Here is a 72,089-nt window from a genome sequence, read left to right as displayed (position 1 = left end):
GAAACTACGCCCACCTCCGCACTCCGCGTAGCCCCACTACGCACGCACCACTGGCCGCCACCCGCCTCCCTCCCGCCCTCCCTAAATACTTTAAATGAAGTGTAAAATAATTAAAACGCACTTACCTTGCCCACCGCTGCCCGCCGCGTCCCCGGGGCTCGCTATCTTCATTGTTCCGTCTTGTTTACTAATGCGCATGCGCGGGCGGCCGCGCATGCGCATTTTCTCGTGAGAAATGCGCATGCGCGGAGCGTAGCTGGCCACCCACCCCTAGCCATAACAACAATGCTAATCATTGCAGTGGCGTAGCTAGGGGGGTGCGGTCCGCCCCTGGCGGCACTAACTTGTGGGCGGCGTCGCGCGGCAATTTTGGCCCATGGCTGCGGCCTTTATAAATTATGTGGTGGACACTTGTGCAAGGCAAGCGCACCTGCTTCAGCTTGTAATTTAAAGCCTGCCTGCAGTGCACGCATCACCACCTAGCGTGGTGATGCGGTATGCCAGGGACCTGCAAGTAAGTGAAACCTGCGGAAAGCTTGTCCTGAGACCGAAGCCTGTGGAATAAATCCTGTCTAGAGACCGAGCCCCTAAGTATCAATTTGCCTGAGAACTGTGCCTGTACGCTTTATATTTTTTTTAAAAACCTGATGGTTCTCATTTGCTGCCTGCGGTCTGAGCCCATGTGATTTCTACATGTGAGAGGTAGCAGCGCTGTCTCATGCCTAATAATGTGTATCCTGTGCAGTTGGAAGGGGTAGGGAACACCTAGGCCGCAGAGTGGGGCTTTACTAAACAGGAGCACAATAAATGAATGCAGACACTAGCTAGCAGTTAGGGCCGAAGACCCCGAGGCGGTCTCGCGCCCGTTTATTTATACCTGGGGCGTGACCCGCCCTCAGGCTGTGTGCGTGCGTGCGTGCGTGCGTGCGTGTGTGGACGGGCCGGGTGGCTCCGTCAGTACATCCCTCCAAACTCACAGTTCTTTAGTCCCAGTTACTTTACAGTCCCAGAGACGCGGAGACCCCATGCATGGTCCTTGAGTCTCTGACTGGGGGTTGGGTTGGGTCGGAGATTGTATCTCTGGCTCCGTGGCTCTGCAACGGACTCCTCATTTTCCGGTTCCACTGGGCTACTTGCTGAGCTTTCCGGACTGCTGCCAGGGTCCAAGGCGGTCTGGGCTCCGGTGTTTCCCGAACGGACGGCTCCGTCTGCGTCCCAGGGGGCGATAGGTCTTCGTCGCCTCCCTCTCCGTCCTCGGACTCTCCTCCCCTCTCGATATCTTCTCCAGAGAATCGTTTGAACCATGACACATTCCTGGTCACAGCCCTCCTGCCGTGTATGGCCGATACCATCGTGCCGTGGATGTTCACGACCTTCCATATCTCGGGTTCAAATGTGGTTTGATATTTCCAGTTGTGTTGACGGGTCTTCAGTACCACGCGATCACCGACCACAAGTGGTCTGACCTGGGCACGTCGTGCTCGGCTGGCCCTATCATTGGTACTTCTCCTGCGGTTCTGGGTTGCCTCGTGGTCTAACTTGAGGGCCTTCCATGCAGGCCTCGTCGGTATACAGTCTTGCGGGGTCCTGCGAAACATGACGTGTGCCGGCGCACACTTGGTGGTGCAGTGTGGGGTTTGCCGATATGCGTTTAGGAACTGGGACAGGCACTCTTCCGGGGCTTCTCTCTGCTCCACACCAATCTTAAGGGCTTGGTTCATCGTACTCATAAACCTCTCGACTTCGCCGTTCGCCTGCGGCCACTGCAGCGTAATCTTCCTGTAGTTGATTCCTCTCCTGCTGAGGTATGTCCTGAAATCGCTGCCTTGAAAAGGCGGTCCACTGTCCGATTTAACCTCGTCAGGGAAACCTAGCATGGCAAAGATACGGTCGAGTGCGGCCTTCACGTGGCTGAACGCAGTGGATGGAATCACCTCGACTACTGGGAACTTGGAGCATGAGTCGATGAGCACCAGGGCCTGTCGCCCATCAGGGAATGATCCGAAGTCCATACTGATCTTTGACCACGGGGTCTCACACAAGTCCTCTGTGATGACGGGGTGTGGGGCTGGTTCTTGGCTGGTGATGGCACACGAATGACAGTTTTGGACTTCTATTTCCACCGCATTGTCTAGTCCAGGGAACCATACCCGACTACGCAGGCGGGCTTTTGTCTTTGCTACTCCTTGATGTCCTTGGTGAGCGAGGCGAACTACTTCTTTCTGCAGGCTCGCTGGTATGACAATGGTGGTGCCTCTCAACACCACGCCATGGGGCCCCATGCTTAGTTCATTCTGAGCTCGCCATATCTGTTGCCGGAAAGTCTGTTTTTCCTGCGTGAGCGCTCCGCAACCCTCTAGAAATCGCTTCCAGGAGTGGCTTTCAAGTGTGGCCTTTACTCTGCTGATAGAACAAAAACAATGTTGTACCCCAGGATAATTTTCTCTCACAACTTTTGAGAATACAAGCAAGGGAAAGGAACCTATTGTTTGTATGGGTTATTTTATTTAAACCCTTTAGACAATTAATTGTTAAATCATTTTTAAAGACATTTTAAGGTAGAGAAAAGACACTACTTACACACATTTACACTATTTACACTATCATACAAGCAATTCTATACACAAGACAATATATACAAATGAATTCACAATTATAGGCAAGCTTCTTTTACAATAAGAAAAACAACAATTCTGTTCACACAAAAAAATTAATCTTTGTGAAAGATTCAACTTATTAGAAAGCCCAACCAGGGTCAAAACAACAGGGTACAGCCAATGTTTCAGAACCATCTGTCGAATTTTGTGAGTTTCCGCACAAAACGTGGTCACGCAAACTAAGCTTTCAAGTTCACGCTTCTGTTTTATCTCAAAGAGACATTCTCGTGGTGTGTAACGAGCCCTCTTAAACGAATGTTTTAGTAATTTACTTGGGTAACCTCGTTTTACCAATTCATCGCAAAACTGTTGGCCATGTTCCTCAAATTGGTCAATTTCTGAACAATTTCGCCGAATTCTCAGGAGTTGTCCATAAGGCAAGTTCGCCCTCAAGTTTCTTGGATGCGAACTGCCATAATGAAGGATGGTATTTTTATCCGTTTTCTTCCTGTATAAGGATGATTTCAAAACGCCTCCCACATTACTCATTTCCACATCCTTTATCTTTATAGAATTCCACACTGACAGAGCCCTGAAGAGAATCTGTGACTTCTCCCAGATTTGAAACGCGTCGGCATAACGGCGAATAGGCATTTTTTGATTAAACAAAATTAATAGTAATTTGTTAACTGTGACTGATTGCTGAGTAAAAAGTGATTTTTCTGTTGCCTTTCCCTGTTGTTTTGACCCTGGTTGGGCTTTCTAATAAGTTGAATCTTTCACAAAGATTAATTTTTTTGTGTGAACAGAATTGTTGTTTTTCTTATTGTAAAAGAAGCTTGCCTATAATTGTGAATTCATTTGTATATATTGTCTTGTGTATAGAATTGCTTGTATGATAGTGTAAATAGTGTAAATGTGTGTAAGTAGTGTCTTTTCTCTACCTTAAAATGTCTTTAAAAATGATTTAACAATTAATTGTCTAAAGGGTTTAAATAAAATAACCCATACAAACAATAGGTTCCTTTCCCTTTCTTGTATTCTCAAAAGTTGTGAGAGAAAATTATCCTGGGGTACAACATTGTTTTTGTTCTATTATATTACGGTCCAGTTGAACCCCTGTCCCAGGACCAAACTCCGTTTCTTTACAAACTTTACTCTGCTGAGACATTCATCCCGTTCTGTGGCAGCACCTATCTCCTCCAGCGTGAGCGCTTTGGGACAAGCATCCTGGGTCAGTGCCCTAACGAATTCTTCCACGTCTTCTCCGTCTTCTAGCTCTGATGCGGGAGAGGGTTGCCCTGGGTGTCTTGACAAGAAATCCGCCGGGTTATCCGCTCCAGGGCGGAAGATAACTTCGAACCGATATGGTTGAAGCTGGACGGCCCATCTTTCGATCCTGGGTGGTGCCAGCCTGGCTGAGCCCCCGAACAGTGGCACGAGCGGCTTGTGGTCCGTGATGACTTTGAACTCGTGGCCGAACAGGTACAAGTGAAAATGCTGACACGCCCACTTGATTGCGAGCGCCTCTCTTTCTATTTGTGCGTACCTCATCTCGGTCTGTGTCAGTGCTCGGCTTGCATATGCGGTGGGAACCCATTCTTGGCTTTCCGTCTTTTGCAGCAGGACTGCACCTAGCCCCACCGGGCTGGCGTCCACGACAACCTCTGTTTGTCTGTGCGGTCTGAAGTATGCCATGACCTTGTCGTCTATCAGGGCGTCTTTCACTGCTTGGAATGCTTCGTCCTCCTTCCTCGACCAAGACCACGGATGCCCCGACTTGGTGAGTGTGCGTAGGGGTTCCGACAGGGACGCCAAATTGGGAATGAAGCGACCGCAGTAGGTGGCCATCCCTAGAAAACTGCAGACTTCGGTCGCAGACGTCGGCTTTGGTGCTGCCTGGATGGCGTCCGCCTTCTTCGGCTCTACCTTCAGGCCGTCTCGGGAGAATATGTAACCGAAGAATTCCACCGATTCATTGTAGAAGGAACACTTCTCCCTGTGTAAGGTGAGGCCGTGCTCCGCAAGCCTCCTGAGCGCGGCCCGAAGGTGTCCGTGGTGCTCCTCAAGTGTCTTGGAGAAGACGAGGATGTCATTACTCAGGTTGATGACGCCTGGAAGTCCCGACAGTGTCTCCCTGATTGCATTTTGAAATACTTCGGCGGCCGAGGAGACACCGAAGCTCAGCCGCTTATACCTGCGGAGGCCTACGTGGGTCGAGAAGGTTGTGATGTTCCTACTGTCCGGGTGTAGCTCGAGCTGGTGATATCCAGCATTGAGGTCCAATTTAGAGAACCAGCGGGCTCCATTTAAATCTGCCACTATATCGTCCATCGTTGGCGTGAGGTGCCTTTCCCTCTTGATGGCCTTGTTGGGGAGGCGCATGTCCACACAGAGTCTTATGGCACCTGGTTGCTTTGGCTTGGGGGCCACCACAAGGGGCGACACCCAGGGAGTGGGCCCTGATACTTTCTCTATCACCCCGAGTTCCTCTAGTTTCTTCAGCTCGACTTCCACCTGCGGCCGCAGGTGAAAAGGAACCCTTCGATGTCGCAGTGCCGTTGGCTTCACCGTGTGGTCGATGTGCAACTTGAACATCTTCCCCTTCAAGCGGCCTAACCCTTGAAAGAGCGCTGGGAACTCGTCTAACATGGCATCCGCGTGTCGTTCATGTATCTGGTTAGCGAAGAACACCAGTTGCAAGTCCTCCGCCGTGTGGCAGCTGAGGAGCGTGCCGCGCTTGCCACCGGTCACATGGAACTTGGTGTTTACTTCCTGGCCATTGCAAGCAACTGCTACGTCAATTACACCTCGCAGGGGTAGTGGATCATCGCTGTCATACGTGTATATTCTTGCCTTTGAGGGGGACAGTGGCGGTCGAGGGGACAGTTGCTCATACTGTACATTGTCCATCACATTTACCGATGCGCCGGTATCGATTAGCGCCTTCACCGGGGATCCGTCAATCTGAACCTCGCACATAGGCTGTGGCCTCCTCCTCAAACCTTCCCGTCCCACAAACGAGACGAAAAACACCTCGTCATCTTCATCGTCTATTCTGCAGGCCGACTGGGCGGCGACACCATCGGGCCAGGATCCTCCAGCGATAGTTGGCGCACCTCTTGGGCGACGCTTCTCCCCCTTTGGCCAGTCCGTCGATTGCCATTGCTGCAACACACCTTTGCTAAGTGGTTCAGTTTACCGCAGTTTGAACAAGTCTTCCCTCTCGCAAAACACCGAGCCTGCGATGGGTGATCCATTCCGTAGTTCCCACAGGCAGAACGCGGCGACGTAGGCTGTTGGGTCTTCTGCGTGTTTTGGAAAGGCCTTCTGCGGAGAGCGTCAACGTGTTCCTCCTTCACCGACACGTGTTTGGCTGGAGCGGCAGGCCTGTCGAGCGCAGCTTGCATCGCCTCAGCCCGGGCATTGGAGAGTTCATGTGCCCTTGCTAGGACGAGGATCTCATCGAGACTTATCCGGGGCTGTCGTAGGATGAGGCGTCGCAGTTGGACTGATCTGCAGCCTTGTATGAGTTGTGCCCTGATTTCCAGAGTCCGGTCCGGCAGTTCGCAGGAGGTAGCCAGCTTGCGCAGCCTCGCATAGTATACATCGATCGACTCGCCTTCCGCTTGACGGGCCTGGCGCAGTTTGAACCATTCGTAATCTGGGTTGGCGCGTGGGTCGAAGTGGCGATTGAGCGCCGTGACCGCATAGTCATCTTCGTCACCCCGGTCCGGCAGGGTCTCGAACAGCTCGTACAGCTCGTCACCTCCGAAGCACATGAGTAGGGAGCGCTTCACTTTTGCATCAGTCTCCTGCACACGTACGAAGTAGTGTTCCAGCCGCCCCAACCATAGGCGCCACCGCGCAGCCGCTGTGGGCGGATCCGCCAGCTCGCTGAAGGGTGGGAGCGGTGCGGCCATGGCATGTCCTGGCAGGGCGGGCGTGGCGTGGCGTTGGCGACGGGGGCCGGCGCCTGCGCATTAGGAGGGGCCGCTTGTTGCTGGGCCGGAGCTTGAGGGACTGGGGCCGGAGGAACCGCGTTGCCGTCCCCTTGCACGTTCATTCTCTATGTGTGGTGGCGCGTGGGCCACGCGTGGGCGCAAGCTCTGCGAGGCGACGTGTGTCTGTGTGAGGCAGTGTATGTGAGCGTGTGCTCCCGCAGCTGCCAAGGGGGGGGTGTCAGGCGTGCACCCTCGCCTAGTAGCCGGTCACAGGTGGCTGTGGAGCCTTGAGAGAGCAGTGTCTGGTCACAGGAGTAGCCCCAATCACTTCCTGCAGTGGAAAAACGGACCTCCGCGAGATGCGTGAGGATCAGCAGGGCGGGAAACACGTGCCCGCGAGATGCGTGAGACAACGCTGGGGCAGGCAGTGCACATCCGCGAACGTTGAGCGCGGAGGCGGGGCACGCGTCGGGGGCTGACGCTTTTAAAGTACCCGTGTGGTATAGCGGCCACAGACCACGCACAGCTGCACGGATCCGTTGGGGACCGGGGCGTGAGGTGGGGGCCCCCTCCCAGGACACACGGCGGATGGCAGCGGACAACGAGGTGAGGCCCCGAGGATAGGGGTTGGGGGGGGCTCACCTGAGCACCGAGGCAGGCGCGATGCTCACTTCCGCGGTCCGATAGGGCCGACCAGGCCCAGGCAGCAGTGCCACGCACGTGGGAGATGACGTGGGCCGCAGTCGCAGGCTCGAGCGCAGGCAGCGCGAGCGCGGCGCCCAAAACACCGCGGGACACAGCAGGCGTGTCCGCGGGGCGAGGCGTGGGCAGAGTACCCGCCTCGTCGCCAGTGTGCAGTTGGCAGGGGTAGGGACCACCTAGGCCGCAGAGTGGGGCCTCACCAAACAGGAGCACAATAAATGAATGCCGACACTAGCTAGCAGTTAGGGCCGAAGACCCCGAGGCGGTCTCACGCCCGTTTATTTATACCTGGGGCGTAACCCGCCCTCAGGCTGTGTGCGTGCGTGCGTGTGTGGACAGGCCGGGTGGCTCAGTCAGTACGTATCCCAAGGGATCGCTTCTAGGGATCCCCAATTTAAATCTGCATGTATTAGTTCAAACCCCAGGATCCGTGGCGGTGCTCACAGCTTTCCAGACTTAAACCCAAAGGCCCCTCGTTGTCACCCTCCCCTTGTACGTCAAACGCCTTCTCCGGGGCACCCCCGGGTCTTCACCGGCCTTGACTCACGGCAGAGTCCCCGCTCCCAGATCCCGGGCCGAGTCCCTCTATCAAGCCTTATTAGGGCCCTGAGGGCGCATGGCCGCCGCGCGACAAAATGAGAAGTGTCGTCACCGACGCGGCAGCGATAGTGGGAAATACTACTGACCGCGACAAGAGAGAAAAAACACAGCGTAGTAAGGGGGGGGGCGTCCTCCCGGCCGCAGGGCGCGCTTCAGCGCCACATTATTAAGTCCTGTGTTAGCCCACTTGTTATATTAAAATGCTCAAAGGAATGGTCATCCTGTGCTGGCGGTTATTTGTCCACTTGCAAGGAAGGCTTTCACAGTCATTAAGGCATTAAGGCCCGCTTTCCACAAGAGTACAGCTTCTGAGGGCAGCAGATGTGGTGTTCTGCCGAATCTGCGACGTACCACGTTTGTGGTTGTGGGTCAGGTCCGTCCCAGGACCTTCAATCTTGGAGCGCGCTAAAGCGCTACCAATGACGGCCCTGGGTATAATGTTTGGCCAGCCCCGCTCTCGCGCAACGCTTTCAATCGCTCCGGAAAGACTGCAGTGCCCAGGAATACAGAGAAATGCTGGAAGGTAGGAGACGGGGTCCTGGGAATGGGATAAAAAGATCCATATATATGGAAGCATTTGTTACTGGAAAAACTGTGAAGAACTCTCATTGTTAGACGAGAGTGCCTAGACGGGATGCTATTGTAGTGAAGGCGTCAGCGTGTTATATTATACAGGGACTAAGCATGGGCGAATTTTGCGAATCTCGCGTTCGCGAATTTTGCGGATTTGCGAACTCGCAATCCGCAAAATCCGCGAATTCCCGCGAATTTGCGGATTTTTTTTTTTTTGTGTTTGCACGTGTTTCTGCCAGTTCGCGAGGGTTTTTACAATTTCGCAATTTGCGAACTTACCTGTCGGGTCGCAAGTTTTGCGAACTTGTTGTTTCTACGTGTCCAGCCTGTTTGGGACACTCTTCTTCATCACTGCCACTCTCTGTCACCACTGCCACTCTCTGACTACTCATGCCACCCTCTGGCCCACCCATGCCACCCTCTGTTTCATCACCACACCCTCTGGTTGTCCAGTGTACATTATTTTCGGCAAAGCAAAGCACACCTTCCCTGCCTCAAGTGACCTGAATTAATTTGGGGCTGATTAATGTGTCACAGAATATTTTTTTAGCTGGCACCTGCTTCCTTAGTGCTTCCTGATTAGTGATCTTTTGCACTTGCTAAGTGCTTTCATTGTTGCAAAATTAGTTACAACACCTGCCCTGCCCCAACTGACAATAATGAATTAGGGGCTGATTAATGGATTTTAACTTCCAGCCTGGCTCCTGCTTGTCTCCCTTAGCTGTAATTCAGGACCTTTGTGGCATATGTGTAACTATTCTGAGGTTCAGAGCAGGGTCACATAATAGTTGCAACTGGCAACTGAACTCTGGAGGGGCCCCTCAGGAAGCACTACAGGAAATGGCTACTAATGATGAGTCTGAACTTTTGAACCTGGTAAGTAGTTTCAGTTTTGCTAAGATCGTATTTCTGCAATTTAGCACTTACTCGCGGGGTGCGAAGTTGTACTTGCAAGCCGCGAACTCACGCGAACAGTGCGAGCAAGCCATAAAATCCGCTGCTCGCGGATTTGCGGATTTTGCGGGAGATTCGCGGATCTCGCGGATTGCGAATTTACCGAAAATCCGCAAAATCCGCGAGCGAAACGGATTTTCCGCCCATGCTTAACAGGGACTGGATCAGGGCTTTAAACCGACAGTTACAACAACAAGAGTAACAAGCCAGTCCACTGGGCCTACTGCCAGAAAAAAGTCTTCTGTGATAAGGTAATGTCATTCCAAAAGACTAGAGGTGGGCAAGGAGACAGTACGGGAGATGGTGGCGGAAAGGAATAGGGACTGTACAAGCACCTCCCACTCTCTGACTTGTCTTTTGTCATCAGTCATGCCTTGATCCATCTTTTTATTACTCGGATTTTAATGCCTTTCACACACAACTCCTCTCTGTCAACCTTTGTTTCTTTTTCTCATTCCCTTTTCTTCTCTGTAATGATTTGGAGCGAGTAGGGTTTGGGTACTTTTTTCACAACAAGGATTCCTGTGTTGGAAGTTATGACGAAATACAAGCCACTCACTATAGCGGAGTATAAACATATTTTCAGGCCTAGATACTTTTAAAACAAGTTAAATTATATTATAAATTGATAACTCACTTGGTAATTAAATTTATATAAACAGGATGCCACAGGCGATTTACCAGTCTGCTGGTTATTTCGGTTCACCTATTCCCTCATCTCTTTGGCCATTCGGACGACTACCCCTGCATTGTTTTTGTTTTAAGACTAGCGTTTATTCAACGGAATCTTTAACTGCAAGCCGGCCAGGAAAACATAGGTGGCACTGTACTTCCTTCTTGACAGAACAGAATGTTCCTGTCCCCAGGGCTGTCATGGCGGCAAGTAGTGAATCTCTCATCTGCAGAGGGTTTGACTACCAGGCAGCTCCGAGGATGAAAGCCTGTTTTATTTTTACCAGTTTCTTCCTCAACAGTTTACTGACACGGAAATAAACCTATATGTATGGAAATAGCCTTAACGTCAAGGGATTGCTTGCTCTGAACAAATTAAACGACGATCAACAAATTAGTAATTTTTGTCACGTGATCGTGACTGATAGATTACTGGTAGTCATTCTCATGTAGCCAGTGGCGTAGCAATGTTGCCATGGGCCCTAATCAAGTTAAGAAAATGGCTTCCTAACCCTGTGGTTAGGTGGTAAAAAATAGAACAGCCCAATTGGGGTGCAGGGGTTCTCAAACACCCCCAAGCAAAGGCGCCACTGCACCCGCTGCACTAATGATAGCAATGAGTCTGCTTCTCTGTACCTTTTTACTTCCCCAGGTGCCTGCATCACTGTCTGAATAGCCCTCTCTTTCCTATTTTTCCTTTCTACCATGCTACATTCCACACCCCGCCCCTGTTTTTATCTCCGCTTTCCTCCCTCCCCTCATTCTCCATTGATGGCTACATTCCATGGTTCCCTCTCTCCTTCATCTCCCTTTTCTCATTTACTCTACCCCTTATCTTACCACTTTTCCCTCGTCTCCTACACATTTATCTTGATCCTTCCTTGCATATCTCCACTATATATAAATAAAAACCTTGTTTTTGCTCTGCTATCCTTCTGCATCAAAATAACTGACTAACTTATTCACCACTTAAAATTTACTTGCATGTTTCTCTATACTAACTCAACACTAATTCTCTATGGGTCCCGGAGTAGCGTGCTACTCGCTAAAAAAAGCACTTTGACACCTCATCAGGGGTAGTAAGCGCTACATAAATGCAATTACAATACAATTTAACAGCACGCCTGTGTGCATAGGTTTTGTATAAATGTATTCCATATCCCTCCACAACTGCGAATTCAGTTAACACTTATTTGCACTAGTTAATAGATCAATGAAAAACTAGCATTCCAATGATACATGTGAGAAACATCTGTGCCCGAAAATTGACAATGAGGTGATATTCAAAATTTGAGTCGAGACTTAACCTCACACAATCACAGGACTGGGGATTCAAGGGGCGGCAATCTGAGGTGATAGCCCCGGGTGCCTCAAGCTCTAGCTACACCCCTGAATCAATGATATTAGGTAATAAGTTTCTGACACAGCACAGTACTTCGATACAGTTGGTGAATTGCGCGATAGGCACTGAAATCTGTGGCAAGTGTTAATAATGGCATTAAGCGCATTGTAAGCCGAGGCATAGGGATGTGGTATGGGGCGGCATGTTCATCTATCCCTGGTCCCTACCGTCAAATACTATGTGATATATCCCCCTTTGCGGGATCGCTTGCGTTTGGTCCGGAGTAAACATTTGTAAGGATCGAATACCATATTCTCAACATTATAACAAATGCGTCGGGAGGGGGGGGGGGGCGGGGGGAACTATCCCCTGAACTGAGAGTGGAAGAATAAAGAGAAAAGGGGGGGACAATTCCTAAAGGAGAAGGATGAGGATGGCAGGACAGTGTAGTGGGAGGAGTGTCAATGTATTTCTATTGAGGTGATGGGTCAGTGGTATGACAGTGGCTCGGGGTGATTGGGGTCGCGAGGAGGGCGAGCTCACTTCGGGGGGAGAGCGGAGGGGGGGGAGAGGCCCGACATTGCCCGATGGGCATCAGAGCGTTAGTGCCAGAGCAGTGGGGCTTCTAAGTTGTTGTCGCGTCACAGCTACGCAGCAGCATCCCATCTCCCAGGCAGCGGCCACCATTTTGTTACATTTTTAGGTTTCGTCTGCACACCACTTGCGCTGTGCTTGTGAAATTTCTTGAATTTAATATGTCTTGAAAAGGGACTGTTATCAGTTTTGTGCCGAATTGCTGTCTTCATTTGCTGCTGTGTGGAACTTTTTGTTGTTCTGTACTTGTACATGTTCTCTTCCGGTTTATGTTGCTAGAATACTGAACCGAGTACCGATAGTCAACTCGGATATCTGTGTTTTTAGGTTTCACCTGCACAAACAGCATATTATTAATCAAATAGGCGAAACCTAATGAACAAGTTACTTACCTTCGGTAACGATAGATCTGTAAGAAACATTAGTAGTGATAGTTTCCTTGCCTTAGAATTACCCCAGGCGTCAGGCTGGATCTACAAAGCTTTCGTCAGCAGTACCCCCGCTCGTCGGAAGGTCACGTTGTGCGGCTCAGAGTCTGTCTTTGGCGTCGTGGTCGCCGAGATGACGGCGGGGCAGCAACTTAGACGCTGCCCTGGCGTGCTGACTTCAGTTCTGTACACAACTTACCGTGCCAGAAACGCAGAGCCATGCAAGATACTGACCACTGGAGCCTTGAAACTCGGCCCTGAAAGGGATGACCTTAACCCTAGAAATCAGTTCGCAGAACGGGAAGGATGGGTGGGGCGGTAAGGAATCTATCACTACTAACGTTTCTTACAGATATATCGTTACCGAAGGTAACTTGTTCATCTGAAAGAAACACATAGTGATAGATTCCTTACCTTAGAATAGATACCCCAGCAATACCAACCCCAGTGGTGGGTCTGCGAACCAAGATCACACCAGGAAATCTCAAAGAACAGAACAGCCAAAAAAGCAGTCTTTCCGAAAATGTCTGTCCAGGCAGTAGCGCTTAGTGAAAGTGTGCAGCAAGGCTCACGTAGCTATCTGACAGATGTCTTGCAGGGAGATACAATGTCCCAATGCCACAGTGGTGGAATGGGCGCGCATCCCCAACGGAGCTTCCTTTTTAGCCATAGAATAACAGGCTTTAATACACAAGACGACCCATCAGGAGATAGTCCGCTTATGTACGGCTCGACCTTTCTTGGCGCCAACATAGCCAAGAAAGAGCTGGTCATCCACCTGGAACTGTTGTGTGTGGCTTAAGTAAAACGATAGCGCACGTTTTGGGTCCAGACGGTGGAGCCTTTCTTCCTCTCTAGAAGGTGGGCAAAGTGAAAGGCAGTGATAACCTTTGGCAGAAAGGATGGACGTGTTCTGAGCACAACCTTGTCCAGATGAATAGATAAGAAATTAAAGGAGGTTTACAAGAAAGAGCCTGGAGCTCACTCACTCTCCTGGCAGAGGTGATGGCAACCTGGAAAGCAGTCTTCAAAGTCAGCAGACGAAGAGGACAGTTGTGAAGAGGCTCAAAGGCAGCGCACATTAAATATGTACGAACAAGATTCAAGTCCCACTGTGGCATTACGAAAAGAATAGGAGGGTAAAGATGGGTAATGCCTTTGAGAAATCTATTTACAACAGGGGACTTGAAAAGAGACGGCTGATCAGGGAGCCTGAGTAAGGCCCAAATAGCAGAAAGATCTCCCTTGATAGTTCCCAGAGCTCTGCTGGGCCAAAGAAAGAATGAACAGAAGAACTTCCGAAAGAGGGGCAGAAAGGGGATCCACAGCCTTTGCTGTGCACCATGCCACAAATTTGTTCCACCTGCAGGCGTATACCAACTTAGTGGCGGGACGCTTGGCTGCCAGAATGATATCACCGACTTCAGGAGGCAAGTCAAAAGGAATCAACTGCCGCCGCTCAATCTCTACACAAAGAGGTGGAGACTGGACAGGTATGGGTGGAGGACCATCCCCTGCTGCTGCGACAGATGATCCTCCCAAAGAGGCAGTCGGATCAGGGGAATCGATGGTCATACTGAGTAGCTTGGGATACCAAACTCTTCGAGCCCAGTCCGGAGCCACAAGAATGACTTGGGCCTGGACGCAGCTGATCTTCTTCAGCACTCTGGGCAGAACGGCGTACAACAGACCGCAACTCCACTCTCGACAAAAAGCATCACCTAGCGAGTGCTGCCTTGGAAATTCCAACCCGCAGAATTCCTGACATTGCACGCTCTCTTCGGTGGTGAATAGATCTAACCAAGGTTTTCCCCACTGTCGAAAGGGACCTTGCGTCACATCCGAGTGAAGATACCATTTGTGATCCATCATGCACCTGTGGCTGAGTTTGTCCGCCCTGGCGTTCAGTGAACCTGCCAGGTGATGAACCACCAGGGAAATGCCCTGCTGTTCCAGCCATGTCAGAAGCGCAGAGCCTTATGACATAGCATCCACAACCCCACCCCACCCTGTTTGTTGCAGTACCACAAGGCGGTGGTGTTGTCTCTGAACACCTGCACCACTTTCCCTTTGACAGAGGGAAGGAATGCCTTCAGTGCAAGTCAGATCGCCCGAAGATCCAGGTTGATATGGAGCCTGGACTCCGCCGGAGACCAGAGGCCTGTGATCTCCGCCTCTCCCCTGTGGCCTCACCATCCCAGGAGGGACGCATCTGTCACCACTGTGTGCTCCGGTTGGGGAAGGGAGAGGGATCTGCCCTGGACCCAATGTCGGTTCATGAGCCACCACTGCAGCTGCTCTGCAGTGCCCTCCGAGATCTGGATGTAATCGGACAGGTTCCCCTGATGCTGCGCCCATTGGAACTTCAGGTCCCACTGCAGAGCCCGCATATGCCTTCTGGCATGAGTGACCAGCAGGATGCAGGAGGCCATGTGGCCCAGTAGCCTCAGGGCCATCCTGATCGAAACCCAGGCTAGAGGCCAAAAGATCTGAATCATAGACTGAATATCCTGAACTCGCCTCTCGGGAGTATAGACCCGAAACTGCGTTGTATCCAGAAACGCTCCGATGAAGAGGAGCTTCTGAGAGGGATTCAGGTGCGACTTCGGCACATTGATGGAGAACCCCAGCAAATGCAGGAGATAGGCCGTAGTCTAGAGGTGGGAGACGATTAGCGGAGGCAAGCCCACCTTCAACAGTCGGCGAGATAGGGGAAGACTGGAACCCCTGATCTGCGCAAATGACCACGACCACCGCCATCACTTTCGTGAACACCCGAGGAGCGCTGGTGAGGCCAAGGGGGAGCACGGTAAACTGAAAGTGCTTGTGACTTACCGTGATTCGCAGGTAACACCGGTGGGCCGGCAGGACGGGAATGTGGAACTATGCTTCCTGCAAGTCCAACACTACCATCCAGTCTCCAGGGTCAAAAGCAGACAAGACCTGAGCCTGAGTTAGCATCTTGAACTTCTCCTTCTGGAGGAAGCGATTGACGTCCCTGAGGTCCAAGATAGGATGCAGGCCCTTGTCCTTCTTGAGCACCAGAAAGTAGTGGGAATAACAACCATGTCCTACTTCTGATGCAGGAATGCGCTCAATGACCCCCTTGGGCAAGAGGGCCGTGACTTCTGTTGAAGAAGTGCCAAATGGTCCCCCGACATGCAGTGGTACTATGGTGGCATAGCTGGAGGGGCAGTCTCGAAGGGGAGGGAGTAGCCCCTTCCGACTATTTGTAAAACCCACCTGTCTGAAGTGATGGTGCGCCAGTGGGGGAGGCGATGGCGAATCCAGCCACCCACTGGCGTTTTATGGGCCTGAAAGACCGGACTAGGAAGGTTTTGGGGCAGTGGTGGCCGGAGTGGAAGTGGACTGACCCGCCCGCTGGCCCCTTGACCTGCCTCTGTGGGTCCAGCAGCTGCGCTGAGACTGCTGCTGCTGCTGCGGCCTGTGGCTCTGAAGCGAACGTGCTGGGGCGCCCCTTCCATGGCCACGAAAAGAGCGAAAAGCAGAAGGCAGAGGAGGGCGAGTAGAGGAAAGGCCCAAGGACTTGGCCGTAGCCTGCGAGTCCATAAAACGCTCCAACACACTATCTGCCTTGTTGCCAAAAAGGCGAATGCCATCAAAGGGCATGTCCATCAGGGTGTTCTGGACATCCCCAGAGAAGCCTGTAGTCCTCGGCCAGGTGTGGCGGTGGAGCGCCTCTGTCGTGGAAATCGCTCTGCCCAGCGGGTCGGCGGTGTCACAGCCACATCATATTGTGAACTTGGCTGCATCTCTCCGCTCAGCAAAAGCCTTCGAGAGCACTGTCCACGCCTCCTCCGGACACTGAGGCAGCACTTGCGCCACTGTATCCCACACAGAGTGGGAGTAACGGCCCAAGAGGCATGTGGTGTTCACAGACCGCAGCCCTGCACTGGTGGAAGAAAAAATCTTCTTCCAAATTGTTCCAGTCTCGATTCCCTGTCTGGGGGTGTGGTAGGAATGCGCTCTGGGACGTTGAGGCTTGGGCAACCAAGCTCTCAGGGGTAGGGTGTTGGGAGAGGAAAATGGGGTCGCCCGGGGCCGGGCGATGGCGTTGGGCTACGTTCCTATCCACAGGAGCTCCTGTGTTGGGCCTGGACCAGGTGCCCAAAAGAACGTCAGAAAGTGCCTCATTAATGGACAGCATTGGCTCCACAGAGGTAGCCGCCGGCTGAAGTACTTATGTCAGGAGGTTAGTCCTGACGGCCACCGTAGGGAGTTGGAGGTTGAGGGTCTTCGCCGCCATATGCAACACCACTGCATGACTTGCACTCTCCTCCGTAGCCACGGTAGGAGGAGTGAGCATGCCAAGGTCAGGAGAGGTGTCCAGACCACTGGCATCCCCAGTTCTATTGCCCAGTCCCGGCCATACTCACAATGAGCTGTGAGAGGGTCCTCAGACCCCTCCCAGTCCTCCCCGTCCTCCGAAGGCTGATGTACAGGCCGAAAATAAGGAGGCTGGACATAGGGGTAGAAAGGCGCCATCGGGTCCATGTTGGGGCTGAAACCAGGGGTGTCATCTTCCCGTGCCACGGGCGATGTCGGAGGTGGTGCCGGAGTGGTCGACGTCGGTGGAAGTGTAACGAGGTCAGCCGGCATCGACCAGGATCCAGTACTGGATTCTTGGGGGCCCTATGGCGCCGGGGCCGACAGCGATGCCAGATGACAGTAAAGGGCGAGGGCCCCCAGCCAGGCCCGCGGGGCCCGAAGGCTCGCCAGCGGGGCCCAACAGCCCAAAGAGGCAGGCCATGGCCGACAGAAATTCCTGCAGCTGGGACGGAGTCGCCAACGACGGACCCGGGAAGGGCGGGTAGGCCGACGGCGACACCGTAGGCTCTGCCAGACTTCCAGCAACTTTCGGGACCGCTCCCGCAAAGTCTTCGGCGCCATGGCCCGGCCGTCGAGGCACGACTTGAGGTCGTGGTCGCGCCCCAGGCAGTAGGGACACACGCGGTGCGGGTCCGTCACCGACATCATCCGATGACAGTCCCGCTAGACTTGAAACCGGGCACCCCTACGACTCCAGGAGTCGATCTACTCGAGAAAACAGAGACAAAAGCCTAAAAAAAAACTCAGTCAAAAAATGACTGGGGGTACCACTCTCTCCGGACCTGCGTTTGCTGCAACACCGTAGGCTCTGACGGAGCCGCAGGGAAAGGAACCACCCGCACCCTCAGCCACATCGTGCGAGGGGAAGTCGTCAAGCAATGGCGCTTCTTTGACTTCTTGTGCTTCGTCTTACCTGACCCTGACCCCAGCACGAAGACTTCGATCCTGATGAACGATGGTGATGGCTCCGCGACCGGTCCCTTGAACAGCGCAGAGCTGATTGCCAGACTTCCAGCAACTTTCGGGACCGCTCCCGCAAAGTCTTCGGCGCCATGGCCCGGCAGTCAAGGCACGACTTGGAGTCGTGGTCGCGCCCCAGGCAGTAGGGACACCGACATCATCCGATGACAGTCCTGCTAGACTTGAAACCGGGCACCCCTACGACACCAGGAGTCGATCTACTCGAAAAAACAGAGACAAAAGCCTAAAAAACTCAGTCAAAAAATGACTGGGGGTACCACTCTCTCCGGACCTGCACTTGCTGGCACGGAAAAAGAAAGAACTGACATCAGCGAGCGAGGGTGGCGTCTAAGTAGCTGCTGCAACGTCATCCCGGCGACCACAACGCCATCTTCAGACGCACAGAGGTACTGCTGTTGAAAACTTTCCGGATCCAGTCTGACAACTTGGGGGAATTTTAAGGTAAGGGATCTATCACTATGTGTTTCTATCAGATGCATTTACCAATGCTTGTTTTATTTACTGTTCCAATATGGCAGACACTACTTAACCAACACCTGCTCAAAAAATAAATATTTAAATGTTTACGAAAGTCAATAAAAATAAAACAGAGCATCCTGGCAGCATCTATGCCACCCAAACGATTCTAAAATGAAAGGAAACATTTTTTTGTAATGATTTTTTAGGGAATGCAGTAGGAGGGATGGATGGTGAGTAATGAAAGGGCGGGTGGGGGAGAAGTCAAGTGTGGGACAGCAATGGAGAGTGGACATGGAAGCAGTGAGGGGGGGGGGAAGCCTAAAGACAAAGTGGGAGAAGCAATGGACAAGCTGAGTGAGACTTGTGGTAGGAGGGAGCAACAGAGCGCTTGAGGAGTGGTATTTAAGTGTGGAAGCAGCACACGAGCAAAATAGCAAAATAGCAAGAAAACGCGTGAGCTCATGGAATGCTGAAAGAACAAGAAAAAAATATTTCACGAGTGTGAGCAGTGGAAGAACACAAGCCGTCAATTCAAAAGGATTGTAAAGCAGCATTACTTCTGGGGAGGGACAAACACAAGACGAGGAAGATTAGCCTTGAAAAAGAACAAGCAAAGGAGACTGGCAAGAAAGTCAACCAATAGAAGGCATTGGGCAGGCTTTACTCCCACTGTAACCTTTTGGTATGATCCGCAAGAGGTTTTTCCACAACAGACAGGTAAAAGCAGTCTGTAAACAAGAACTAAAACATGGTTTGCTTTACTTTCTGTAGCATAAACTGTTTTCTCAATGCTCACATGCAGTGTTGCTGAGCCACTTGGTAATATAAACCTGGCAGACACCTTGGACAGTGGTGGCTCCTCCGCTAAGGTGGAGGAGCATCCCCCACCAGAAAAATAAAATGATAATAACAGTGTTATTATCATTTTATTTTTCATTATTGGCTATGCAAAGCCGGTGCAGGCAGGGCTCCCGCAGAGCAGGAGAAGCAGTTGTGGCACTCTCCTAAGTGCGCATGAGGGCTTAGCCGGCCATCTCAGGCCGACCAAGCTCCTCATGCGCACTTGCCATGTTCCCCACCAGGCTTTATTGTACAGCCCGAAGGAGAACATTCCCAGCCTCCCATTCCCTGGCTGAGCACCAAACCACGGCACTCAATCACAACACTGCTGCACTGCGGCATTGTGATTAGTCAGGGGAATTGGGAGGCTGGGTGCTTCCTGGTTCATCGACTGCAGGCAAGGTAAGTGTTTTTTTGTTTTCCTTTCCTCTTTTTATGTTAAGCCCCCTCGCCCACCACCACTACTGCCTGGTAGCAGCTGCTAGTATTCTGAATTCTAAATTATTTGTTTACCATTCAAAGATGCCATCACATTTTATAAACACTTGGCGAGAGGCCTGGCAGTACTGAAGCAAGAGCGCTGACAAATGCTTCTGTTAAATGTATGCTATACAAAAAAACAGAAGTCTTTTTTAGGTCTCGCTTACAGACAGCTTGTAGCTTTATGTTTGCAAAAGACCTCTGGTGGCCCATACTAAAAACTTACAATGACCTTAGTGCCCGCCCATAGTTTAATATTGTTTGCCATTTACTGCCACCTTCATTGCTTACTTACAATTCGATTGCTTGCCTTCCTCTTTTTATTTGTATCCCTTCCACACCCTTCCCCTGCTCACATTTATGCCACTACCTTTTTATTTTGGCACTCCATGAGCGTGCACGTTTTATCCAGCTGTCTTCCTTGTGTGCTGCGACCCAACCCCACAAATGTGGGCCCAACTGTGCTTCGGGTTGCTCCCTCCCACACCCCCAAATGCTCTCTCACTAGTGTGCTGCCATTCCTGTTCAATACTCACCTCCACTCCATGCGCTTCATAGTCTCCTCTTCTTCCCATATTACTTTTTAAGAAATGTAATCTCTAACCCTGCCCCATGGCGTATAGCTTGTCCGTTGGACTCTATATTGGTCCTGCTATCCTCCTCCTTCTTCGCTTATTTATCCATTTTAGTTCATAAACTAATTTTTAAAACATTTTTTTCATTTGGTGCTGGTCACTCGCCCTTCAAAAATGTGCTTTTGTGCAAATTAATGCATTTTTTTCAATTTATGGCTCCAAATTGCCATCTTGTATTGGTAAATAAAATGGCATCAGCATCTTTCAGTGGGAATGCACATGTGTGGTGACGCATGAACACTCCTACTAAAGAACATGGTCACATGACATGATGCGTACATGCTAAAGTAATTATGACTTTCTTTTTTTGCTGTACAACCTTGGCAGAAATTATTTTGCTTAAAACACTGTGACAAAGTCAATAGGTCAAAAACGCTTTGCTAATGCTGGTTTCTGTGGCATACATTTTTCATAAGCGTGTGAGTTCACTCTCCAGTAAACAAACACGCAGACCAAACTCAAAAACATTTGTGCAAAATCAGGTGCTTACAAGTGTTCATTTTCAAGGTCTCTAATCAATACAGAAACAAGTAGTTGACAGAAAAATGCCTAAAGTATCTATTGACTAGACATTTCATAACTCCTTGTGTTGATACTAGACATGTTTTGTTTATTAAAATATAATTCCTGAGCACTGTCAAGTTCTTCGGTGTTATGCCACATCATAACACGCTTCCGAATTGTACATCACTCTCATCGCCATATCCAAAAAGCAAAAGGTAGTTGTGATCATATAGTCACCCAAAACAGATTGACAATTGACTTAATGCATTTTCTGCAAAGGGCGTTCCTTTAAAATGTTTAGTGACAGGTAGTCATTGCAGTTAGAAATATGATTGGGCATTATCTTGAAGACAACCAATTCGCCAATCCAGTTTTCATCGATTCCTTGTAAAAATCATCATGTATGACTCACAAAACGTTCTTAACTGCTATAAGCTAGCATTTTTACATTACATTTAGCAAAACTCCTTTCAGCAACAAGCTGGATAAATATAGACACTTTCTTCTCCGGTTTCGTCTTTTTTGTTATCCGCAGCTCTCCTCGCGATGAAATTTACTTTAATTAAAAAGTTCTGGAAGGGTAGGAACCCAGGCGGAAAAAGCCTCCACTTCCCTGCCGCTCTAGAGAGTAAAACAATGCTGAAGCTGTTGGGGATTTTTTTTAAATCAATTCTTTGAGAAACCAGGTCACAGATTTTTTTGTCTGTAAAATTAGGATTAATTTATGTCATTTTCTTTTCTGTGTCTTAAGGGGATTTCATTTTGCAGCAAGAAATATTCAAGAAATGCAAAATTAAGAGCACTTTGTCCAGTTTTAGTGTTCACGGCAGCAGTTGATTTTATTCTCCGATTGCTCCAGAACATTGATCATCTCTTCAATGATGGCTTGCAGAGCCCGGCCAAGCTGCACCGCAGAATAAGGTTTCCCTAATGGAGGCACATGCACGAATGCCGAACGGCCGTGGCTTTGATATAAGGATGTATAGTACGTAAAATCACACAGGTACCTGAAAAAAAGGGGGAGAAAATAGGATAAGTTGGCCATCTCCACATCCGAAATCATTAGCACTTAAGCTCCACCGAAACGTTGTTAAATAATGTGGACAAAGTGAGATGTCCTGTGTCGCTGGCTCTAGCAGTTCTGAAAGTGGCAAATAAGTGTGAATAAGTATAAGGTACTTGAGAGTTACTGTTATTTTCCCAATCAGGCCTTACACATTCAAAATGAGTTCTTTGTCCAAGACATCTACAGAAACACTCAGACACAAATTCCACCATGCCTTCAAACCTTTTGCAGAGGCTGCAAAGAAGGGTGCCTTTTACAGACTATATTCTCCTAAGTTCACTTGGTGGTTAAGTTATTTGCTTCGACATCTTATGGGCATAAGTGCATTTCCGATGATTTATCAATGACCAAAAATGCTCCTACGACAGGCCTCCTGTTAAAACTAATTTCTGATTATGGCTTTTGATCTAAAGTGATTCAGGTCAGATGGCCACTCTACCTTGGAGTGGAGGTGGAGTGGTGTGGCTCACTGGTTAAAAGCAGCAGACCCGGAAGCAGAAGTCGGCCCGGGACCAGGGTTCAATTCCTGACGCGGCAGGGTCTTGGACCAAGGTCAGCGGACTCGATAATTCTCGCCTCGGTGCCTACTCTAACCAGGGGTCCCACTCGGCAACTCTGGGCATTAGCTTGCCTAATCTCCACAACGGCCCCATCAACGCCGGGGATGCCTGGCTCCACCTTGGGGACTCCCAGTAGGGACCATCCCACAGGGAAAGCGAGGACGGGTTCCCCAGCGGTATACAGCGCCAGGACGCCAGTTGGCAACAGTGCGCTTTACAACTAATACATTACATTTTTTTTTACATTACCTTCAGAATCTAATACAGTTTATGTAAGGCCTTATGAAGTGTAATTTCCAAACAAGAAATCAAGCTCTAGGATGTCCTGGAGCATATTTCAAAACCACCGTCAGTACCAATAATGACAAAAGCCTCCCGCTATCCGGTGGGTTAGTAAACTTGTACGGAACTTTTTGGTGAAAGAAGCACTAAACAAACTGAGTTACTTAATAGGGCAGAACCGACACCTCCCACCACTCTTCAAATATGCATTTCAATTGTCAACATCAGATTCACAAAGGTTCATGGTAACTGCAATGCAATAGGTGTTTACGAGGTGCCTTGAAGGATGCAATTTCAAGGGAGAGGACTATCAGACTCGAACCTTGCATATTAACATGATCTGGACCCAACAGAAATGACCCTCCTGCACTAGCCAACTTGACCTCTTTCAGCCTCAAACAGTGAAAAAACAGTTTTAAATGAAAAAAAGCTTTAAGAATTCCTTCAATAAAAGCAGAAGAGTATTGTTTCCTTGCTCAGCGAGTGGAAAACAGCACATTCAAGAATTCTTCAGAGAAGCTGGACCAATTTTCCACTTTATGAAGATAAAAGATAGGATACTATTTTATGTTTTCTCTTTAAAAACATTGTTTCAGAGGAGAATGAATCAAAAGTACTATTGGCTGATTGTATGTCACAAAAGACAGAAAATGTTGCCTTATATGGACAGATTTGCTTATTTGAGTTCCTTACAATTTGAGAGAGAAAACAAATTCAAGCTTTCTAGCACGCTGCATATGCAGATTCTACTATTATGAATTAAGAGAGCAGGCCAACGATGGGAAGTTAGGATTGTAAGCAAATCATTTTCCCTCCCTACCAGTCTGAAAACCATTTGACATGATCCTGCCTCATACCTGCCAGCGTCTTTTGATATCGAAACGGCAACCTCTGGCTCAGAAGCTGTGACCCGTTTACAAACTGTTTCCAGGTCAAGGACGGAGTCTATGCATTCTGGTCCACCTTCCACACAACAGCGGGAGCCTGGGCAGAAATGACAGTTGTCCAAACCACTGTAGCCCACATTATGTCCACATTTTTCCAGAGTGACGGTTGTAGCCATGCTGGATACGCCTACATGAACGACCAACTATGAAGAAATAAGACATTGATTATGCAAAGGTAACAATTGCTAAAAATTTGATATTGTAGGTGGAACTAAGTGCAGTACTTGTTACAAGCATTGCTGTACATTGACTATTCAATGAAACTCATGCCAATGGTGTGTGGCTATCAAGTATGAAAAGAACTGCAGATTTGACCCAAATACGCCGTGCCAAATTTCTACTCACCTTTATAATAACTATACTTGACTGCAAATCCACATGATCATCAGCACGTTGCAGCATTGTCATGGCATGTCCAATAAGGACCTACTGAGAGGGAAGGCAGGAAAGGCATGCACACCTCACCAATACATACCAGTCAGAAGTTCCGAGTTCAAATACAGGTTTTCTTACCTTCGCTCAGTTCCTTTTCAAATTCCACCCAGGACTAACAAAGCTATTAAGCATTATCACATTACTTTTATATTTTTATTGTTTCTTAGTATTTGTATATAGCACCATCTGCCATTAGTATGGCATCGCAGCACCTTATCCAGCGACCACCATTCCGAAAAGATCCTAAGCAAGAAACTTCGGGAAGAGGTTTACAATAGCCCCTGCCAAAGCTGGGGGTCTGCAGTACTGAGTGTACTTAGCCTAATACTTGCGTACGGCCAGCAGTGTAGTGCTCTTAGAACACTTAACGACAGTCAGCCTACGAAAAACTGAGGTGGAATAAGCTTTTCTGGAATACAACAAGGAATATTTTAGTAACGTGTTACGAGCAAGGAAGCCTTCAAAAAGAAAAGCAACTAGGCGAATTTTTGAATACCTTTAGTGAATTCAAAGTATAATTTTAAAGCTCATCAACGTTCGTATTGTACGGGTGCTGGGAAAACTTACAGGAGGCAAAACTGTTTCCTATCTGGCTACGAAACACTGGAACACCTTGCCGGAGAACTTGTGCAAATGCCCCAGTTTCATTCGCTTCAGAAAAATCCTGAAGACAGAATTGTTCAAAGTCTAAGTTATGGCAGCTCGTGCCTGTCGGACTCTCGCTGCTCGACAGCGCGGAGATACCCCTTCGGGGGTGATTCCGGCGCTTTATAAATTCACTACATACATACACACGTACAAGAGATTACACACACAGATAGTGATGGTACCAGTGCCCTTTCTTTCTCACCTTTTCTTGCACATAGAGATATACATGGTGAAAGAACAACCACAGGTATTTACTACACCTATGAGAATCTTCTTTCAAAGGGACTACCTTAAACAAAGAAAAAAAGTGACAAGCTTCCTCAGTTTAGGACAGGCAAGCTCCAACGCATGCACACGTTTCCACCAACAACAAAAAAATGGCCACTGCAACGAACAAGGAAACAACACACCACAGGAGAGCAAGGAGAAGCTATCACACACGATCTCCATAGCCTCACCCACTAACTCAACCCAAAGTCAGATGCCAATTACTCATGCATGATGGGTAAGGGTCCGCATAACGTTATTAGAGTACACAAAAAATGAGACAAAATTTAGGCTGTGAATCAGCAAACTTGCCAAGGCTCAAGACACAATACCAAAACAGCCTCTTGTATGCACACGCATTATCACAACAAAAACATGCTTTACAGACAAGATGTTGTGATGGCCACGGCACTGGACATTTCAGTCTACATTAGAATGGGGGTTATTAGAGTCCCCACACATCTGCACATAGATAACATAAAACAAACACATTTCTGATAGATACTAGTAACCATAGATTCCTCACGCTATGAATAATTCCCAGGCATGTTGGGATTGTTAGAGTTGAGGGCAATTCACTTTGGTGTTAAAGGCCTTCTTGCTCACCATCAAAGGAAGGCTGGTGTGAGTGCTCACGGACAACACAACCGACACGTCGCTCTGAAACAAGCCAGGCGGGGTGAGATCCTGACCCTTGTGCCATTTGTGCTTGCGCCTCTGGAAGTGGTGAGACTGCCATGTTAATTCTCTGGTGGCAAACCAAATGGTAGGATCTTTAAACACCAGGGCTGCAGGCAACAAGCATATTATGAATTGCAGTTGCACTCAGAGGTGGCACAGGTCATCTTCCAACAACAGGGAGAGCCCTGACAGAATATTTTCACCAGTACAGAGAATGCACAATATCAGTACTTTTACAAACTGTAGATTCCAAAGGAGTAGTCCCTCTGAGATGCCTTCTGTCTGGAGTGGATTTCAGGACTCCTGTACACGTCGCTCTGAAACAAGCCAGGCGGGGTGAGATCCTGACCCTTGTGCCATTTGTGCTTGCGCCTCTGGAAGTGGTGAGACTGCCATGTTAATTCTCTGGTGGCAAACCAAATGGTAGGATCTTTAAACACCAGGGCTGCAGGCAACAAGCAGATTATGAATTGCAGTTGCACTCAGAGGTGGCACAGGTCATCTTCCAACAACAGGGAGAGCCCTGACAGAATATTTTCACCAGTACAGAGAATGCACAATATCAGCACTTTTACAAACTGTAGATTCCAAAGGAGTAGTCCCTCTGAGATGCCTTCTGTCTGGAGTGGATTTCAGGACTCCTGTACGCCTTCCCCCCCACTTCCTCTCCTGCCCAAAGTTTTGGAGATCAGGAATGACTGGGCCCAAGTAATCCTAGTGACAACGGACTCGGCCAGGAGAGTGTGGTACCTGGAACTACAGGGCATGAGCAGCTGTCCTCCTATCAAGCTGCTGCCATAACATCGACTAGACGTGGGAGCGAACTTCAGGCTTTGTAAATCAACCTTATACCACCTTCTTCCTTAGAAGTTAATTTTGAGGCTCCTAGCTTACTTTCTATCGAAAGTGGCTATTCCTTTTCATCTCGGTCAGGTCATCACCATGCAGGCATTTTTTGCTCCGTCTCACCCCTATATGAAGAAAGAGACCCTAAAAGAGCATTGAGTTTCTATATCGATTGTACATGGGAATATCACATGGATGATTGGCTCATTGTAGGGTTTTTTCCTGAGCAAAGTTCTCTTAGGCGAATGGGGAGAACCTTTGGTCACTCTTTTCACCACTGCCTGAATGAGCAATGTCAGCAATTTCTCATGTTAGAGTTTCCAAGAAGTGTCTCTCCTGTACGCCAATACCTCTCCTGTCACAAGTTCTAAAGAAGATCAGGAATGACTGGGCCAAAGTTATCCTAATTGAACCAGATTGGGCACAGAGAGTGCAATATGCAGAACTTTTGGGCATGAGCATCGGTTCTCCGATGAAGCTGCGGCTTCAGGAGGATCTGTGGTAGCAGGGCAGAGTCCTGCACCCATGCCTGTTCAATGTTCACCATAATTCTTGGAGATTGAGCAGCAACAGCTGAATGCATTTAACCTCTCTTCCGAGGTTGTAGACGTCATCTGGCAGCCAGGGAACCCTCAACAAACTCCATATACCCGGTCATTGGAACAGGTTTGGGGCGGTACTGTACAAACGGATCCACTTCACGCCAGGTTATCCAAAATATTACTTTTTGTGTTGTCCCCAGCCCAGCAAGGACTTGCTTTGGGCACAACTATGGGATATGTGACAGCTCTTTCAGCTTTTCTGAGGTTGCCGGATCAGCCCTCTTTTTTGAAGGGTTTGCAACATTTCTTTCAACCAACTCCCTTTATCATGCCTCATTGGGACCTTAACTTGGTCCTCACTTTCCTGATCTGTACTTCTTTAGAACAGCTCCACACCTGCCCACTACGATTTCTAACCATCAAGAAAGTATTCCTCATCACCATAACATCGACGCTGTGGGCACGTGAGCTGCAAGCCCTCTCCATCAACTCACTATACACTACTTTTCCCCCAGATAAGCTGGTCACCAGAACCCAAGCTTCCTTTCACCAAAAGTGATAACTCATTTTTACATCAGGACAAACATCACCCTACCGACATGTAGGATCCATCGACTGAATCCTAGAAGGGCTCTTAGCTTTTACATTGGTCGTACCAGCAGAAATCCTATGGATGAAGAGCTCTTTGAGGGATTCGCTGGAGCGAAGAACTGCAATGCAGTGCAAAAGAGGACCATACATTGGTGGATCATGCTCTTCATTAAAATCTGCTACGTATTGGAAAAGAAGCAGTCCTTGAAAGGTTTGTAGGTTCATTCCACCGGAAACAAGGCTGCTGTCGTCCTTACAGGACTTTCTGGTTTGAGATAGTTCACAGACTCACCACCAGGGGTTATAGCTTTTGCATCTATTAACAAGCATTTACAATGCAATGGTTTTGCCTTTGTTAAAGTTAGAGCTATTGGCATTGCTCTTGACATTATTTTTATTAATGCTTTTTTAACATAAATAAATGGCATTGTCATTTACAATGCCACTAGCTTTATCTCCCGCAAATGACACACACAGAGCCCCCCCCCACACACACACCCACACAGAGCCCCCCACACACACAGCCACACAGAGCCCCCCACACACACAGCCACACAAAGCCCCCCACACACACAGCCATACAAAGCTTCCTACACACACAGCCACACAAAGCTTCCCACACACACAGCCACACGGAGCCCTCCACACACACCCACACAGCACAAGCAGGCAACAGGGGCACACGGAGGCACAAGTAGGCAACAGGGGCACATGGAGGCACAAGCAGGCAACAGGGGCACACAGAGGCACAAGCAGGCAACAGGGGCACACAGAGGCACAAGCAGGCAACAGGGGCACACAGAGGCGCAACAGGGGCACACGCAGAGTCCATAAAAAAAACGGCTTTTATTTTGAATGTGGTACTAGGCCTTATGGGTGTGCACTAATTTCGCTTCCAGCACTGACATTCATTACCTCTTTCACCAGTTGTTACTCAGTCTATACGCCAAAATATTGTTGATTCTGTCTTATTAGCTCAAACCTGGAAATTCTCCATGCGGTCTTCCTAATTCTTTACCAATGGGTGTTTACATTTTGTCTTCGCCTATTGCTTAACCACTGGAAATACACCAACCCTTCACCGTGCCCCTCCCCCCCCCCCCCACGACACCTGTAACTGCAGAGTAGGGAAGCTTATATTTAGCCAAAAATCAAAACGCAGGGTAACTTCAGGATGGAAAGTCCAAAAACTGGAAAATACAGCTGCAAAAAAAAAAAAAACAGCTGGTCACTTTTGTACTTACGCACAAGATAGCTTGTAATGCTAAAAAAAGAAATGTTCATTATGCCAAGTGCAAAAGTTACCAAAACAGAAACCAACCAGCTTTCTTCTGTGACTCACAGGAGAAGAAAAGAAACAATCTGTCACTCTTGCAATCGACATAATATGACTTAAATTGCATTGACTGCAGTTTTGCTGCACTGTTTCTTTTTGCCAACTTGACTGAAACCCTTCCAATCAACCTTTGAAGGATGAAGGGGTGAGGGGGCCTGCCTGGATCAGAACATGTATCCAGCAGGTCAATCACAATTATTAGCTTGGAGCACTTAACTCATGGCCATAGCTCAAAGCAGCTGAAATATCCATGTTAAAAACCAGGGACAAATTAAAACTTAGGAAAGAATAGTATCGAAAATTACAGATTCCACCACAATTTTTTATGGGGCGTCACACTGTCTCGATCGGGGTTTGAATCACCCAGCCGAAGATTTGGGGTGGGTTACAGTGTCACACTCTAAATCGGTTTAAGGCGTGGGAACCCACCCCATATATCTGCAAGTAGTTCACTCATTCCCATGGATGAAAAGGGGTTCTTTTATAACATCCCTCAACCGTTGAGTGATTTACACAGCCGAGAGCGTTGCTGATCGTCCGCACGCCCCCTTACCCTAACTCCGAAAGCCCTGATCGTTGCTAGCCCAAAGCTCCCTCGAGAGGACCCGTGCCTCCCATCTTGACCCTTCTATCCACCGTAGCCTTTCCCCCCTCCAGATTCACCCCACCTCCACCTTATGGCCGCTTGCTTCTGTGCTCATCTCTCCAGCCCGCAGTGCCAGCTGCACGGCGGTGTCCATGCACTCCTTCCAGGGGTCCTAGGCATCGCCGGGCCCGGCCGCCTCCTGCTGCTGTGGCCTCATTTCTCCTCTCCGGTGGAGGCAGGAATCGGGGCGAATCTCCTCTCCCACGATACTGGGCGCCTCCCCCGGTCGGTGGGGGCACCAGCTGATGCTCAGATACGGTCTCCTCTGAGGAGGGTGGCGGGCTGGTCTCTCCTCGATGCTGCAGCCACCAGAGGAAAGCAGCCTCTAGATGCTCCCGCGGATTATCTGCTCTCACGAGACCCGTGTGAGCAGGATAAGCTATTGTGAGAGGGTCTCGGTCTCACCGGCTCTCCCGCATTACCTCCGTCTTCCTTGCTGCCCCTCAATCCCGTTTCACTCACAGCCCGTTTCCCTTATTCAAAATCTATGGCGCCATCTAGACCTTTCACTCACCCCTCACTGCCTCTACCGCCCTCGCTGATTTCCCCTCTGTGACCCTCTATCTCACCCCAGGATCCGCCCACCATTCACTGCCTCTGTCTACCGCTACCTATTTTCAATTGTTGTTATTTTTTTTTATTTGGACCTTTCTCATTTGTATTTAAAGAATCGTTATAAATGCTGGCGTAAATAGGGGAACAAAGCACTAATTTAACAACCAGTCTCTAGGATTTTAACTTTATAATTTTTAGACGTTTTTGTCATTGGTCAAATGGTGCATTACGTGCCAAAATTAAAATCGCAACATTCCTTTCATTAGGTTAATGTTTAGTTAAGGCAGTAAGGAGTAATTCAACAGACAATAAAACCAGAATTTGTCTGCAAACAATATTTAAAAACGTAGTTTCCCTTCTCCAACTCTACCAAGTTTAAGTCACCTTGGTGTCTTGGTGCCGGCGGGGAAAGGAGCAGGGGGCGGGAGGGGCGGGAAGGGGTAGAATCGGCTGCGTGGAGGAGGGGGCGGCGGCGGAATTCGGAGGAGGGGAGTGAGTGGGTGTGAAGAGGAGTCGAGGGGAGGGATAATTATTCCCGTCCGAGCCTGAGGGAAGAAACCGAGAAGGTCAGGAAGGCGGGTGCTGGCTCAATGCCGGAACAGATTCGGGGGCGTTCCTGAGGGCTTTTGGCTGACGTAGCGTGACGTCGCCAAAAGCCAAAAATTCTCGGGAACGCCCCCGAATCTGGTCCGGGATTGACGGACAGAGCCGTCTCCCAATGGCTAGCCTCCATTTATGGAGCTAGCCAATGGGAGACTAGGGCGGATACCCGACTGCACACACAAAACATAAGGTTTTTTGGCGCATGCGCACTACGTGCGCATCGCCAGTCAAAACCTAAAAAGGGAATCAACCATTACCTGGCTGTAATAAGAGCGAGACCGGTCCTGGGTTTCTTGCGCTCCCGTTCAAGGAGGACCTGGCCTGATCTCATTGGCGCAAGGATCAAGACTGATTTGCATATAGCTGGGTCGAAACTGAGGTGACATGATGTGTACTGGAATGCGGCCCTGCATTATCAGCAATGCTGAGATTCCTTCAAGTATTCCATCTGCCTCGTTTTGTATCCGCTTGTAAGAGTTAGGCACTACAAGAAAGCATGCTCTGTTGGCATTAGGTCTTTGCTAGAAGAAAGGCTGAGCGCTGCAGCGCCTAGATGGGCTTTGAAGAGGCTTCACGGCACTGCTGACATTTTCAAGGAAACCCTCGGCGCTAGCAGAAAGGCCGGACCCTTCTGCAAGAATCTTGCCAGAGCAGCGAAGCAAGGCTATGAGAAGTGACTCCGTTATCTAGCAAGGAAATGCTTGTTTTGTACTAGACACGCATTGCTCCATTCAACGCTGGCACAATGTTGGCATGAGCCGAAAGAATGGGCGTGGCCGTAGGAGGTAGTCACAGCTAGGGCAAGCGTGACTCTAGGCGGAGGTACAACTCCGGTCTCGCCCCAGTGTTGTTCCTGACTATGAAAGGCTATGCTCCAGTTAGAAGCTTAATCGTGGGTGCTATTGAAATGGTATTTGTGTAGCGCTTCCCAAACACCTTGCGAGGCCACAGAAACGCAGCACTAGCTGGTAAACTAATTGCGAATATATAGATATCAGCCCCGCTGCAGTCCGTGCAGCTTCAGCAGACACCCTATGCCTGGCTACTAAGAAGTCGTGTGTGGCTTGAAGGCTAATTGCCGGGAGACGAAGGTCGCCTTCAGCTGTAAAAGTAATGGCTGCAGGGGGTAGCTGGGCTCCGGCTGGAACACTGCAGGCCATTGATAACCTGAGCCGGGGCAGGCCAGGCTCCTGACGTCTCGAGAGCGCAGCTGCCTCCCTGTCTGCCCTGGGAGGGCCCCCGAGAGCTGGTACTGCAGGCACCGGTGCCATCCGTCATCCGGCGTGGCACCGCCCTGCCACGGGGTTATCCACTGAGCGAAGGGAGGCCAAGCGCCCCCGCCCCGCCAGCGTCTTGTAATTTACACGCGCTGGGCAAGTTTAAAAAAATATATGTATGTCCGCCGAGCGCCACGCAGACAAATCGCTGGTTGTGATCGCGTGAAGCGCTTGCCGTGGCATCGGCGGCGGCAAGTTGCCTTTGTGGGGATCGGGTGTCTGGGGGGAGGGGAGCAGATAAGGCTCATTGCTAATAATAGAAAACATGTTATCCTGGGAGGCCGGTCCTGAAGATGGGATCTGTCATATTTTAATTAGCCTGCCTGCTGTATTTTATATGGTCTGCACATAGACAGTGTACGGGAGGCAAGACTAATGAGATGCCCGCGCGCACTGTAAAACAAGGCGCTCTCTTCAATTTGTGGTGTGTCGTTTGTAGTCTAATGCGCTCAGAGCACTTCGCGAGTGCCCCCTACCTTAGAGGCGCTGCAGTCACAGTTGAGTCCCCCGGGACGGGCACGACAATTCTCCGGCATAACTGCAGCAAGTCTTTGCAAGGCCCCACACCGGGGTTGTGGAATCTTGCATGTGTCAAGTTAATGGTGCAAGCCTCACAAGGGTCACGAATGTTCACCAACCTGGGGCGGGCCTTTTCCAATGCAAAGAGTTCCTAAAACCTTTGCTGGGTCGCCAACTGCTATATGCTAGTTCAATGGATTTTGAGTTGGTCATCAACCACCTTGGAGGCATTACTGCCTGCCCACAGGGTAAACAAAGGTACATCTAACAAGGCGAAGAGAAGGCAAAGCCTGGTGTCCAGTGCACCCACCAGTGTCTCTAGAATATGGGATTTGAGGCACTATGAGTCTTTTTGAATATACAGCAGGCAGTGAAGAGGGGAACTTCTGCTGCAGAGCTGCGATTTTTTCACGCTGAACTAACTCACCAGCTCTCTGCCTTCTTCCGACCGCAACAGCCCGAGCCTGACAACTCATCCTCTCGGGGCAGACATAAACGAGTTTCACAGTATGTGAAGTTACTTATTTTCACGGCTGTGTGTAACTGCAAAATAAACGAAGCAGGAAGGCGGGTGCCGGCTCAATGCCGGACCAGATTCGGGGGCGTTCCCGGCTTTTGGCTGACGTCGCGTGACGTCGGCAAAAGCCAAAGAATCTCGGGAACGCCCCCGAATCTGGTCCGGCATTGACGGACAGGCCCCTCGTCCAATGGCTATGCTCCATTTATGGAGCTAGCCAATCGGAGGAGGGGGCGTATCCCGACCCACACACACAACTCAAGAGGTTTTTTGGCGCATGCGCAAAGCGCATGGCCAGGCAAAACCTAAAAAGTGAGGAATATGCAGTTAGAAGAATTTATCAGAAGAACAAGTTACTTACCTTCAATAATTCTCTTTTGAGTAGAACTCTATCCAAATTTAGACTCCTCACCGACCAGACCACCCTCCCTGTTCTGTGAACGTTTTCTACATAAAAAAGGTTCCAGATATAGAAACATGCACACTGGTCAAAGCAGATTTGCTATTGAGCTCTGCGTCTGGGGGTGTGGACAGCCGAAAAAGCAAAAGACGTCAGAGCTAAATGTTGTTGGCACAGAACCACACCATGCCAACTCCTGGTGTGCAGAAGTACTGTAAAAAGGTTTCTGGATCCAGTCTGAAGCCAGGGAATATTCAAGAGATGACGAATTGTATATGAGTATATAGACCAGAAAGAGCATTATCAAAGGTCAACAACAAGTTAGTTAATTATTTTGGTGATTATTGGAACTAAAAATGAAGAGTTCCTTCACCAAAGAGGAAGGGCAGGGATAGGCCAGTAATGAGTGGTGTTCATGGCCAGAGAAAAGAGAGGGACAGAGAAGAATTCATATGGCAGAGGGATAGAATGGGTTTCCCTTTCGTCTTCTGTAGGACCAATACTGTCATTATTTGGCCTAAATATGCGACGCAGCAGTATCTTTTTGGGGGATTCAGTAATGTTAGCAGAGAGGTGCGGCCTAGAAACTCAAGTGCTCCAACAAATTCCTGGCAGCTTAAACTTTAGTGTTAAAGTAGGCAGAAGATTATGACCTAATTGGCATATCCAGAGGGAGCTCAGGGTACATAAGTGGAATGCGAGGGAAGTTATTGCTTTAAAATATTATATAATTAGGTATTGATTTTTAAATAATTTTGGGGAATGGGCATGCAATCCCATGTTACAGTTGTCTTTTGAGCCTATCCGCTTCTGGAACAATGTGGTGGGTGCTTTCTTAATAACAAATGCAGAATTTACTTGTTGGTTCATGGGGAAGACCACAAACTCTCCCTTTTGTAGGAGTCTTGGAGTCCCATATACTTTTTGTGACATTTTTGTAACCTTTGGTCAAAATCCAGATTGTATTGTTGGCCTCTGAAGAACCGTTATCTGTTCAAAGAAACATTGCTAATTCCCTTGTGCATTTGGATTGCCGGGAAAAGTGGAGCGGTCTCATTCGCCGTCCACTGTGGATGATTTGATCGGCTGAGAGTTTCCCATCCAAAATCTAAGCACTCATTGCTGTGGCACCGGATGAACCTTCGTGAGCAGGGCAGTTAATAAGACTTACATTTTGCAGCTTTCCTTATAATGGCTATGCTAAAGTTTCTGACAAAGGGGGTCGTTTTAACACCTTGTTACAATTTCTGGTCTACCCACGTGGGATTTCTGAAATACTGCTTGCTACACGGACATCATTGTGAATAAGCTGTATTTACGTAAAGTCAAGTCTAGCACAGCAAAATTTGAAAAGTGTTTTGTGATTGGGTCTCATCAGACTGACCAGAGTTGTGGTTGTGTAGTGAATCAGTGGGATAATCTATGCACCCACTGTGAAATGAGAGAGCAAATAATTGACCTGCAATGATGGATGCCCACAGACATCTGATTCATTCAGGTTACCAGAACTGTGTTGGTACCTCCTCTACAACTATCCGGAAAAAAAAGAACTTGCTTTGGTGGGGACATTCCTTGGAGCAAACACTAGGGGAGAGTAACAGCGGAGACAATGGAAAGGAAATGTTGCCTACCTGCTACTATGGTGAATGTGAAGTGTGTGTGTGTGTGTGTGGGGTGAGGGGGGGGGGGGCGGGGTGGGGCATTAAAAAATACATACTTGCTGTTCATCAGGATGCCCACCTTCTCAGACAGGGGATTATAAGTGTGATTCAGTTTTAAAGACTCAAATGTTCAGTAGGAAAACATTACAAAGGGTCACAACAAGATTTCGGAAGAAGGCCTGGGAGAAAAAGCAAACGTATTGCAAGTAAATGTGACAAATTTGATGGGATAAACAGAGGTGCCCTAGGGCACATGGGAGGACCTAAAACACTAAAAACACAAGAGGTATTAATGCAAATGTCCACAAAATAAAAGTCTGGATACACTCATTGAATTGACAAAATCCCCTGATATTAACTTGCGGTTTAGATGGTCTGATTCTTTCAACTCTGCTCCTACTTTACATACTGTTAGTGTATGTATGCATGTATTTATTGGTATTCAAACCTAGCTAGGAAGCCAAAGAGTGCTTTACCTTACTTAGGGGCATATTAACATGGAACAGGGAAAATTAATACTAAGGGCACTTAGCGTTACTTTTTGTAACGCCCGCTATCGCTGAATAAGATCGCCTGGTTATCGCGTTATTAACCACGCTAACCGCCTAGGCGATAAAAAATCCAGCAATAGCGGCATTTTGGGACATCATCACTGGTAATGCAGCGATAAAACTACAAGGATAGGGATATCCTTGTTGATAGCCCATAGTGGATTTAGCCATGTAATCCACCTCTCATTGGATTACATGGCTAAGTCTGAAAATTAGCAGACGTAAAAAAGAAGCGTTAACCGTGGTTAGAGCTGCTTTTTTTGTCTCTAACTGGGTTAGCGTGAAGCTTGATAATAGGAGAAATGTCGCTCAGCGATATTTCTCCTATTATTTTGCACTGGAACGCCCACTTTCCATCTCATTAGAGATGCATAGGGAAGCGTAGTGAAAAAGGGTGCTCACATGCGATTTTGCATGTTAGCACCCTGTTGATAGGGCGATATTTTTATCTCCGCTTCTTTGGCTTTTAAAGCCAAAAAAGCAGAGATAAAGCCCTTGTTATTATGCCCTTAGGTTGTTGGGGATGATTTACAAGAACATGCACATCAAATGGGATTACACAAAAACATTATGTTTCACATTTTTAATTCATCACTTTGGTAAAACGACAAACATCCATCCTCAACAACAAAAAATGTGATTTGTCTGGATTCACAGGGACCGAAACTGTAAATTCCGACCTTGGCATTGGTGTTGACTCTCCATTTACACATTTCTCATACAAAAAGCTCAGACACGAAAAGTCCATAATAAAACCCTCTATTCAAAGACAGCAAAATTCTCAGATAAACAGCAACAGTTAAAGGAACATGCTTGGAATCCTGCTACTCACTTGTGGAGTGTGCTTTTTCCACAGAGCTGGAATCATCCTCTGTACAGCTTGGTATTCAACTGGAACCTCATACACATAGAGGTCAACAGAGTCACCCAGACCCAGTTTCTCCAGCTCCTAAAGTGAGGAAAAAGGCATTTTTAACTCCGGTAGTTATCTAGTCTTGTTCCATTAAGCCTCCATCCTCTTTAAGGGATCACAGCATAACAAAAGAATTAAACATCACAAATTCAATGCATTAAGTTGAGGCCAAAAAAGCGAAGTGATTTCTGCTTTTTGCACGCAAACACAAAACTTAAGGCAGACCATCATCAAGCTATAGAGTATTCCATTGTTTAAAACGGTACCCCCTATAATGCCATTACGGCTCCTAGATCTGATATAAAATACGTAGAAATCCTTAGAAAACCTAGCAAGCAGTGAAAGGTTTAAAGTCTCATTATACTACTTAAAGATTCTAAGAGGATTTCTAGACTTGAAGATTCTAACCAAATGAAAGGATATAAACGCATTAGCCAGTCCCTGGAGAAAGGCAAATATAGTGAAAACAGTTGTGAGCTTTCTAACACATAACAGGGTGGGAAATATTTACATGTATGTTCATTCTGAGTACAGTCAGGCTGTACAAATTATGTCCACTGACTGCATCTTTTCTCTATGACTGATGATTATATGTAGTTGCGTTCAATGCCATTCCTAGTTTTTAAAAATGTATAAAATAAATAGAAAATAACATCTGCGGAGCCAACGTGTGTATTGTTTATCCTATGGTGTACCATATGGGTTTTCCACTTTGAGGGACAGATGTGTAATAGTTTTCTCATTATTTTAATTGGATACTTCGCGAAGTGGAGAAGCCATAATCCAGACATTTTAACAGAAATACTTCAACCAAGGATTGCAACAGGGGGGAAATTGACGTTGTAAGAAACAACCATTTTGAAGTAATAAGAACTGGTTCAGAGTGCACTTACCTGTTGAAGGCTACAGGGAACAACATCCATACAGTCTAGGTCATTGCCAGTTATTCCAAGTAGTGAACAAAGCCTGTAAAACCTTTACCAGTTGCTCAGGCCTACCAGGCAAGACTCTAGGCTTATCTTGGTTCAACTAAAGGCAGAGTTGTCTATCCAGGCAGAATATGCAGTAATGTGCCTTGGCACACCAGGTAAGAATGAAAGCTATGACGTGAAAGCAGTACTAATATTTGGGCTATAAAGATGTCGTTTTCACATCTCAACTAAGAAAGACAATTGTAAAGATTTCAAAAAAGCTTTTGTGTAGATTGCTTTAGATCCAGCTTAAGCAGTATCCAATTCACACTTGCATTACCATCACCTTATTCAGGCTGAGTGGTAGGTGATCAGCAAGCATACCTGGAGGCAATTCTTAGTTATATACCCGGGCAATTACTCCAAACGGAAGGATTCAAGTGGACAGCAAAAAAAAAGAAAGAAGTTCAAATGCCACCAAAGTCTGAAGCATGCCATACACACGCATTTTCATATCCTACCCTGTTCTTTTCAAAAGTAATACCAATTAAGTTACCTGAACTGCGATCCAGCTGGCATTAACTGCATGTTCCCCGAATGGACCAAATCCTGAAATTACAGAAATGTCAACAATCGTGAACCTCCTTCTTCTCTCCATATCAGTTTACTTTTGTTCCTAGATTTATTATAGTTTTGTAGATAAACAGCAGAAACATGAATTTCAATTCCTGGCTGAGATAGTTCTTACTTTGAAACAGAAGTCCAACTGACAGGCAGTAGACACACTGCTTACACCACTGTTTATCCCGGCAATCTCCCAAACGTCCATAATGCCTGATAGTTCATAGTGAGGGTAACCCGCCTGAAAGCGGTGCAAGAGCCAAGACACAGACCAGCTAGCTAACCCTGCTCTCTACACAAATCATTTTCCGGTTTAGGTTGGGGCACTGATACAGGCGAAGGAGCTTTCAACACTTTCTTCTACCTGTGCCGACATAATAGGGAGGCATGTGGATTGGGATGTAGCGAAGACTCTGTAGAGTCTTGAAGCAGTGTGTGCCTTGTGGAAATATGCTGAAATACAGACATTTGGAGCAATTTGTGTTACCCTGATATCACACTGCTACTGAAATTAGATAGGGCATAACATATTTTACTTCTACTAATGAATTTTTACATTCTTTTCATGTGATGTTGCAGTTTATCAATTTTATCTATGAGATGTTAATTTTTATGGGCTATTATCCGATTGTCTGTTGTACAAAATTAACATGCATTGGCAAAGCCAAGTGGTCTCACTAATGCAAGAGCTATTGGCTTTGCCAAGGTGTTTTTGCCATATTGTACACCAGCGTGACTGCTGTTCGGCACGGCTAAAAGTTACTAGCGCAGAGGACAGTGGCGTTGAGTGTCGCAAAGTGGAATGGCAAAGAGTGGAGTAGAATGCAGAGGCATAGAGTGTGGTGTATTGGAGTGGCGTAGAGTAGAGTTACATAGAGTAGACTGAACTGGTGTAGAGTGCAGTGGCGTACAGTGTTGCAGAGCATAGTGTGCAGTGGCATAGAGTTTATTAGCATACAATGCAGCATTCCAGAATGCAGTGGCATAGATTAGAATGTTGCATGGGAGAGTGAAGTGCTCATAGTAGAATGGCGTAGAGTGCAGTTGTACAGAGTAGAGTGGAGTGGCACATAGTGCAGTGGTTTAGAGTGGTGCAGAGTAGAATATAGTGCCATAGAGTGTAGTGGTGTAGAGTGTAGTAGTGTAGAGTGCAGTGGTGTAGAGTAGAGTGTCGTACAGTGGATTGGGGTAGAGAGCAGTGTTACAGATTAAAGTGCATTGGCCTTAAGTGTGCTGGCATAGAGTGCAGTAGCGTAGTAGAGTGCAGTGTTGAAGAGTGGCATAGAGTGGAGTTGTGCAGAGTAGACTGGAGTAGTGTAGAGTGCAGTGATGTAGAGAAGCGAAAAGTGCACTGGCATAGAGTAGAGAGGCATAAAGGGAAGTGGCCTTGAAAGCAGTGGAGCAGAGTGGAGTAGAATGCAGTGAGGCATAGTGGAGTAAACTGTAGTGGTGCAGGGTAGAGTGGAGTGGTGCAGAGTAGCGAAGACTGGAGTATGCATGGTGTGGTAGCACTCCGCTGTTACAGACAACACATTTTCAATTGAAATAACCATTACATTTGCACTCACATTCAGTTTTACTAATAAAACTATACAGTGCACAAACGGAAAAGTGTAGCAATGGCATCACCTGGTATATCGATTTGTTTTGCTCATATTAAAGTATTTGTTATTTGTTTCCAACACACTTCAGAATTAACAAAAATTTGCTTGAGTGTACGTTCCTAATTCTGAAATACTTTCACAGTTCATTCAAAAGTTGTTGTGTGCTAGAAAAAAAAACATTTCCTTTTCCCAGTATTCAGCAAGATTTTTGCATAAATCCTCTCACTTTGAAGTTAGAGAAAGAAAAGTAACCACCAAGCTCCATCAGAAGAAAGAGCCTGGCATTTGACCTCTCCTTTTGAATGCACAGCAAATGTGACCAAGATTAGAATAAGATTTACAGGCGTCTTTACAGAAAGGAGCACTTGTGGGAGAATACAAGGGGAGTTGGTGTGAAAAGGCTTTGCTCCTTGAGAGGGACGAACTTACCCTGAACATCCTAAAACAAATAAAGCCGGCTAATAGAATGCCACAAAATGTGAGTTACAAACTACAAAGTTAATAATAAGCAATGGCGGAATGCATTCCCAAGGAAGCTTTCTGAATGTCCCCAAGATGTCTCTAGCAAACCAGACAGCTGCGTGGTCTGGCAGGCTTCGACCTAAAAAGGCGAGCTCCAGGCATTTTTATTATGTAAAGTTGATAATGTAAGTCTTTGTGACTCTTATACAAACTGCGGACAAGCTGATTACCTGCACAAACGCATAATGACTGTAATTCTGTATGAACCCCTGCTTGATAATATTGTCAGCAACCATGGAATAAAATATATATATTTTAAATAATATCGGGCCTCAAAATAGGCCATAAGAGGTATAGCTTTTATTCAAAGAACAGCATATTTTTCAGAAAAACCAAACGCTGGTACGCAACGTTCTGCTAATTGTGCAAATGGTCAATGTCCACTGCACAGATGATCGTTTGTAATGAGTAACCACTGCTATCATACAAAGTCAGTCTGATATCTACTGTAACCACACCTTCTCAAAAAGAAGGGGCTTGAAAAGAGGTTTAGTAATTCTAATGTAGCGCTTTCGGACAACAGGGTTTTCAATTTATTGCTAGGCAGAGGCTTACAAACTATAAAGGATTTGAAGCAGAATCATTAGTACACATATAAATCTGAACTTTGTGCGAAAATGTTATAGCCAAATAATTAGGAAAGACAGAAAATGTTCACAGCAGAACTTCAAAAGAAAATAAAGTATTCATAGGGAATTGGCAAATTTGGCCAAAATAATACATTCTGGATGAAGGTTTTACTTGAATGCTTCTGTTTTTTAAGAAGCCAGGACGTATAAATATTGCAATTCTGCCAAAAAAGGTGTGTCACATGCAAGCCACAAAAGGGTGCCACAACGTGGTCAAAGGGGGTAGATGCAAGGAAGTGTGCAACATGAAGGGGAGATGGATTTTCTGTCAGCAAGCAGCTCCTCACACTTCTGCAGTAGCGTAACTCAATACTACTCACATAAGGAGGTATTACTTACTTGCAGAGGCATTAGTAAAGCAGTTTGGGGACCCAAAAAACGACAGAAAAGTAATTAACAGGCAGAAATAAACTTTGTGATGGTAAACATACCCTCTCAAATGAGCCTGAAACCATCTTCCATGTAGCTTTTTAAGTTGCAATCCCTCGGTCCACTTTCTTCATTGGAACTGCTAGAACTTTAGTTTTAACCAAGCAGTCGAAAGATAGGAGAAAACAAAAGAACCGGTTTGTGCAACACGCTTATCTAAAAAATATTTTGGTAATAAAACATTTTAACTTTTTGGGAAGGTTGGCATCCACCATTTCGGACTACAAAATCCTCTCAGAGGGTCAAAGTACCTACCCATTTCATTTCTAAAAACTTCATTAGTGGATCTTAGAAGTTTTTTGGGTGGCCCAAAATATATTGCATTTGGTACCTAAAAATGTATTGATTTTTATCCTTGTCTTTTTAAGTCTTTAGAGGGCAGGTTAACTGAATAAATTCGGACCCTCAAAATGTCCATTATGCAACCAAAATCTCTCTAAAATTCCATTATTAGAACCACTAGAATTCCAATATTAGGGAGTCAAATAACTTTAATTGAACAGGACAAGAGCTATTATTAAAAACCTGAACATGACTTATTATTGCAACAAAATGTACTTCGTTGGGACCCTGACAGGTTTAGTAAGTTTTATATTTGTCCTTATGAATGTGTACTTTTTTAAGCCCTTAAGGGCCCGTTATTTGTACTCCAATAAGATTTATTATCAGCACCCTACAGTTAAAAACATAAATGTACTTTGTCTAGCCCTGCATAAATGTTATGACGTCAAAGCCCTCTAAAGCATCTATTTACAGCCCAAAATTGCCATTCTTTTGGTCCAGAGCTTTCTTATGACGACCCGGAAGCATAAGGTACATGTTAGGGACACAAAGTGCACTTCATTTGGAACCCAGGCAGGTATCCTTTGTAAAGTCCTCTGCACTTGTTTTTTTGTTTCTAACAAAGGAGTGGTGGAGACACGGACTCGAAGAGAGGACAAAGGGGCTCAGGGGCTGCGATCAGTCTGCTGCACACTCACCAGTCACCACCACGGCTTTCTTTTGGGCCTCCATGGCTACTGCCTCTCCCAGCCCCCAGCCTGCCCCGGTGGCTGCTCCTGTTCCTGGCCACTCGCTGCCCCGGCGGCCGCCCAGCTGAGCTCCCACTTCAGACAGTACAGTCCCAGGGACCAGCATCAAGGCAGCCGTCACTGAAGCAGGAAAGAAGGGACTGTTCCCGAGAGACGTCGGCGGCGCCATCTTTGAGTGGTGCTGGTACACATAATCATGGGTAGGAATCTCACTGAAATATCAGAAATTAGCCTATACCTGTGCTAAACCTCATCATGTTTTAAACTCCTGATACAAGACCAAAATATTAGAACCATTTTGTACTGCGGTTTTGATAAATATTCAAAGAGAAAAAAGCTAACTTATCAATGTTGTACCCTTTCCGAATTTGCCGCAAGCATTTCAACTTACTTTAAAGAAAAAAATCATATATCATTCACAAGTTATCCGTTAAAATATAAAGTTTCTGGCTCTGTGCATTAGGAATGTGGCTGCATATCTTTGACCGCTTACTGCCAGAGCTTTAGAAACATTGAAGTCTGTGCGAACTTAGTAGCCATCTTGCAACGGGTTTTCGAACGGCGTGACCTAATGGACTCTGCAGATTGCGGACCTCTGTGTAGGGCGGCTGAGTTTTTGGGTCACTTTGTGGAGTTCCACGTAGCAGAACTCTGCGAACTGATCCCAGGCCTAGTGGCTACATCCTTTGAGTTTAAACCATCTCCTACTATTTTGACATCCACATTTGAGACTCACTGCTTTCTATTAGGTTAGGTACTATGATTTAAGTTTAAGTAAACAACTCGTATGCTTTTGTTTTTTTTAGATTATAGAAACAACCTTGTTTGTTAACCTTTTGTGTCCCTGTTTTCCATGTAAGTGGCAGGCGATGTTACTTGATAAACGAAATGGAGCAAATCCCACTGTATTCTCATTTATCTTCAACACACATTTTGGGTGTAAATCAGGAAGATTAAAATACATTCAGATACTTTTCATTGTGTATTTCATGTTTTAATTGTTTATCTGAAAGGACTATCCATGCTGGTTTATGGTACTTCTACTTTGATTATCATCTTAAATGCACAACTTCACTTTCATGTTTTTTATACAGAAGGTTGACAGGTGTGCATCTGACTCTAGTTGATTTATTTGTTGAGAGGAAGATACACTGTCAATAAATGCGCCCCATGGCAACAATTCTGTACATATTTCAGTATCAGTTTTTTTTTATGGGGTCCCAAATGGAGACATTCCACCCGCTTGCAGAGTTTTTCCCAGTGGCGCATCTAGGCCTTATGCCATGCCCATGTCAGCGCCTGTGTTTGCCACCTGCAGCAGTCGAATTTAGGAGCGGGTGGGTTCTGGCGATTCCTGCCTTTGCTGCCTATCGATGGCCGCAGGTACGAGCGGCGGGTAGGCCACCCCTCTAAAACCATGCTGCCTGGGGCGGACCACACCACCTCTTCCTTGCTGTGCCACTGGTTTTTCCCACCTTGCGCTCCGCGTAGTGTGCGGAGTTCTGCGGAGCAGAGTTTTTTCCGTGCTCGTGCTTGCCAACTTTAAGTTTAAGTTGGTGAGCAAGGAAATTCTTACTCCAGACCAACCTCCAGATGAGATTTCTCAACGCAGCCAGTCGCAGATGGCCGCTATTGTTCGCATTGAGACACCTTCCGTTCACGTTGAAGAAGCTGGTGCTCGAGTAGAACATCTACTCGAGAAGAAGAAAGAAACAGCGCCCTAGTGCGCTGCGCATGGCGGCGTTCGCACTGATTTTCCAGCACGGGACAAACATCCGACACTAAAATCAGCGCGAACGGCGTGACCTAATGGACTTTGCCGATAGCGGACCTCTGTGTAGCGCGGCTGAGTTTTTGGGTCACTTTGTGGAGTTCCATGTAGCAGAACTCTGCAAACTCATCCCAGGCCTAGTGGCTACATCCTTTGAGTTTAAACCATCTCCTACTAATCTACGATGCAACAATGTAATGCCCAGGAAGTAACATCATTGGTAGTCACAATATCGTATGTGACATAAGATGCTAATCGACTACCGACATCCTTGTGTTTAGTTGAGTTGTAGATGGGTTAGTTGAAGGGTTAGGTTACTCTGATCTATGTTTAATTTGTAAAAAAAAAAATATACCAGGGCTCCCACCAGGGGGCCACTGCAGCTTGCACTACACATTGCCCCTGCCATGCTGCCAATGATAGTAACAGCACAACTACTAACCATCACATTCCTGAAAGTGTGACAGTTTAGGCTATTACAGGCCTCCAACGCTAGAAGAATGACTTGGGTGGCAGGTAAAAGTCATTTTAATGTATATTGAATTAATAAATAACTGTTGTTGTGGTAATCTCTAAATTAGCCAGACAGTGCCACCTTGTGGCAGAATGCTACAAGCGCCGTTGTGACAATTAAGTGCTGGTGCCATGCACCAGAAATCACCGGCTCAAATTGAGCACTGCTCTAAGCCCTCTATTTCCCAGATCCCGGTGCTCCATGTTTCCCTAATTCTTAGTGGTTGGGGCTTTGGTCGTTCTTAGGCATTCACATTTTCTGACTCCAAGCGCCAAGCTTACTGCAAGATAATCCTCTCTTCCCCTGCTGGTTTCACCGGCCTTGTTCTGCTAATAAACGTTAGTTCTCTCTGAGTTTTGTTTCACACTAAATGTTATTGGCCTCTCAGGGCAGTACCACCATGTCTCCCCTTCGATGGCAATGTTTTATTCAATCCCTTTACTTACAGCACATTGACAACATTCCATGCGGCAGTTCTTTCCATGAAGATTCTTAAACACACTTCAGTTAGTGACTTACCTCTAAACACTGTCCACCCTGTGCCCTAAATTATTATTTTTGAAGTCTCCTCTCACATAGTCGTAGAAGGAGTCTGGTTCTGTGAGGGTTCCCACTGCCTTTGCTCACATAGTCGTAGAAGGTGTCTGCTTCTGTGAGGGTTCCCACTGGCCTCTCTCACATAGTCATGGAAGGAGCCTGCTTCTGTGACGGTTCCAACTGTACTTGCCCACTTGATTAGAATTGAATCTTCTGAATATTCTTTATTACGTTTGAAAAAAAATGTGTAACAAGTAAAAAACAAAAAAAGCACAATATGTAAAGAAAGGAAAATGAAAGAAATGACAAAGTTTATTGTCAGTAATATGTAATCCACAAGATGGGCCTCTAGCAATTGTATTAAAATAAACATTGATAATGAATTTGAAACATAACTACAAAATGGTGAAGAATGGCAAAATATTTTTGGTGGAATACTCAATTGATCTTAATCATTACAATATTACAACCAATTCCTAGTGCTATACATCGATTTGACATTGCAAATACTGAGTGAGAGAAATCATTCAAATAGCTCAGCCTTTTCGGAAATAACTGAAATCCATGAAGATGTATTATGGGATTTTTTTTTCTGTGGAAAATAAATAGTGATGCACATTCCATATAAACAAGCAAAAAGCTATGGGAGGAATGCTTAAATCAGTCTTGACTACTGGTAGTTGCTTGGTACTGTAATCCATTCTATAATCTTTTGCCTTTTATGTGACTCCTTACAGGGACTGGTGATACCGAATGTCGCTCCAACAGGAACACTCCGGCAGGAACTGTCCAGCCACCTTTCTTCTAAACAAGCAACCCTGGAATGGGTATAGCATTGTTTTGCCTCAACATTAGGGTGCAGATTGCGACTTATGAAAAGGTGAGCAATGGACACCCGCTTTCTATTTTATTTTTAATGTCTTGTATTTTTGATATTATATGAGAGTGTCTTAGAAATTATACATAAGGCTCCCAGTTTTCAGTTTTTACTGATTTTTACAGAAAAATACAGACAGAAAACAATGTGTTTCTTGTCTGCTTCATGTAAGTGACTTTCCATGCTGTCCTTCAGGAATTCTAGGCCAACATCTGAGCAGATAGACAGTATGGGGAGTTAAAAACAAGGATGACATTTGCTTATATACATGTATATGTTAACATATATTTGTACATAATGCTAATATTTACACGTGGGGTAGTGTTTTGCTATATTGGCGTTTAATTTGCTAAAACGCAACAGACATCAAAGTATGAATACATATTTATCAGTTAAACAAATGTGGAAATATACCATGCTACCACTCTATATATTCTTAAAATACAAAATAAATTTGGATAAATACCTATAAGATGGCCCAAAAATAAATATGGCTAAATACAGATGAAAATGTTTTTAAAAAATGCTAAAAACTGAGAAGCCCAATTATGAAGAATAAATGTTCCAGGTCTCCTGGGTTGGTGCCAGTTGAAGAGCAAATGAGTGTCCTTGGAATGTATTACCAGCATATGAGGTGCTTGAATAATATCATATAATTACTGTTAGACATGCCTTAGACATCCCCATGATTCAGCCATAGCCTTCACTTTAATATATTATTCATGGTCATTTTGCTACTCTTTAATTTTGCCTGGTGTGTGTTTATAGGTTCTCTTGGTTTTCTCTTTAATGTCAAATTTCCAATTCTTACCATGAAGACTTTAGGTTAAAAATTGATAGTTACCTGGTGTACGTCTATGTCTCATATTGAGAATGATATTACGTAAGTGTTCAGATCTCCATAATATTTTTTGTCTAACACCAACGCTACTAGTAGAACCCCTGGGTTAGGTTCCCATACCTACTGTTGTAGATTTACAGCATTCGATTGACATTACTTGCATAATCAATTAGCACGTCAAAACTGTAGGTCTGTATTTTACCCTTTGCTAGAGAAGAACGTTTGCGGCTAACGCACTCTTAAATGTGGCCGAGTTGGAGCCATTTGGTGGTGTGTATCTATACAGTCATTTAACGCTGCTCTCCGCCCCATTTTTAGACTATATATATTTCTAGGCATATTCTGTCTCCTACCCATGTAACTGCTTCCTGCTTCCTTATAACCCGTTATACCCCTGTGCGGGTGCAAACACCTTCCTATATTGTACCTCCCCATCAACTAGTAATTAACTCCCCCCCCCACCCTCCTTATTTTAATTACTATCCTTTTTCTGCAGCTGGAATCATTACTAATACTTTACACATCCGAGAGTGTCCTACGGTTTCACTAGTATACTATATCGTGACCATTGCCACAGTAACAAGGTGAGCCATAGGATGTGTCGGTCCAGGACCTGGTAGGATTTTCAACTACACTGACGTCACCAATATAATGCATATTTTATGTTGTTTTATAGATTCACACATCACCGCTCTACCTCAACCTACCTCGTATAGTCAAGGGCCCTGTCGGGTCAGAAGTATCACCGACAGTGCGGTGAGCATTACATTTTCTTCATCCTCCACCTGTACCACACCGCTCTAGTTTTAGGATTTTTTAACTGTGCCAACCTTTGTATTACTTTGGTTGGTAATCGCTGGCTGTGCACATTTCCTCACTTTTTCTTTTACACTCACACTCTGTTTAAACAGCGCCAACAGGTATGCTCAGCCGAAATCCGTGCAGTAGTGACACTTGCATGGTGACTTAGCCCAGGCACTCCGGATGCGTTCTTGTAGTGTTCTCTTATATTTTTATATAATTGTTTACCCTGCCTCAAATCTCCCGGCCCACACTCCCCACATCAACCCTTGGACACACCCATTACACCCATCACCACCTATATCGTCGATCAGAGTCACCCAACGTCCTGTCACCCATCACACACACCACACTACTCACCACTCCGGATTACGCTGTCCACCCTGTTTTTTCACAAGTTTGTGCACGCGTGTTGTGGTTTCCCACTAGCACAGGTTTCAACCTACGTTATTACGGTTGTTTTTATTCAAACAAATGTACCACACTATGTACCCCATCACCACTGCTTTTGTATCTTTCCCAGCCCTGAGGAGTTGCAGGAAGACTGTCCCACACGCGACGAAACACGTGTCGGCTGGTTCTTTTGTATGAATATTAAAGACACCACCTACCTACGAGGAACTTGAAAAGACATTCAATTATTACTGTTCTATTTATGAGCTTTGTCCTCGCTTTCTAAAAGTCAGGACTGATATTGACTACATATATTTTCTAGAGTGTGAGGGGGTATGCCAGTTTCAAAGTCCTGATTTGCTTAACATCAGGCAGATATGGGCAATTTTTATTTTCTTGTGATGCATCACATATGTACGTACAAGGTGTTAATTGGGACCAGTTCTAAAATCCCTATGGTGGTGACGCAGTCCAGTGCTGTCTCCAGCAAGTTGGGAGATGCACCACTAAATTGGGACTGTAATTGTGTAAAGGGAAACATTTGGCTCTGTATATTTGCACGTTTTCTTCTGTGTGTGTTTCCCGTTAAACTCTTCCCCCTGCTGCCCCCTCCCCACGTACACACAAACCTTCACCTTTGGATTTAAGCTCTTTCTAAGAATGTTCCAACTAACAAGACCGCCCCAAGGCAGCTGATCTGATAAAGAATGTTATGTTATTTCAATTTGTAGTGTGTGTCTAATCACCCGTGAGGGTATCCAGACACAAAGCTGGAGTGTAGGCCTTATGGAACTCCTAGTCAAACAGCCATGTCTTTAGCTTCTTCCGAAAGTCGAGAAGGGATGGGGATGTCCTTGTGATTGCAGTAGGTCATTCCAGTAAATAGCAGCAATGTAGGAGAAAGACCGTCCACCGGAACAGCTTTTGTGGACGCGGAGAACTCGTGTGAGGGAGAGAAGTGCGGAGCGTACTGGTCTGGAAGGCCGGTAGAAGTGAAGACGATTGCTTAGGTATACAGGTCCGGCATTGTTTATGGTTTGTAGGCATGGGTGAGTAGCTTAAAGTAACATCATTTCTGGATGGGTAGTCAGTGGAGCTCTCTGAGAATCAGACTGTGGACATTTCTCCAAGGTTGGCTCTGCATTGCCCAACCTTCCCTTCATTTATTTCTAGCTATAATGTTAACAATTTGCAAACATGCATCACAATGTAGAAAGTAAAGTAGCAAAAATACCTCATTAGCAAGAAGTACAAACGAATGTTTCTGCCTCTGCAGTGGGCATGTCTTGTATCTATAGCCAGGACCCATAACTATATGTCCTTCCCCAGGTGTGCGGGGGTGGTCTGTGACATAACGTGTATCTGAAAAGCGCATGTTCAGCCCGGGTGTTATCTTGGAGCTGAATAACATGTTTATTGTTAACTTGATAATAGTCATTTGAACAATCTCGGAAGGCTAAAAAGCGGCGTGGACCCTCCAGAGTTTGACCCAGTGACCCTGAGGTCATACACATCCCTGGAATGGATGCATTAGTCCACTAAGCCACCAGACCTGGCTTTTGGCTGGATCCGTGTCAGGCTTACAGGATTTCAGCATACAATACATTTATAATCTACTGATTCTAAATGGAAAGTATGTGCATGTTCTAATGTTCAGTGCTTACCCTCAAATCAGGCATTTGAAACGTCCCAACGTTGGACTCCACCACAGTAATAAAACCATTCTTGTACGGCTACGCTTTTTTGACGTGTAAAACAATTAGACACCACTAGGTGGCACACGAGACATAAACATGTGCTAAACTAGCAGGTATGCAATTTTGTTACATCCTTGCTTTCAAGTGAACTATGTGATGCTATAATACTTCTTTGTTTACTTTTTTATTCAATATTGGTGTTTGTATGGGACCAACAAACTGTCGGTCGGCCGCTGTTGAGAACCATACTTACAGTTTAGTACTGTAGTGCTGTTTATACGTGGGTGGTGTATCGTGGGTGTCAGGTTACTGTGAAGAGAGCAACCACTAGCAAACGGTAGTAAGTTTTCAGGCAGTTGTATGACTGTTGAGATATTAGGGTGGAGACCCTTTGTGGTTGCTCTGTTCGGCAGTGGTGGTGGCAATAACGTGCAGTGCAGTAACCAGCTAAGCAGACCATATCAAATGAAAAATCACAAAGGGCCCTGCAGACCTGTTCAAAGTTAAAAGCATACTAAAAACTAAAAAAATGCGTGTCTGTCTCTTACACTTCATCATTCACCACACTGCTATGCACTGTGTCCCATAACACGATCACTGTACCTCAGTGGTCATCACGCATGACATGGAAACACTTCCCACATAGGTTCAAATAAAAAACAACATCCTTCCAACCGCATATGCTACGTTGTGGTGCATGCTACTCATGTAGCCAAGCGCTTCAGCACCCGACATAGGGTCAGTAAGTGCTATATACATTTCTGCAATACAATACAATGTACACTGGAGGTGAAGTACACCCCTAACTACTGACCCCAGGGCCTGGGCAGCACCATTTATTAATCCTATAACGTCACTTGACTCAAACATTAATCCAATCTTGACACAGAGGGGTACATATGCTTGACATGTTACCGACCAGTTTTACTCAATACTACATTCCTTCCCAATATACAAAAACTTGACAACGCCCCTAAACCTAAAAATATCCCAAGCTCCTAAAACTTCATATGCAATTGCACAATGTTTGAAAATCGATTTTGCTGAGAAGGAACATCCTCTGCTTGGAGACTGTACTGAACTGACTTCGGAAAGGTGAAAAGCTGAGTGGGCCTTACAGGATTGAGGGCTGAGATCATGGGGTCAAACACAGATTTCTGGAATGAGTGCATTTGGCCGCTGGCGCACAAGACCCAACTGGTATGATCATCCATCCTTAGTAGTATGGGGTAAATTGGGAGACTCCTCCATAACGCAAGGTGATTGCCTGTTTCAGAGCCTCATTTCAGACCAAACAAACAAATGTAGAGTGCCGAAGAGTGAAATTCAAGATTCTAAGTATGATCCAAAAGTTCCTTGCATGGTGACACCTCTCTTTTTCTACAAAAAGTCTGATGCAGCAAGCTTTTAGTTCTAATCTTAAACAAAATAGGTCTTTCTCATTGTGGTTCCTCTCACCCTAGCGGCACGATTCATTCACGTCCTTTTCTTACATGCCGCCTAAGCTTTGGAACACACTCCTGCAATATCCCCATACCCGCTCTAATGCGAAAACATTGAGGAAAGCTCTACTGCACACCTGTTCTTCAAAGAAGCCATGTTGTTGTGTCAAGTCAAGTCAAGTCAAGTCAGAATTTATATAGCGCACTACATACCCAGAGGGTCTCAAGGCGCTAGAGGAAGGGGGGGGGGGGAGGTTTACTTATCGAATATCCAGGTTTTAAGCTGTTTTCTGAAGGCTAGGTGGTTTTGAGTAAGGCAGAGGTGGATGGGAAGGGAATTCCAGGTTTTGGCCGCTAAGTAGGAGAAGGATCTTCCCCCCATGGTGGCTTTGTGGATGCGTGGAACAGCGGCGAGGGCTTGGTTGGACGAACGCTGCTGGCGGGTGGGGGTGTAAAAGGAAAGGCGCGTGTTGAGACAATCCGGTCCAAGTTCGTATAGGGCTTTGTGTGCGTGGGTGAGGAGACGGAACGTTATCCTCTTATTGACGGGGAGCCAGTGAAGGTCTTTCAGGTGAACGGAAATGTGGTCTGTGCGGGGGATTTCTAGTATGAGTCTGGCTGAAACATTTTGGATGCGTTGGAGTTTTTTCTGCAGTTTTGCAGTGGTACCGGCGTAAAGGGTGTTTCCGTAGTCCAGACGGCTTGTAACCAGTGCGTGGGTGACCGTTTTTCTTGTTTCGGTGGGGATCCAGCGAAATGTTTTTTTGAGCATGTGTAGGATGTTGAAGCATGATGATGAGACGGCGTTGACTTGTCTGGTCATCGAGAGTGAGGAGTCCAGGATGATGCCCAGGTTCCGTGCGTGGTCCATCGGTATGGGGGCTTTTCCTAGGGCCGTTGGCCACCAAGAGTCGTCCCAGGCGGAAGGGGATGCACCTAAGAGGAGGACTTCCGTTTTGTCCGAGTTCAGTTTCAGACGGCTGTGCTTCATCCACTCGGCTACTTCTTTCATCCCTTCATGTAGGTTGGTTTTGGCGGTGATTGGTTCTTTGGTGAGTGAGAGGATCAGCTGAGTGTCATCAGCGTAGGAGATGATGTTGAGGTTGTGTTGACGTGCGATGGTTGCGAGGGGGCTCATGTAGACGTTGAAGAGGGTGGGGCTGAGTGATGATGCTTGCGGGATGCCGCAGATGACTTCGGTGGCCTCTGACTTAAAAGGGGGGAGGCGGACTCTCTGAGTTCTTCCAGCGAGGAACGAGATGATCCAGTCCAATGCTTTTCCTTGAATTTCGATGTTTCTGAGGCGTTGTATCAGGGTGCTATGGCAGACTGGGTCGAAGGCTGCAGAGAGGTCAAGGAGGATGAGGGCGACTGTGTCTCCGTTGTCCAGAAGTGTTCGAATGTCGTCTGTTGCTGCGATGAGGGCGGTCTCGGTGCTGTGTTTGGCTCGGAAGCCAGACTGTGAGGAGCCGAGTGATTTGTTGGTTTCGAGGAAGGCGGCGAGCTGATTGTTGATGGCTTTCTCAATGACTTTGGCAGGGAATGGGAGGAGCGAGATGGGGCCGTAGTTTTTGAGTTTGGTGGGGTCAGCTGTGGGTTTCTTCAGAAGGGCGCTGGGTTTGGCGTGTTTCCAGCTTTCTGGGAATGTGGCGGAGTTGAGGGAGCAGTTGATGACGTCTCGGAGATGGGGTGCGATGATGGAGTCTGCTTTGTTGAAGATGTGATGGGGGCATGGGTCTGTAGGGGATCCTGAGTGGATGGAGTTCATCAGGCGAATGGTGTCTTCTGTGGTGATTGGGTTCCAGTCGAAAAGGTTATTCGGAGGAGGTACAGGTTCGGAGGTGAGTGGGGTGGACTGGTTTACGGGTTGGTTGTCAAAGCTGTTATGAATGTCGGCGATTTTGTCATGGAAGAATGAGGCGAGGGAGTCGCAGAGGACTTGAGAGGGGGTGATGTCGTTTGAGCTGGCAGTGGGGTTTGTGAATTCTTTGATGATGTTGAAAAGTTCCTTGCTGTTGTGGGCGTTGATGTCTAGTCGGTCTTTGAGTGCTGATTTCTTGGCTGTCCGGATTAGTTGGTGGTGTTTGCGGGTGGCGTTTCTGAAGGCGGCTTGGGTGATAGTGTTTGGGTCTTTTTTCCAAGTTTTCTCAAGGGAACGACAGAGCTTCTTGGATTTCTTAAGGTCATCGTTGAACCAGGGGGCGTTCTTGCTTCCTTGCTTGATTTGATGTTTTTTCAAGGGTGCTAGTTTGTCGGCGGTTTGGGTTAACCATTGTGTGAGGTTGATGGCGGCTTGGTTAGGGTGCGTTGATAGGCAGGGGGTTTTTGAAGAAGCGATGTGGAGATCTGGTCGATGGTGATTTTGTTCCAATTTCTTCGCAGAGTTGGTTGAGGGTGGTTGTGGATCGTGGTCTTATTGTAAATGAAGTGGATGCAACTGTGGTCCGTCCAGTGGAGGGGTGTGGTGTGAGTGAAGGAGATATGCTTGCTGGAAGTGAAGATAGGGTCGAGTGTGTGTCCTGCATAGTGTGTGGGGGTGTTAACAAGTTGTTTGAGTCCGAGATTGGCGAGATTGTCCAGAAGGGTGGTAGTGTTACTGTCGTTGCTCTTTTCCAGATGGAAATTTAGGTCTCCCAGTAGAATGTATTCTTCCGAGGGGAGGGCGTGTGGGGTGATGAAGTCAGTGATGTCTTCGCTGAATTTTGTACGGGGTCCTGGTGGCCTGTAGAGGAGGGTGCCTCTGAGTGTGGTCTTGGGGTCAGTGTGGATCTGGAAGTGAAGGTGTTCGGCGATAGCGAGGTTGTCTTCTGAGCTGGTTGAGACGCGGATGGTGTTCTTGTGGACGATGGCGATGCCTCCTCCTGTTTGGATGGTGCGGTCCTTACGGATGATCTTGTAGCCGTCCGGGATGGCTATGGCGATGTCTGGAGCTGAAGAGGCATTCATCCAGGTTTCTGTCAGGAAGGCGATGTCCGGAGAAATGGTGTTGAGTAGATTCCAAAGGTCGATGGCGTGTTTGTGAACCGAGCGGGTGTTGAGAAGGATGCATTTAAGGTGGTTGGTGTTGGATCTCTGTTTGGTGTTTGTGGGTTTGGTGTGGGTCTTGATGCAGGTGAATTTGCAGGACTGGCAGGTGAAGGGTCCATGGGTGTGTCCTGGTGCTGCTTGGGCGCAGTTAGGGAGTCGGCCGGGGTTGAGTGCTAAGAGGGTGGAGGCGTCGTATGTAATGCGGGAGGGGTGGGTGATGCGGGGACCAGGGGGTCTGGCGCTGGGCGCGGTCCAGGCGCGGACGGGCGTAGACGGGCTTACCTTTGGCGCACCTTCGGCGCGACCGCTGCGCGTGGCCGCTGCGCGTAGGTCCATCTGTCATAAATGGAGAGTGGAGGGGTCGGAGCGTGGGAGGGTCAGCTGGGAGGCGGGAGCGAGGTGGAGGAAGGGCCAGGGACAACAAACAAAATGGCAGCAACAACAACAAACGCTGATTGGGGCACAGGCAGTGGGAGCAATAGGGCGCTAAGAGGGCGAAATATAGTTAGGATAATGCAGCAGTGGAAGCGGATTGAAGCGCAGAGTCAAAGTGCTATGAAAATATGCAAAAACCATACAAATTACACAGCCAAAGATAATGCCCAGAAGTGCGCGTTAGCGATACAAATAACGAATGTGGAGTCAAGCGCTACGATATAAATAACGATTGTGGAGTCAAGCGCTACGATATAAATTGCAAATGCACAGTCAAGCGCTACAATACCCTAAGTATCGGGAGAGGAGGAGGCGAGGGGAGCGACCGCTCGTGTGCAGGACAGGACGGAGAAAAGGACAGGACGGAGGAAAGGACATAGAGATCAGAACTCGCAGGTCATTTGTACCAAGAGCGCGTGTTTAAAGCTCCCTTTGCAAAGCTTTGCATGGAAGCACCGAGGAGGTTTGATCTCAAATGTTTAGAAGAACATTTTGACACACAAAGCGAGAGGGTTGGCCACCAAGGTTCCTTCAAGTTTAACATTTTCCAAGTATTTGAATGAAGAGTATGATGAGGCTGGGACATTTAGGAGGTCGGGTGTTTCCTGCAGTGTATTATGCTGTGTTCGTCTGAATTTTCTTTATTTTGAAGTCCAACAGTGACAGCTTGGTTTGCAAACAATTGATTCTGATGCATACATTTCTGCAGTATAGATTTCCTACTACACATTTCACAAATATCTGTATGCGCGAGGATTCACAACAAATCAGTGCAAATCTGAATTCTCTCAATCCTAAACCCAATTTTTCACAAGTGTGAAAACGTTACTAGTTTGTGATTGAATTTAAGTTGCAAATACACTATACATTTTTCATTTTTTTTCTGCAGCAGGATTTTCCTGTGAAGAGCTCTCCACTCACACAACTCCATATAATGTGAACGTTTTTGAGTATCCTTAGCATTCATTAGTAAACCTTTGCACTGAAGAACCGGGCTTGGTTTACAGAGACATGGAATACTTCTGGGTGGCGTCAGAGACCAAGTTTATTAGCTGCAGCCAGTAACAGTGATCCTAGAAATACAGCATTGTATATTCTCAGGAGACTGCTCAATTTTGTAGAGCAAGACATCTCTTTTTATACACAATATTCACTTCACAACATACACACCCATTGCGCAAAATTCTGACCAATAGGGTACATTCTCAAACAAAGTATCACATGACGAAAAGCTCAGTCCAGAGTAACCCAACCCAAACTGAATCATTGGGAATGTCCCAAATCCAATCTCCACAAGCCAGACAAACCCATAATTGAAAGGCACAATGCATGTAATGAAGAGCATAGAAAAGGAAACAATGACTGATAGCAAGCAAGATAAGGCATGTGTAAGGAAACTAAAAGTTAACGATGTCCTGAACATTGATTGGCAATCTCAGACAACGATCAAACCAGGGAAATTGGCTCTGCAGGGTCAGTTTCAGGTGAAGGAATCAGATCCTTGCAATTCACCTCGGAGTCAAGAAAGACCCTGTTAATGTATACCAATACGGGAAGGCCAGGCCGCTTCGTTCGTTCGACCACATTCGTCGGCCTGCGTGATGGCAATACAAAATGGAGACTCAAACAAAATGGAACCCATGTTTGAGACGAAATCTCCAAATACGTAATGAACTCGCTAGTTAACGTGACAAATTCACTCCATGTTAGAAGAACCTACTAAATACGGTTCGACATCACCAAAATCGTGACTGAACCATAACCTTACGAGACAAGGTTCGTTGTCACAGAACCTCAGCACCCACATTTGATGTGTAAATCAATGGAAGTGTTTGTGAATATCCTCAAAGCTGTGACTTGTGTGTTAGAATGCTGCTCACTAAAACATCATCTGATATCAATCCAGTGTCCTATACATCATTGTTAAAAATATTGCTCCATTGGGCGCAGAGTTTATGGCAAGGCACAGAGGCCAATATTATGCATATCTCTTTAATTGCCAACTCACAGCAGAAACGACAAAACAATGAAAAGAACTCAGAATAGTATTCCTTAAAATTCTAATGTCGGGGGCGTGGCCAAGATGGCGGGGTGAGCGGACGCTTCCTCCCGTAGCTCCTCCGGCCCAGCTCAGCCCGAGCCCCGATTCCTGCGCTTCTCTCCCCCCGCGGCTGCACCGCGGGTGAGGGAACTGTGCCGGAGTTCGTGGGGCACATTTTGATGCCACTTCGACTTCTGTGGCCCCGGGAGAAGTCCACGAAAAGTTTATTTGGAGATCGCTCCGAGGAGTGGAGCCCGGGACACCCCGAGGAGAAGAGCCTGGAGGCGGAGCATACGGCGGCGCTGTCCGCGCGCCTCGGCTGGGCCGAGTGCTGAAAAGCTGAAAGCCGGAGATCCCGAGGGAGCGGAATAGACGGACTCCGCGGAGTGTGGAGGCTTCCTAGCCGGTGACCTGGTGACAAGCACCACTGCTGGGCGACGAACTCCGGCCCTGCGCCGGCGATCTTCCCCCTACCCTGGGTCTCGGGGGTGACGCCTTGTGAACTCCGCGCCTGGAGGCGCTGGATGACGGAGTTCGAGCAGTGCCCGAGACGGGCAAATCAACTAGTGGTGAAGGGAGACCTCGGTTTCGCACTTTCCGGACCCGTTGCTGTTTGAGGGTCGCCCACGGACTTGCTGGCCCGGACTACCTTCTGGGGTTCCACCCTCCCGCCATCTTGTCTTTGTGTGGCTGAGCCCAGGGACCCTGGCCCGCGCCCCTCTCACACGGGGGCCTCGGTTCGTCCTGGCACCGACTCATCTGCTGCCCTCCCTGGGTGTACGGGGCTGGAGGCCTCCGCTTTGGTCGTTGCTGCCTGGCCTGCTGGCCCGGGGGTCGTCTTGTCCAGGCCCGGGCCGCCATTTTGTCGCCTGTGACGCACTACCCTTGTCCCCGACGAGGGCCTCACATCTGGTGCCCGCGAGCGGTGGCGCTCGCCTACAGCAGCTGACCCTGGGCTTCACCGGGGGCCAAGATGACTGGGAGACGTGGCGCGGCACGAGGAGATCGCACCTTGCCGGAAATGCTCGGCAGGTCCCAGCAACTACGCGACAGGACACAGCCGTCACCGGGGGCCTCCCGGGCATCAACGGACGCAACCGTGGGCGAGCCACCAGTCACGAGGTCCTTCATGGAGGACTTATTCAGCTCCCTCAAGGAGGAATTTCAAACTCTTAAGACCGAAGTGGCTGGAGAGGTCCGGGAAGTGCGCATGGAAGTCGAAGGCCTGGGCGAGCGGGTCGACACTGTGGAGACGGCGGCCCAACGTCGCGATGAAGAGATAACTCATCTCCAGCAGGACGTCCTCCGCCTCCGGGAGCAATGTGTTGAGCTCCAGGCCCACTCGGAGGACCTCGAGAACAGGTCCAGGCGGAATAACATCCGGGTGCGAGGGGTTCCATCCGCGGATGAAGGTACGGACCTGGTGGCCTATCTGCAGGACCTGTTCCGCGACATCTTGGAGGAAGAAGCGGATTTCCCGATCCGCATTGACAGAGCACACAGGGTGGGCCGCCAGCGCCAGTCATCGGCACCCCCGCCTGATATCCTGGCATTTCTGCCGGATTTCCCCCTGAAAGAGCGCATCATGACGGAGGCCCGCAGGAAGCAGCCGCTGACCTTCCGAGAGAGACCTGTGGCGCTCTATCAGGACCTGTCCGCCATCACACTGCAGAAGCGCAGGTCCTTCCGCATCGCTACGGACTTTCTGCGAGAGCATGAGACAGCCTATTCCTGGGGTCACCCCTTCCGTCTTATCTTCCGGTGGAATGGGGTGCTGCATCAGCTGCGCTCTTTACAAGATGTCTGTGGAGTACTGGGCCTCACTGCTACGGAGGAGGAAGGGGCTACACCCGCATGGCGGCGCCCCGAGCGGCGGAGCCGACGGAGATCGAGGAGACGCCAACCGTCAGCGACGGCGAGTCGTCCAGACTCGCCCACCATCAGAGCAGACATGGAGGAGGCCCTGAGGACTGCGGCCAGGAACTTGCCCGAATCTACTGGTGTGGCCCTAACGGCCTAACTTTTCTCCGGGGGGAGAGACTCTTAGCTTTAATGATGCTGGGCTGGGGCTGGGGGCTGGGGGGGCGAGGGGGGAGGTGTGTGGCTGGACGTCCACTTGACTGTTTTCTGCAGACTCGCCCACTTGGGCTAGACTGAGACTATGGGGTGTTTTTCCCTGGTTTTCTTTGTTCTGGGTGGTTGTCATGGGCTGGTTCTGGGGGGGTTTAACTGTTGGTTTGGTGTGGGGGGGGTCCCGTCCGAAGTTGTCCGAACATGTGCGATGCTGCCTCTGGCCTTCCCTGCGCCCCTGCCCCGCGCGCCCCCTCCCCTGATCCCTCGCTCGCTGCATAGCGCGTTGTTTCCCCGGAGGCGATGCCGCCCCTGAAAGTAGTGACCCTTAATGTTAAGGGTCTGAATAATCCCGTGAAACGCAGGGCGATCCTTTCCCTGTTGGAGGGGTCGCAGGCGGATATCTGCCTCCTGCAGGAAACCCATTTACTCTCCAAAGATTGCCATAGGTTGCGCTCGGCCAGGTTCCCTACGCAACTCTTTTCCTCTGCTGCGACTAAGACTGCTGGGGTGGCCATTCTTCTGGCCAGCTCCTTCAGGGGGGAGGTGCTGCATAAACATGCTGAGCAGAAGGGGAGACTTCTAGTGTATCGCATGCGTTTGGGAGGTGTTGCCTTTACGGTTGGTTCGGTATACAGCCCAAATGACCACCAGGATCGCTTCCTGGAATCTGTGTTGGTGGACGTTACTGCCTCGCCCGATCGCCATATCATCTTGGGGGGAGACCTGAATATGGTCTTCGACTCCACCCTGGATAGGTCCGCCCAGCGCTTTCCGCAGACAGGGGAGCTTTCTAGGGCGGTACAGGACCAGATTACGGAGATGGACCTGCATGACCTCTGGCGCACCATGCACCCCACCGATAGGGATTACTCATATTTCTCCCACGCGCACCGCACTTATTCAAGGTTGGACTACCTCTTGGTAAGCGGACCGCTTTGTTCGGCTGCCACGGCGGCAGACATCGGGGTCTTGTCCCTGTCCGACCACGCACCGGTTTCCGGAATCTTTGCTTGGCCGGCGGCCCCCCCTCCAGAGGGATGTGGCGGCTTCGGGACACGCTTCTCCATAAGAAATCGGTTGTGAAGCGAGTGGAGGAGGTCATTAAGGACTACCTGACCCACAATAACAACTCTGACACGTCCCTGGCAACGCAGTGGGCGGCTTTGAAAACGGTCGTCAGGGGGGAGTTTATCTCCATTTCCTCGGCGGAAAACAGGGAACGCCAACGCAAGAGGGAGGAACTGACGGCACAGGTTCGGGAGCTTGAGCAGGTTCACCGCCGAACAGGGGCCCCTCGGGTCTGGAAGCAGCTGAAGGCGGCACGGAAACTCCTCTCTGCGTTAGACCTAGACCGGGCGGAGTATGCAGCGCTGCGCCTGAAGCATGCCTTTTACACCGGCGGAGACAGGTGCGGTAAGCTCCTAGCCCATAGGCTCAGGGCTGCGCAGCAACGCAATGTGGTGAAGGAGCTGGTGGGAGTGGATGGGATCCCGGTTTCCGGTGACGCGGAGGTGGCAGATTCCTTTCGCTCCTTTTACGAGGCGCTGTACGCTGCAGAGCCTTCCCCACCGGGAGAGGCTGAGGCCTACTTGGAATCCGTGACCCTCCCGGCCCTGGACCCCTCCCAGGCGGACCACCTAGAGAGGGACATTCACGTGGAGGAGGTCATCACCGCGATTGCACGGCTAAAGCATGGTAAAGCCCCGGGCCCAGATGGCTATACGGCCTTGTTTTACAAGACCTTCTGTCCCACTGTCGCGCCTCTCCTGGCCCGCTTGTTCAATTCCTTCTCCGAACCGGGAGCCATACCACCGGACCTTCTCTCAGCGACTGTGTCGGTTATCCCCAAGCCGGGGAAGGACCGGACCCTGTGCGGCTCGTACCGGCCCATCTCGCTCCTAAATGTGGACCTCAAGCTTTACACGGGAATCTTGGCGGCCAGACTGGGTCTCCACCTACCAGGTTTGGTGGAGGCGGACCAGGCCGGTTTTGTACCCGGTAGGCAGACGGTCGACAACACAAAGAGGGTGACGCACGTGCTGGAAAAGGCCTCACGCGTCCCGGGGGAGCGGATGCTGCTATCGGTCGACGCGGAGAAGGCCTTTGACAGGGTTCATTGGCCATATCTCGAGCTGGTTCTTGGGAAACTGGGGATCGGCGAGAAGTTCCGCACTATGGTCTTTAACTGCTATAGGAGACCGTCAGCGTCAGTGCGTGTCAATGGACACAGTTCCAGCAGCTTTGCCATTGAGCGCTGGACGAGACAGGGTTGCCCCCTCTCGCCGCTCCTCTTTGCCCTTTATATGGAGCCGTTTGCACAGAGGATTCGCGATAACCCGGACGCTATTGGGGTGAAGATGGGGCAATACACGCATGCTGTCAGCTTATACGCGGACGATGTCTTGCTGACCCTGGATGACCCCAGGCGGTCGCTCCCTGCCTGCGTCCGGGAACTGAACGCTTTTGCCCGCGTGGCGGGCTTCAAAATGAACATGACTAAGTCGGCTGCACTGGATGTGTCGCTCTCTGCCGACACCAGGCGAGACCTTCAGAGTCTCTTTCCTCTGCAGTGGTCCTCCTCCACGGTGCCTTACCTGGGAATTTTGCTTGCTCCCTCCCTGCCTGCCATGGTCGCAGCTAACTATTCCTTTCTGGGCAAAAAGATCAAAGAGGAACTCGGCCGATGGAACAAGGGCCTGCTCTCGTGGCTGGGCCGTATCGCGGCGGTGAAGATGACGATACTGCCTCAGATCCTGTATCTTTTTCGCGCTCTACCTCTCCAGCCCCCTGTGGGTTGGATACGGCAGGCGCAGGCAGACATCTCCCGCTTTGTGTGGCAGGGCCGTAAGCCTCGGATGAAGCGGGTCCTCTCCATGCTTGCCCCGGAGGCGGGGGGTCTCGGAGTCCCGGACCTCCGGAAGTACTTTCAGGCGGCGCAGCTCCGGTATTTGGTGGAGTGGAGCCGGTGGGAATCGGACGAACACTGGCTCTTTCAAGACCAGGCAGTTGCGGGCCGTACCCTCCAGGAGGTCCCGTTCCTGCGGCGCACTCACCGCCCGCCTAATCTCTACGCCTCTTTTATCACCCGGGTCCCGCTAAGAGTGTGGGACGCGGTGTGTGAGCTTCGTGAGCTCACTACCTTTCCGTCACCGTTCACTCCCATTGCTGGCAATCCAGACTTCGCTCCGGGTCTGGAGCCGGGAGCCTTTTCCCACTGGGTGAGCGCGGGCTGCAGGGCGCTTTTCCAGATCTACGGGCCAGAGGGCGTGCTCCCCTTCCAGCAGCTCCGACAGGAGTATGGCCTGACGGAGGGGGACAGACTGCGTTACATGCAAGTCCGCCACTGGGCTCTTCAACCCCCAGTGCGTGACGTCGCTGCCCGTTCGATTACGCCCTATGAGCGATGGTTGGTAACCCGGACCTCGGACGCCAAGCTGATCACTGATTTGTATAGGTTTCTCCAACCCCCGCCGTTTCATTACCATAACCCAGGGAGGGAGCGTTGGCACAGAGAATTGGGCAGGACCCTGAGCCACAAGGAGTGGGACAAGATCGCGTATCGGGCGAGGCACTCTGCGTACCACACTGGGCTGACCGAAACCTTCACTAAAGTGTCCACCTACTGGTACTACACCCCGGAGCGGCTCTATGAGATGCGCAAAATCGGCGACAAAGGTTGCTGGCGCGGGTGCGGACAGGAGGGCACCCTCACGCACATTCTCTGGGAGTGCCCGGTGCTGTCGGCCTATTGGAAGGAGGTCTTAGATGAGGTGGATAGACATTTTGAGATTGAGCTTCCGCGCTTCCCCGCGTATGTCTTGCTAGGCCTCCCCAATGACTTGATGTATCCGCTGAAATCCCGCAGGGGCAGGCAGATTGCGATAGCGCTAGGCTCCGCCGTTCAGAACATACTTGTACTCTGGCGCACCCCCACTGCCCCCTCTATCACTGGTTGGCTGCATAGGCTCTGGCAGGTACTGGGCATGGAGAAGATGTCGCTAACGGTGGCTGGGAATATTGACCAGTTTGAGGGGCTCTGGCACCCCTTTTTGGCACTGCTGTCCACGGAATTTCATGAGCTCACGTGTCCATGGTACTTGCGCCTCCTTAGGCTGATGCCGCCGGCGGCTGCGGCGGAGTGAGGGTGCGGATTGGGGCCCGGGGGTTGGGGGCGGGAAGAGGGGTTATATGCTTCTAATGCTGACTTTCGGACGGGGATGTTGGGGTATTGTTTTCTTTCTTTTCTTCCTTTGCTTTTCTTTCTTCTTCTTTTCTGGGGTCGGGGGGTTGGTGGAACGGTATGCTTCTCTTTTACTGTGTAGCGGGGTGCTATTCTGCTCGGCCTTGCCTAGGGAGTGGGGGTCTACAGGGGGGTCGTTCACAATGCCTTATTGCCTTATGTCTTTGCCTTGTTACCCTCTGGGGCTTCCTGTCTCCCTACTTCTCTTCTGACTCGCTGCAACGTTCCGCTCCTTGTACTGTATGTTTGCTTGACCTCCTGCTCCCCTCCCCGTGTTTTTGTGCCTTAATAAAATACTTTAAACCTAAAATTCTAATGTCTATTTAATCCTGTGTGTGGCAGCCATCTTCCTTCTTTGTTGCTGCTCACAGCTGAGATAAGTTTGCTTTTTGCTTTCTACTCCTACTTAATTTTGTGTGTAAGACGCTGTAATAGCTGTGTGCGCTTGTGTTGCTTAAGGTGGGTTATGGATGATTTATTAGAACTTTATTTTAGGCTGAGTAATGTGAGTAAGATGTTTTTCAAGATGTGTTAACTGGAGTTTTTAAGTTTGTCTAATTGGCATTTTTTATGATGACACACCGCACCACAGAGGCGGCGGATATCAGTTGGTAATGAGACAACTCTCCCTCTCATTCCTGGTTAAACTTTTGCAAGCGCTCCGTCGTCTTTGATTTGGGTGCTCCAGGCATTGAGCGGGCGCAAGAGTATAACCGTTGCTGTCGCATCTCTCCCGCTGTCCCTCAATAATCACAAGCGCTCTGACCTTTTGATTGGGGCGCAAGAGGGATTGAGGAGGCACGAGCTGACAACTGCTGCTGTCTGCGTCTCTCCTGCTGTGCCTCAATTAATCTAAATAAGCGTGAGCGGGAGGTTTTCCCCTCGTGCTCGTTTCCATACATCTATATACGGGCATGCATGAGCACGCACAGACGCGCTCTGTTTTAACAAGCGGAAAGAACAAACAAGTTTTAATACCTTAAACCCCTTCTCAATTTAAGAGTTTGAATTGCGCTTACCCCACTCTGCCGATTCTAGGAGAAGGTTTGTAGGGCTCATATTTGCTCCAATGCCACTGTAGGAGCGTCACCTGACGCTGCGGCCATTTTAGAATGGCTTATCTTAGGGAGTTTACTCACAATTTGGTCAGCCATCTGTTGGACAAGCAAAAGAGGCAGAGAGACCATTTTTTCAGCCAGCCTGCTGAGGTCAGAAGTACAAACAAATGTTTGGTGTTGGGCTGGAGTTTTTCTTGAGGAAAGTGTTTTTTCTGCGCAGGGGGCCTTATACTTTAGTACGATTGAATTTTGTTGCTGATCTTGTTTCGGTTTTAGTATAGGCATAGCTAATTGGTGGTTTTTCTAACTTATTAGGGATTATGGAGCAGAATAAGGATAATGATAGTAATGTGGAAGTGAGAGTCCTGGAATGTGTTGAAAAGGCAGTCTCTGCTTTGGCGTCACTGTAGGAGAAAAAACTGGATGACTGTATTGACGAGTTAGAAGGGAGATTCGGTCAGAGTGTAAACGAGGAGCAGTTCCGGTCAGTTGAGGATGTAGTTGATGATACCACACTGGGTGGAAGTGGTAAGAAAGCTACAGAGAAGAGAAAACATCTGTGAAAAGAGAAGGTCATTTAAGGAAAAGGGGTCTTTAATCAGAAAGGCATTGGGAAGTCAACTCGCAAGGAATTGAGTGACAAGGCTATAAAGGCCATTAAAGGGGATCGCAGAGCTGTCGGCTGTGACAAATCCTCAAGCACTGGGGATATCATCATTTCATTATCTACAGATGTTGACTCCTCAGAGGAGGGAGTAATGAGGAAGAGAGTTCAAAAAGAGAGGAATGAGAAGGAGATTTTGGATCAGGTTGTGCATCCATTAGGGTAACTTATGTTTGATCCTAACACAATCCAGCACCCACTCTCTCCTTAATGGGTCCCAACCAAACATGTGGCACAGTATGTTGATTACTGGATAAGGAAAGAAATGCCCAAAGAGGTTAGGACAAGACTCTGCTCTGGGTGCCAAAGACCTTCCTTGGCAAATAAGGTGGCTTACACACCCGAGTTGGATGCAAAAATGCTGACCTTTTTAAATAAGTTGGGTAGAGACCTGAGAAGTGGGCTCGATAGAGGGCTGAAGGGGAGTCAATACCACCTTCTTGATGTTTTTGGGCATTTGACTAAAATATTCGATTTATGCGAAGAAACTTACCTGCAGGCGGGTGCAGTTAATACTGTGGAGCTACGGCAGTGGGTGCAAAGAGCTATATGCTTGTTGGGGAATGCAAACGAATCCCTGTGTATTGAACGTAGGAAGAACCTTCTCATGAAGATAGACCCAAAACTAGCCGAACTAGCAGGGAAAGAGTCGGGTTACGAAGCAAATGGTTTCCTCTTTGGAGAGGGGTTTGTAAAGGAGATGGCTCTGTATGCAGGAGCCTTTAACTTGATCCAAAAGGACATCAGGAAGGTTTTTGGAACGGCCGGTAGCATGTCGGATCAATTCACCGGCTGTGGCATTGGAATCTCATGGAGCTCCTTCACTCGTGTGTACAGACCTGGTGGTTTTCAGTCGGGAAACTTCACTCCTGGTTTCTACCCTCAGAGGCTTAGGGGAAGAGGTTGATTTAGAGGAGAGAGAAGATCAAGCCTTCAAGGTATGTTTGGCAAATGACCCTTTGTCTACTCCGGAAAAATTGGATGGCAGACTCGCCCATTTTTTAGATAGGTGGAAACAAATAACATCCGATCCAGGGGTGTTATGAACTCAGTGGCTATCGAATAGACTTTGTAGAGAACCCAGTCCAGGTAAGTGGACCAGCCCCATCAAGATTTGCAAAAGAGGAAGAGATAATGGTAGATAAGGAGCGGCAGGACTTGGAGAACAAAGGTGCAAACTATTCCTATACAGGATTTGTAAGCAACCTATTTCTCGTCAAGAAAAAGGACAAGGGCATGAGGCCAGTGATACATTTGAAGGACTTGAAAAAGTGGGAGGAGTACAACCACTTCAAAATGGAGGGTATTCACATGTTGAGGGACCTTTTCAGAAAAGAGGATTGGTTAACCTGCCTAGACCTAAAGGATGCTTACTTGACTGTTCTGGTCTGTCTCGAGCAGATGGACAATTTGAAGTTCCAATGGCAAGGAACCAGTGGAGATTCAAAAGCCTTCCCTTTGGTTTAACATCAGCTCCATGGTGTTTTACAAAGGTGATGAGACCAATTGCTGCATGGTTGCGCACAAGAGGGGTAAGGCTGATAATATACTTAAACGATATCCTGATTATGTCAGAGAGCAAGGATTTAGATCAGGAACATACCTCATTGGCAGTTTGTGTAATAGAAGATTTGGGCTTTGTGGTAAACAGGAAGAAGTCAGGAGAATGTTTTCTTGGGTTTTCAGATTTGGACCTTAGACTATGTGTTGAGGTTACCGATGGAAAAGGTGAGGAAAATTTGCATGGAAGTTCGAAGAATGTTGGTAAGCGAATGGATAACTTTTAGACAGATAGCAAGGGTTCTAGGACTCCATTTAGACTCCATACAGGCGGTATTTCCAGCTCCCTTACATTATCGAGCACACCAGAGGCGAAAAGCTATGTATTTGCGCAAAGGGGTAAAATATTCACAGAAAGTTCAGACAGATTCTGAAGCATAAGAGGAATTAAGGTGGTGGTTGGAGAATCTGGAAGCTTGGAATGAAAGGGCAATTTTTCAGACTAAGCCCAGATATAGTAATAGAATTGGATGCCAGTCTTCAGGGCTGGGGAATGAGATGTGGCTCTTTGACAAAAGGAGAGAAATGGACAGGCCAGGAGACCTTTGTCAGGGATCAGGCAAGATGCTGTGTACTCTAGAGGATGGACAACATTTTGGCAGTAAGATATGTGAACAAATTGGGGGGCCCTCGTTCGAAAGCTTTGGCAAATTTGGCAAAGAAGTTTTGGCATTTCTGCCTGAGCAGAAACATTATGATTCAAGCTCAGGCCTAAACTGGGTCGGCATGGTGAGCAAAAGAATGATGGATTTAACCCAGATCTCTTGACTGGGGGTGAATGTTTTGATTAGTTCTGCATTCCGTCCATCAATTGTGTGTTTTTTTTATTTCTTGCCCTAAGTGTGCCAGGTATGCCCAGACGGGGGTCCTGGACTGACTGTGCCACTGGAATCAAGCTATCCTGGTTGAAGAGGGGTGAATCCCCGAAACCAGTCCTTGGATGCTTCTTTCCGGTCCAGGGAGGATCTGGCTTGGCAGTTAGGGTTGGACTGTTCCCATGAGGCACAGGGTCAAGACCGATTTGCATATGGCCAGGTCTAAACTGCGGTGGCAAGTTGAGCAAAAGAATGATGGATTTAACCCAGATCTCTTGACTGGGGGTGAATGTTTTGATTTGTTCTGCATTCCGTCCATCAATTGTGCGTCTTTTGCAAGCTCAGTACTTACCAGGGATAAGCAATACCATAGCAGATTGGAATTCAAGGCAGCTAAAAGATTTCAGCGACTGGAGACTGAACAGGGAAGTGTTCAAATTGATAGACAATAAATGGGGTGCTCTGGTAGTGGACCTCTTTGCAAATAGAGTGAATGCTCCGATTCCCAGATTCTACAGTTGGAGGCCGGACCCAGCGGCGGAGGCGGTTGATGCCTTTCTGCAAGTCTGGGGTAGGACTGGATGTTACGCCTTCCCCCCTTTTGCCCTGATTCAAAGAGTCTCACTGAAGGTGAAAAGGGAGAAGGCAGAGATAGTGTTAATAGCCCTGTTTTGAACTTCCCAAGTTTGGCATCCAGACATTATGGAAATGTTTATTGCCGACCCAGTACTTCTACCAAATACCACAGAGTTGTTGACAAATGTATCAGGGGATTTTCACAGCTTGGTTCTTCAGGGACATTTAAGGTTGATGGCTTGGAAGTGTCAGGCTTATCATTGGAAGCTTCGAAACTCATTAAAGAGTCATGGGCGCCAGGGAATTCAAAGGCTGACCTGGAAAAGATGGGTTTGTTGGTGTGCTTTGAGGAGTCTGGATCCAGTATCAGCACCTCTCGTGGAAGTAGTGAATTATCTGACCAAAGTTTTCCTTGAGAAAAGATCCTACAATTCTGTTAAGATTGGCAGGTCATGATTTGATAGACAGCTTACCCGTAGGACAACATGCTGTGTTTAGGAGATTGTTGAGAAACGTAGGAATTAAGACACCACCAGGAGCAAAATATTCATCTCAATGGGATGTGGATCTTGTTCTGAAAGAATTAATGAGTTGGAGCGAAAATGATTTCTTGGACCTAAGGGAACTTTCTTTGAAATTGGTTATGTTGCTATTCCTGGTTTCTTTTAGAAGGGTTTTATATGTAAGGGCCCTAGAAATTTCAAGGCGTAGGTTTGTTCCAGAAGAAATGTGTTTCTATATCACTAAGAGAACTAAAATGGTGTCTAGATCTATATGTTATCCCACTTTAGATGAATGTAGGAAATTGTGTGTGGTGAGATGTTTGCGTGAATATGAAAGGAGAACAGACTTTTTAAGATGCCGGGCAGATACCCAGCTGATAATTTAGTTTAGAAGCCCACATAAGGCTGGGTCCTCTCCTACTTTGTCTCGCTGGTTCAAAGTAATCATGAGTAGAACGGGGATAGATCTGTCTAAGTGTGGAGCTCATTCTGCCAGGGGTGCTATGGCTTCTAAAGCCCATTTATTGGGTGGAGGTTTACGTTGGATTCTAGCTGCTGCTTGGATTACTATTCTAAGTTCTTTTCATTGTTTTGTAGTTGCTACTGTGAGTTGGCAATTAAAGAGATATGCATAATATCAGCCTCTGTGTCTATATTAAAATCATGATTTTCTACCCATCCTAGCTGTGGAAAATCTGAAGTTTCTTTTACTAACACCAACCTGCTGATATTTTTGTAAACAATATTTGGGTCGATATATTTTTACAGGTAATATTTAGGCCATGATATTCTGGTACCATAGACTTTCCAAACATCAGCACCCCCCCCTATTTCCCAAGGAATCTGCTCCTAATTCTACACTTAGGACCTAATTTGGAGCTTGGCATACCAGTACTGCATCGCAAATGGGACAGATATCATGCCTGTCTTATTACAAGTGCATTATATTCCATTGCACTTATAATAAGGAAGATAGGATCAGTGGCGGCTGGCATCTATAGGCAGAGGGGGCAGCCCTCCGCGCACAAATAATAATATTAAAAAATAAAACACCAACACTACATCCTTGGCTCCAACCCTCTTCTTTCGCCTCAGGAACTTTAAACAGTGCACAGACAGCCCACCCTCCTCCCTGCTGCTGGTGCCACTCAGCAGGCCCCGTCCTATCCTGACGCTCCGTTTGGGACAGGTGTATGAAAATTAAAATGTTAATAAATTACCATTTTATATTTCATCTCTGCGGCTTTGTGGGTATTTAAGTGGGGCAACACTCCTCTGCACCAATGGAGGAGCCACCTCTGGGCAGGATATCACCACATTTGTGACAGAATACCAGTTAGCCAAACTCTAAGGGCCTGATTTAGATCTTGGGCAGATGGGTTACTACGTCACAATGGTAAAGGATATCCCGTCCACCGAAATATTAATCTCATTATATCTTATGGGTTTTATATTTCGACAAACGGGATATCCATCACAGTTGTGAGGAAGTAACCCATCTGCCAAGATATAAATCAAGCCCTAAGTCAAGCCTTTGGGCTTAGTGAAAACTCCTTTGTTGTCATTTGTACGTAGCTGTTTCAACCATGATGGTGTTGTTAGCAAGGATATTAGTTACATATTTCTTTTGAAATCGAACAGTCCTTTATATTTCAAACCCATATTCCCTTGTAGTTCTACCTTAGGGTCGCTCCAAGGTTGAAGAGTCGAAAAGGTTTTATGTCCCATACTTTCCAGGGCATCGCTGTCCTTCAGCAACATTTATTAATGTATGTTTATATGCAAGCAAGCCTCCCTTTTCAGTTCTCGCCTAGGCAATGCAAGTGCTGTCTTCGAGACATGTTGTATCTACAATGTGGAGTTCAAGAACCTCCCATCTTTTTCATTAGTGCCTGTTACTGCCCTTCCTAAATGCTTGATCTTGTTTGGTCAATATGCTTAATTGTCCCTCCTTTTGGTCTTTTGTAACCTCCCATGAGGACTGCCCCTGTTACATGTGCGCTTACTCTTACAGTTACTTATGGTACTCTGTGAGCACTCTTTTTCTTTTGGGTGGCTTGCCACTGCTCGATTTCCCACAACAACTTGCTTTGTGCTTATCTTGTTTTGTGTTTCCGATTGGCTTCAGCTTCACCTGTCACTTACTTTCCGCATGCCGTCCCACTCGCCCCCTAACCCCTCCCACAACACTGCTTGCCCCCCCGAACCACCCCTTCAAGGTCGGTGCTTGTTTTTGTGTACATTGGTGAAGCGTGAAGTAGGTAATGAAGCGCTTTATGTAAACACGAGTTGCATTACACAAGTTCATATTTATTTTGTACGCACATGGAGATTACTTTTTTTGTTAAGTGAGGTGGCCGGCTTTGACTTAATTTTGTAATCCTTATCCGCAACTTCTAAAAAAATTATATTAGCCTGGCTCATGTTGTAGCTTGTTATTAAATGCAACACTAGCCAACATTGTGCTGCTGGCCTAGCATGCATCTGCTTTATGTCCGAATGGCTTCAGCTTCACCTGTCACTCACTTTCCCCATGCAATCTCACCCACCCCCTCACCCCTTCCACAACACTGCTTGCTCACCTTCACCACTACCCCTCTGAGGTCGCTGCTTGCTTTAATGTACATTGTTTAACAGCAAAGTAGGTATCTTAGCGCTTTACATGAACACTAGTTGCATTACACAAGGTCATATTCATTTTGTACGCACTGGGAGATAAACGCTTTTTTGTTAGGTGAGGTGGCTGACTTTGGTGTAATTTCGTAATATACATTTGCATCTTCTAAACAATTGTATTATTCGAGCTGAGATTATCATTGATGTTGGTGTCTGCCATGCTGGGTTTCACAAGGAAGGGCATTGCTTGTTCTTTACACATGTTCAATGTCTTTGATATATGCCTTTCCTCCTCTCCGTGGTGTTGCCATTAGAGAAAATTAGGGAAACCCATCTACCTTAGGCAACCTGCCCCATTCCACTAGCTTACCTCCTTTTATTCCAAGAGTATACTCTACTATTTTTGCTATGCAGAGTTAACCCGGTTGCAAATTTCAGCTTTTAATTGCCTCCACCTATCCAGAGTTGCTCCGTCTTGCTCCACACCAGCATCTTGGCAGTATTTTCACACTCAAAAGGCCCTTACTTTTGCCCTCGGGACATGGACAGCTCCTGCTGCAAATAGGTCTGTTTCATCCGGAGGCTTCCAGGGCTGGGAGAGGATGGGCCATAATGGCCCGAGCTTCCAATTTAGGGACTAGGGAACCAAATTTGATTCTCGGTGTCGTTTCAACATCCTGTGATACTGGGCAAATTACTGAATCACCCTGTGCCTTTAAATAAAAAAAATACTGGTGTAATGTAACTGGTGCTTAGATGCTTTAAAAATGACATTATGTTTAATTAATGTCAATGTGCAAGGTCAACGGATAGGGCTGCAATGACACCGTCATGTGTTGGTCTTCCAGCCAGATGCATTTAGTCAGCAGGGCACACTGCAGTTGCATACTTTTCTTCCCATCTGCTGCTACTGTGGCCAATGTTTTTAAACCTACTGCTATATATATATATATATATATATATATATATATATATATATATATATATATATATATATATATATATATATATATATATATATATATATATATATTGCCTAGTTTCATTTGATTATATGCAAATTCATTAACAAAGACTGCTATCACAATGTATGTAAATCATCAGCTGACTCGGCCTAGATGGCGCAGGGGTGAATGTTTAGGGTAAGAGTGCTGCAGTGCTTAACAGTTCCGATCCCAGTACTGGCAGTCATATTTTCCCTTTTTATTATACTTACACTGTTAGTGCATGTTTTATTTTAGCCATTTGTAGGAGAGCAGGGTCTGCTTCCTATGGTCACCCCCACTTTTTGCTGTGATTCTCTAGTTTTTCCACGTTCGTGTGGCTGTGGGCCTGCTAATCAGACCCACAGCCCAGCTGTTAT

At 47.7% G+C, this 72,089-nt stretch overlaps 1 protein-coding gene across 2 annotated transcripts; it reads right to left on the bottom strand.

Annotated features, from left to right (window-relative positions):
- Positions 1-20,740: 20,740 nt before the first annotated feature.
- On the bottom strand, positions 20,741-42,331 carry PGPEP1 (pyroglutamyl-peptidase I). Of its 2 annotated transcripts, XM_086947009.1 has the most exons (6): positions 42,195-42,331; positions 41,217-41,302; positions 37,966-38,018; positions 36,418-36,534; positions 23,421-23,653; positions 20,741-21,662 (listed from the first exon to the last, which is right to left on the bottom strand). In XM_086947009.1, exons 4-6 carry the CDS (start codon positions 36,451-36,453, stop codon positions 21,470-21,472), a joined length of 462 nt encoding a protein of 153 aa, XP_086803135.1. In that variant the 5' UTR covers positions 36,454-36,534; positions 37,966-38,018; positions 41,217-41,302; positions 42,195-42,331; the 3' UTR covers positions 20,741-21,469. The 2 variants fall into 2 exon arrangements, with proteins under 2 accessions (XP_086803135.1, XP_086803134.1); XM_086947008.1 differs by lacking the exon at positions 41,217-41,302.
- Between the last annotated feature and the right edge of the window lie 29,758 nt (positions 42,332-72,089).

The sequence above is a fragment of the Lissotriton vulgaris genome, chromosome 12 (genome assembly GCF_964263255.1).
Source record: "Lissotriton vulgaris chromosome 12, aLisVul1.2, whole genome shotgun sequence".
NCBI lineage: Eukaryota > Metazoa > Chordata > Amphibia > Caudata > Salamandridae > Lissotriton > Lissotriton vulgaris.
This window is presented reverse-complemented; position numbering and strand designations above follow the sequence as displayed.

Coding starts and splice junctions, on each gene's coding strand:
- PGPEP1 (XM_086947008.1), bottom strand. CDS start 42,228: ATGGAGGCCCAAAAGAAAGCCGTGGTGGTGACTG. Junction 36,535..37,965: donor CCAGCTGGATCGCAGTTCAG/GTAACTTAATTG, acceptor TCCTCACTTTAG/GAGCTGGAGAAACTGGGTCT. Junction 23,654..36,417: donor GGAAAAAGCACACTCCACAA/GTGAGTAGCAGG, acceptor ATTTCTTCATAG/TTGGTCGTTCATGTAGGCGT.